This window comes from Puntigrus tetrazona, chromosome 21 (assembly GCF_018831695.1).
Source record: "Puntigrus tetrazona isolate hp1 chromosome 21, ASM1883169v1, whole genome shotgun sequence".
NCBI lineage: Eukaryota > Metazoa > Chordata > Actinopteri > Cypriniformes > Cyprinidae > Puntigrus > Puntigrus tetrazona.
Genome location: NC_056719.1, coordinates 14095372 through 14166960, shown reverse-complemented (window position 1 = coordinate 14166960; position 71589 = coordinate 14095372). Strand labels below are relative to the sequence as shown.

Genomic DNA, 71589 nt, shown 5'->3' with positions numbered 1-71589 from the left:
TTGTGGCTGCTGTATGCGAGTATTTTGCTGCATTTGTCGCAGCTCGCAAAGGGAAAGGTGCTTTCCATACCGTCACATACTATAGAAAAACATTTCCAAATATCGGATTTCCCTTTGTTTGGCTTTGTAGTTCTGTATGTTCCTTTCTTTAATAATGAACTAATATCTGTAGCACTAAGCGCTCCACCTGTGTCATGCTCTTCAGACATTTTGCCTCGGTGTGGGTCTATGGTCTTTGTTCCTCGCAAGAACCACGTGAGAATTTACGTTATTTTGAGTTGTTCGTGTTGCTTTTGTGCAGCAGATAAATAATATTTTATTTCTTTTTAACTATTTAATTTTAAGATATTTCCATTTTGCGGGAGTCCCGCAAATAATTTTATTCTCCCGCAACCCGCACACACGAGGACCTTACCGCCCGCACCCGCGTTCACATATCAAACCTCGTCCCGCGCCGCACTGGCTTGCGTCGGGTCCCGCGAGACCCGCGGTATTCCCGTGGGATTGCAGGTCTCTACTCTCCGCTATCTCGGTAGTCCCCTGCCTCCCTCCCCCTCTCCTGCCAAGAGAGAATGACGTTAGTGCAATTTTTTCTCCGAAATTTTGGCGGCACCCTCAAAAGATCTCACGGCACCCCTTAGTGCCGCGGCACACCGGTTGGGAACCACTGCTCTAGAGGAAGGGTGAAGAGGCTCATAGGCCAATTTACATGAAGTCCAGTGTTAAGTTTCAAGTTTAAGGTTCAATGTCATCTGCTGGCGTTGGTCCTTTGTGTTTTTTAAAAAACAACGTACCAAAAGGTTTTGGAGCATTTCATGCTTCATTCAGTTTTTTACAGATGCTGATTTAATTTTCCAGCAGGATTTGGCACCTGGCCACACTTACAAAAGCACCAAAAGTTGGTTAAATGACCATGGTGTTGGTTTGCTTGGAAAAAAACAGGACATTTGATTTAATAAATGTCCACTATATATAACAGTATATATCGTAGTAAATATTATTTGGAAAATCTTGCTCTTAATTGTTCATTTTATACTGCACCCAATTAGCTGCAGTTTATAGATTTTATTGTATACAATTTGTCATTGTGATAAAATGTATAAGTTTTCTTTTCTTTTGGGATGTTACAAGTGGTGAGTGCATAGATAAGATCCCTAAGGTTGCAAAGACTAAAGCGTCAAACCCAAAGCGATATTCTTTATAAAAGTTAAGACTCGTCCGCACCTTCCTAAAACACCCTTATGTAAATGCCCCCACATCTCTATGTCACTATGGGGGTTTATTTTCATAACACCACACAAATGTTTATGCAAAGAAAGAAGACGGAATCATTATTCTCGCTGCAGTGTTGCTGTCAGCGCAATGTTGTGGAGAAAGTGAAACTACTTTGGGCTTCCAAAAGAGGACATAACTAGAAATCAGTGGTTAAGTTGTATTTACAACACTGTTCCAGACCAGTTCAACTCAAATATTAGAATGTGTTTAGCACATTTAACAGAGGGCGGATCAGGCATGGTGAAAGCCCTCCAGGGCAGAGCAAGGCATAACAAAGGCCCTCCAGGGTGGGGCAAATATAGCGGGAGGGCCCTCTGATTGAGTCTCAGGGGCAACCTCCATAGCCATGACAGGGCAAGACGAGGAATTGTGTGTTATCGTTTATATGTACAAGACTGTAACAATGCTTTAGAAAAGAGAAAATGGGGCAACACGAGTAGATCTTAATTCAATAAAGCAATTGTCATTTCAACATAATACATTTAATTTATTCATACAGGTGTATTTTTTTGTTATATTTTATATTAGTGGTATTTTTGTTCCAAGTCCCCCGGGCCAGGGTAAGTCTAAGCCTTTATCATTTTTACCACATTTACCACATCACCACGTTATCATTTTTACATATACAGAGGATAAATAAAACGAAACGACAGGGAAAATGAATTGGACGTATGAAGAAAGGGAGGCGCAAAAGGCCATGGAAAGCCATAACAGAAATATTAGAAAGTTAAATAGAAACAGTAATTAGAAAGCAATCCTGCTGGTTCAGTCCCAACACTAGGATGATGGAAGATGAAACAAGGGTGGACATTTCAGCAAGACAATGATCCCAAACTCTCAACTGGTATCACAAAAAGAAAATAAAGTTGCACATTTAGACACATTTAATGTGAAAAATTGTGATGTTCAGTACTAATTTTACCCGCTATATTTACGATGACAAATATAGACTTATTATTCCTTTATCCATTTATTTCAGCTGTAAGCATAGTGAAATGTTAGAAATTATATATATATATATATGCAATAATAAATATTGGTGTCTGGTTTATCTGCAGGGGTACACATATTTTTCTTCCAGTAAAGTGCTCTCTACATTTCAAAGTGTTAAAAGTTAAAAGATAGAATTCTCTGTCATTGCATGCAATAAACCCCACATTTTATTAACCACAACTTTGCTAATATCAAAATCATGCCTCATGGCTGTGACGTAAGCAAAGATTATTAGCTATTTAAAAGGGGGAAAGCCCTTCCATATGATTTCGTTTTCTTTTTTAGTAGGAAATATCTATTGAATGCTATCAACCCATTTACACATGATGAAAAAATGGAATTGCCATATCTTGAATTAAAGACATTCAGCAGCAAACAATACTTGTATAACCTTTTCAATCCTAATATTCCATATGACATTTTTTTCTTTCTTGTCAAAAAAAAATAAAAATACAGAATTTCCTAATTCAGATGCCTCATAAGGAGAAGTGATATTTTTTTTTAGCACTGAAACTGTAATAACTTCTGTCATTTCCTCTCAGGGATTTCTGCTGCATGAGAGCTGTTTCATGAGCATGTGTGATCCATGCGGAGTAGCTTAGTAAAACAGTAGCTTAATAAAAAATCTATATTATCATTAAATAGCCCAATTAATCATTCAGGGATTCTGAGGATATAAAGTAATTAAATTGGCTATATACAAGTGCTTAACAAGTGTATTAGACCACTACCCAATATTTGTGCCACAGCTGATCTATAAAAATATATATATATATATATATATATATATATATATATATATATATATATATATATATATATTTATATATATATATATATATATATATATATATATATATATATATATATATATATATATATATATATTTTTTTTTTATTATTATTTATTTATTTATTTTTTTCTGTAATGGTCATAGTAGATTAAGTTAATAAGTTTTGTCAAAAACAAGTCTTTGGGGCAGAGTCTTTTTGCCAGGAATATAGCCATATCCTCAGTAACCACAGTAAGCAGCAGCGCTTACATTTAATCAATTAAACAAATGCCTTTTGAAGTGTAAAGCTATATCTCAATTTACATGTATAGTTTTTTTTAAGTCTTCTTCCGTCTTGTTTCCCACACACAAACAATATTGTATGCCTGATCAAAAAATATATTTCAAACACAAAAATGTATTAAATATTAACATCATTAATAGTTTAAATTATCCACCCGCAAATATATCCACAATGCCCATGGGTATAACTGCCCAGCGGGGTTTTTTTACAGCAAGATTAAAATACGGGATGATAGTGGGAATAGAATGGTTCCCAAAAAAAATACGGAAGAATTCCGGGAAAATGGGAGGGTTGATAGGTATGGTTATTATGTGTGCAAAAGGATCTCTTTCTGTAACGGCTCAACCAGGTTCTCTCACCAACCAACCACAGCCAAGCTCCCCCATCAGCCAACCACAACGCTCCCAATCACCCGAATTCTGATGAGCTACACTTGCATGTAATCATCACCTCATCAAGCTCCTATATTTAAGCACACACCACAGATCCCTCAGTGTCCAGTCTTGTTCTTAATGAAGTGGACTCATTCTAATATTCCATTGAGTATACCTACCTTGAATATTACCTTTGTGTTCACCTCCAGTTCCAGTTGTCTCCTGCGTCTTCCAGTTCCTCGTCGTGTCCAGTGTTGTGTGTTCCAGTCAACTCCGGGTTCAGTCTTCAGATCTAATGGTCTACTCAAATGGAAACATTCAAGTTTATGACAGTTCTATGACCGTACTAAATGTTAAGGGGTGTTTTAAACCAATGAGTTTTCATTAAATTCCCAAGGCCATTTAAACCTGGTGAAATGTAAGCTTGTGAAACAATCATAACGTAATATTTCTCAACTAAATTGTTTGTGATCAGTAACTTCTCAATAATAAGTGAATGCAGAAACAGGATTCTTACGTCCCAGGATTTGTAAAGGGACATAGGGGGTGTCTTTCTTTTTTGTGCATGTGCTGTTTTCATTTCTCTCTCTCTCTCTCTTATTCCAACACTGATTAGGACTCACAGGTGGAGCCTGTTAATAGATGATCCTGCTGATGATGGCACTATCATAATGGGTCCACTAGAGGAAATGCTTGGACTTAAGAGCTGCAGTCTTTAGAGTCTGGAGGCTTGGAGCAAGAGTACCTTCTGCTTACTTCTCTTGTTTGTGGTTAACTTCAGAAAAATGTGTTAAGAGAGCTTTAATCATCTTGTGGGAGCTTTCATTTAACCCAAACATTTGCGTTGTTTCCTTCTATTAAGATTAAGAAACAAAGTTTCTTTGTTTCCCCTCTTTTGTGGGAAGCTGTATAGGGAGGAGGTTGTTGGGGAGGCATGTAATACACTGTTATTACGATATTTTAGTTTACGATTGTAAAATAGTACACGTTTTAAAGGTCAAAATGGACCAAAAAGTTGTAGAACTGTTTATAAAAATTGTACATTAAAAGTTATTTGCAAACTGAGGTTTCTGTATAATGACTATTGAAAACACATTGTTAAGGAAAGTTCCCACAACAGTGTGTAGCAAGATAGTATGCCATTATTGTGACATAGTTCTATTTGGCTAATTCAAATAAATTATTATAATTAGTAATAAAACTTTAGGGATGCATTTGTTATAAGGGGAAAAGCACATTATCAGACAAGTAATTTCTGGCATGTTATTTGCAGGCCCAGAGGGTTGGACTAATTCACCAGTTGCATCCTGCTTGTGCATTCTTGTAAACGGTTTTACTTAGCTAGAAAACCACCACATCCAACATTTGATGAATCAGTCAATCAGTCAAACTGTGTTCATCTTTGTCATGTTGATTTTGAGACCAAAGCTCAAGAAAAAACCTTTAGAAGACTCTTGAAGAGCAACATGGAAATGACAGGTAAGTTTGTTTTAATGAATCTAAGTTCTGCTTTTATAGCTATTTATTTATTAATTTAAAAAGCCTGCAATAGGCATGTAATAAATGTGCTATTACAGTCTTTAGACAAAATTTATTGATTAGCTGATCTAGAAATAATTATACATTTATTATACAGTTAAATGTGTATTTAGAAGTGAAAAACTCCACCAAATTATGTCTGTAGGAACAGCAAATAAAGATAAGAAAGAGAAATGCCTCCCAAGACCTTAACATTTCATTCTTTATACTTAAAATAAAAGAATTTAACAGTCATCCATGTCTTCTGTGTTCAATAGGTCTAGAGTGACTTATAAACATAGTGAGTACACTACAAAATACAGGGGTCATTGACATGGCTAGTGCACTTGTTTTAGAAAAACTCATAGCTAGCTGCAGGAATGACAATAAATAGGGTAGGGCTAGAATTTCACAAGCATAATTATTTTTATTATTAAACACTTTAGCAGTACTCTTTAGCCTAATAAAAAGTACATTTCATGTCAAAGAGGTGCAGCATTATCAGTCTGGTGCAGAGAAGAGGAAAAAAGGAAAGAAAGTGTGCAAGATAGTGGTATGGTGGCAAGATAGCGATCATGGATTTTAAACAATGATTTTGAAAAAGACGGTTGCAGCTTTTTTTTATCCATTTAATTTGACATTTAAAATGTGCTTTGAAGACACTGTGCCAGTGTAACAATAGTGTGAGTGTCGTGCATGGTGTTATCATGGGTACAAAACGTTCCCAATCTTCCCCAACCCAAAAAAGCTCCCTTTATAAACAAGACCAGCCATTATACTACCAGGACCGTTAGCAAGTGACAAAGGGGTCAATCACACACAAATGCATTGAAATAACTTAATTACCCAAATCAGATGAATTCACATCTCATTTACACTTTTAAGTCTGGGTTAAATACAACCCAGTCCTGGGTAGAGTATGGACAGAACTAGTGATTAGGTATGGATCAAAACAACCCAATTGCTGATTCTGTCCATATTTTACCCAGCATATTTGTATTTTTAAATTTTATTTTCATGTGTGCTCTAGCTTCTGATCTAAATCAGTACATGCTCATTATTTTATGACTACAGTTACTGCTTTATTTAATCAGGAACACAGCCATAATGTTTTTTGTGAAATGTATTTTACATTTTTAATTTAATTGGAAGTAGGCCAAACACCATGCCTTACCATTTTATAACTCCTTATGGAACAGACATTAGGACCCGGGGGAGTCTGCCACTGTACATGCTATTTCAGTTTACTCTCTTATATACAGAACTTAGCATTCTGTACTGTGCTTTAAATGATTAAAGATTAAATGCAGAGATCCAAAACAGTCATTCAATCTAATCATCTTTCAGACAGAACTTTGCTTCAAGAACGATCCATACTGCTGACATGATCTAATCACTAACATCCTGAGCACAGGTGAGTTAAAGTATTCCTCTTATCAGACTGATATTGATTCCGATATCAGTCTGATAATTTGCATCCCTAAAATTAATACCATCCATAAATCATATTCACTTATGAAGTATTTTTATGAGGGAAAAGGCAGAAAGACACAGGGCTGTAAAGAACGTTTACTGTTTGAAAACCTTTTACTGTCTGCCCTATATGCCAGTGTGTGTAAGACATGCATCCAAGACACAAGGAGGCAAGGCGTAAAGGTTTAACACATTTAATAAACAATGCAGGAGTTAACATTACACACAACTTTACAAAGACGAGAACAGACGTAGACTGAAGGCTGGAACACAACTTATATGGGGAAGAAAATCTAAGATAATAAGACAGACACACCTTAACAGAATAATTAGATAATGAATAAGAATGATAATTAGACAGCGGAGAGAAATTAGGTCAAATAACGCCCCCTGTTGGAAACTTCCCTGCGCCGTAAACAGGAACAACGGAGGAGGGAAGGTGAAGGTTCTGGAGGAAGACGTGGAGCAGGAGCAGAGCAGACATAAAAATAAAAAAAGACAAAAAAAGGATGGATGGAGGATGTGAGGAGCCAGGAAAGAGCCTAGAGCGGAGATGGAGCCAATGGAACAGAAGGCCAGGATGGAGCTGAGGATCCGGAGGGCCAAATGGGGTAGTTAGCGGCTCAGGTGAACGAGGCAGAGACTGGGGCCCCGAAGACTGTAGCAGAGCCAGAGCGATCGAGGATGAAGGTGGAGCAAGAGGGAAGGAGAAGCCTGACAAAGTCAGAGGGACAGAGTGACAAGGTGAAGCCAGAGGAGTGGAGTCCCAGGTGGTGGATGGTCAACGACTGACCAATGCAGAGCTGGAGGGTTGAGGGAGCCTTGTGGAGCTGGTGGAATGACAGACTTCGATGGAGACGAGGGAGCTTGGAGCTGAGGTGGAGTTGAGGAGTCCAGGGCTCAAAGCCTCGATGCGTGAAAAGGGGATTCTCAGGTCTGTGCGGAGCTGGAGACTGGAAATCCCAAAGTGGAACCGCACACCCAATAACCGTGGACTGAGGGAGAGAGCTGAGGGGCTGACAAGCACAAGCAGACATGGGGCTGAGAAACTGACTGACTTAAGAGGAGACAGGAGAGGGAGGTTGGAAGGAACACGGGCACTGGAGCTGGAGGGAACCAGTGGAGACACAGGAGATTCAGGCAAACTGTACAAAGCCTCTCCAAACAAGTCTGTGATGGGCTCAGGCGGTACCTCTGTCACACTGATAGCTGAATAGTGGGCTGGTCTCTGGTAGTGGTAGAGTGAGGCTGTTGTTTACCAGCACCCATTCCACAAAGGCGGCGAAATCCACTTTAGGACACTTTAGGACTGCTGTGACACTTGCCTTTGACTGCTTGCTCAGCTCATGGCACGCAAGCTCAAGAAAGTTCAAGGTGTGAGTCTTCAGCGAGCGGTCTCCCTGCTCCAGGCAAAGGAGTGCACAGTGAATGCGCCAAAAAAATATATACCGTAACACCTGTAAGACAGTTGCAGTCTGATTACACCACACTGCTCCCTTCTTAGTTTGGAACCTAACAAAACCTAAGCTAAATTCTAGATTTAACCACAAATGTAACTTAATATAACGTAACACAAGTAACTTATGTGTTGTCTTCAAACAGTCTTTAGCTAATTACTTAAACCTAAAGTCCTTGTGTTGCTTTCCTTTGCCTTTTGGGATAGCGCTGTTTAAGGTTTGCTTTGGAAGACTGATAAAGTTAAACTTCTGGATCAGTGCTTCCAGCTCTCTGAAGCCTGATGTAGCCGTGACACAGAGTAGTTAACTGATGCTAAATGGCTTGGCATGTTGGTGCAAAGTTACAACAGAATGTTCATAAGGGAACATCATGAAACCAAATATTTTTATTCAACCAACAAGTTAGAATACATATGATAGAAAAACACAAGGATTTGCTGTTCAAAACAGAATAACTAAAGTAACTGCCCATTACCACCTGGGGGCGTTTTACCCCACTGACAGTGTTTTAAAAAACTGTGATGTAATACAAAACAACAAGCCCATTAAAGCCCATTTTTTCTTGTTAAAATGCCAGTATTATGACATAATTCTGTCTTGTCATAGAAATCACATGCTCTGTTGTTGCACATTAGCCTTTAAATATTAAAGCTAATGTATAAATACAGCATATTATGTATTAGGCATAACTGTTAACATGTTCATACTAAGATCCAAGATAGCTTGATTCAGCAGCTCTTGGGTCTTGAATTTTCATTTCTGTGATAAACATAAGTTAAACACAGAGTTTAAGAAAAGACAATACATGTTATATTCTAAATACTAGAAATATACAATAATAAGTTCAGTTTAGCCTCTGCTTAAAACATATTGTTTGACTTTTGAAAATAGATTTGGTTATTTAAATAAAATTATTCTAATGTATTGTTGATGATGCATTTGGTATAAGGGGATCAAAAGCACACTGAATGTTACTTTCAGACAAAAAATTGCTGACATATTATTTGCATGCCCAGGGGGAGTTGGTATATTGGGTTTGGTTTTTCACCACAGTTGCATCCTGCGTGTGCATTCTTGTAAACGGTTTTACTTAGCTAGAAAACCACCACATCACACATTTGATGAATCAGTCAATTGGGTTTCTTTTTGTATTAACTATGTTCATATTTGTCATGTTGGTTTTGAGAGCAAAGCTCAAGAAAGAACCTTCAGCTTGAAGAGTCTAATAATAAATTAGCACGAAGACAGCAAATGACAGATGTTTGTTTTAATGAAACTACAAGCTTTATCTGCTTTTATGGCTATTTATTTATTTATAAATCCTGCAGTAGGCAGGTAAAAATGTGCTACTACAATCTTTATACTTGCATATGTTTTCAGGGTATGTTACACTATCTCCCTCGTCAATCCTCAGTGGGTCAAATTAAGGTTGTTCATTTGTGAAATGTATGCATATGTATGTATATTTGTAAATTCTTAAAAGTACTTCATGATTTTAACAAATGGTTTATTTAGGCCCCTGTCCAGTGTGTGGACAACCCTAAAGGATCACTTGGAGTTATAATAAGTGACCAAGAGACGTTCTCCATGTACAAAAAATACCTGGTAGGTTTCCCTGGTTGCTTTACTACTTCCACTCCATAAACCAAATGACTAGCATCTTAGTATACTAAAAAACTGGTTTTGTCTTCTGCAGGTGACAGTTCTCTCTAGAGGTGAAAAACTCCACCAGACTAGGTCTGTTGTAACAGCAAGTAAAGTCAAGAAAGAGAAATCCTTCCCAATGCCTTAACATCTCATCCTATATACTTCAATTAAAGTAATTTTACAGGTATCTGTGTTTTTGAAGAGGTTTAAGTGACTTAGAATATCTTGCGTCCTGTAAAAAGGAGCAAAAAATCATAAAGATGAAATATCCACAAAACTGGAACTTCAAACCAAAGCACCTCCATGGCCTTCTGAACTCCATGATTCTTGTCTCCAATTTGTTCCTGTCCTGTGGTTGTTTGTTCTCTTAATAATTCTCCTGTTCACTGAGTTTAAGTTGGAATTTTTATTGCATTACTTCTGCGTCATGTAGTTCTATAACAACGAATAGCCTATCCGGGCCTGGGTTGTTGGTTTCATGACAAAATCTACAACAACAGTATTGCATAATATCAAAGCTTAGAAAACAACAAAACACTGCAGACACCAGGTAAATGCCATTATTAATGTTTTCCATATTCATGAAGTTCTCGCCATTAGAGTGGCAACCAGGCAAAATGCGGATCAATCAGAAACTTTGCAAAGCATCTACTATCACTTGTGAGGGATGATGTTTTCAGAAAATACTTCAGAGACAAATCTTCAGATGGAACAGACCTGATTTGTTCAATTAAATGTGAAGTTTAAATCAACTGCACTGTCTACAACAAACAACTGCAACACTGATTCACAAAATTTAACATTAAGAAGTTACTCATCATCCAGCTTTTTATATCTGACTATGCATTCTGTTAGATTCTCGTTCTCACTCCTAAATCATCATATATTGAAGCTTGATCAGGACTACTTGGTGTCACTTTTTGATGCTAGGTACGCCTTTATCATCCTTTTTTCAACATGCATCATTCTCCGTTGCTTTAAATAAGACTGTCTTGGAGTCAATATGCCATGTGAAAAGTACTGGGAATTTAATTTTTAATACATTTTTTTATGAATATTGGTAGTAATTTCGCCATTTTTGCTAATGGCCCAACAGTTTTATTTATATTCCATTATTTACACATTTAAGAGCATGTGACCAAATCCTGCCCCAAAACCAACCATTTGTCAATAAAACGATATAAGATACAACTACCATCACAATTCATATAGTATTCATATTTCAAGTCTGTGTGTAGTCAGTGTACAAATTTTTTATAAAGTACTGGCAATTTAATTTTTAATACATTTTTTTTAATGTATTTCCAGTTCCGGTTCCAGCAAATCTAAATGCAGCCCTAAAAATCCTTTAACGGATTAATGAATAATAAAAGGTGTGTTGGAATGCTGCTATACTGCTTGTTTTTGCAATAAATACCTGTGACTGCACTTTCATTTGCCTGTTATGTGTTTTAAATTGTTAAAAAGTGGGTAGGTTCAAGGTGGGGGCAGCTTTCACTGGCCAAGGCCTGCCCATGAGGCCATTTAAACGACATGTCAAACAACCAATCATAGTTCATTTTATTAAGCATCACATTTCTAGGTGTGGAAATGTCACCATAATAACAGGCCGGTGTGTAAAACTTTCAGATGCATTTTAAAGATTCTATGCTGTGAACTTTAAATATTTCACATACATTTAACAAATCCAGCTTTTAGTTCATCCTGATAAGCTCTCATCATCACAGTTGTAAATAAGACAGCTTTCTTTTTTCATGAGGTGTTTGACATGACAGCATCTTTGTTTTCAGGTGGAACGTTAAAGAACACACACATCTCGCAAAAAACCTGTATAATTCAATTAATCTTTGAAAAGACTTCGAAACTCCTTAAGTGTACGGACTTCTGAAGATGATACACTAGGATGGAGACTGGTGCTCCAATGAGTATAAAATTATTTCTATATATTTTTGCATGCATATATTTTTGCAAATGCATGTAAACCATTAAACTAAGACAAACAAGTAATGAGGACTCCAAGTCAAAAACTTACTAAAAGTGTAATTTTTGGTGTCACTCACTACTTCCTACTTCCACTCACTATTACAAATCTACATCCCCTCCAGAAGACTGAGATCTGCAAGTGAGCAAAGCATTGTGGTCACAGAGAGTCTCAAAATCACTCTCCAAAACATTCTCGTTCACCGTTCCTGGCTGGTGGAATGATCTTCCCACCCCTATAAAAGCCTAAAGGGGTACAAATGGATGCAATCTAATTTATTGGTGAATATTCAGAAGTCCCATTTCTGAATATTCTGAATAATCTATGGCTATTTGTGAGCTGGGACGCTGTGGCATGGACAGAGATGACCTGCTGGCTATTTGTGGGACGGTTTCTGGGTATTACATATGTGGAACTGTCGAATCAATTTAATCATATCTTTTCTCAAAGATGGCCACCATAACTAATTTTGAAGAATCTGGATCTCGTCATTACCAGGATGACAAGAGCTGAGTGAAGAACGGACCTGTGTTATAGTTCTTTCTAGAAGGTTGTCTGGGACGAACAACTTATCTTGGGGACAAAGTTCAGTATAGGCCTGTTCAATCTATGTTATAATGTCCCACTGAATTGGTAATACAATGAGAGCTGGGGAACATTTTCAGGCATACTGAGTCAAAAAAAAAAACTTCCAAAATCCTGTAACAGAGCGTTTGCCTTCATTCATAGAGCCTGGCCAGTGGGTGTTAGCAGTTGTTTGTCAGTACTCCGACCGCCCCTTGAGTGATCAAAGACCTAAAGAACCATTGCAGGAGGTCCTCAAATTTGGGAATGAAGAAAATGGGGAGTGCAGTAAACAAAGTGCAGGTTAGTGAGGCAGGTAGCAATGAGACGACAGACATACATGTAAAAGCAAAATAGCAAATCAAGGCAGTCCGATAATAACAAGAGAAATATTCAGCCCAGAGAAGAGACAGATTACCAATGAAGACCTTGACGGCCAAGACCACAGGAAACAGATGAGTCCTAGTTTACGCAATCTGACTTTGCTGCGTTGGAATTTAACTGCTGGTTTTGTCTGGCCAGATTACTAACACTCTGTTATCCTATTCGATACTATAAAGTGCTTTGACACAATCTGCATTGATAAGCACTATATAAATAAAGGTGACTTGACTTTACATTTAAACAAGGCATGTTTGTTCATACTCAAATCCGCTATTTGATTCAGCAGCTTTTGAGTCATGATGCAGAATCAGGCTTTTCAAGTTTCAGTTCTGTGTTGAATTGAATTTGCATACAGGCACAATGTTTCAGGAAAGAAACACTCAATCAATCATGTTTACACACACACACACACACACACACATGTTGCTGGTTTAGATGATTTATACAAGTTTGTACATATATATATATATATATATATATATATATATATATATATATAATGTTTCTAATGTATGACAAAACAGGAATGAAAATTGCAATCATTTCGGTTTTAGCTTCAAACATGATGTTTGACTGTTGAAAAAGAGTTCAAATATGCAATCAAATAATTAAAACATTATTGTTTTTAAAAACAATACAGTTAATAATGCATTTGCTGTTATAAAGATAGAAAGTACATTTAATGTTATTTTATGGAAAGTAATCAGAAGTAACTGCTCACATGTTAGTTGCTTGCTTATTCTTGGTGGGTTGGTCTGTGGGATTTTGGTTTTGAATCATACTGCATCCTGTGCATGCATATATAGCAGTTTCATTTGTAGATAACCACCGCATCGCACACATAATTTTATTGAACAATCAATCAGGGTTTTATGTTCAGTGTCTCAGCAGAATATGAGACCAACATATGGAAGAAACTTCAGAAGATTCCACTAAACCACTAAAGGATGTAAACCAAAGGATGTACTTTCCATAAATTCAGGACAAGAAGACAGCAGCAAAATTTGGTAGTGACTGAGGAAACAGTGAAGTGACAGGTTTGTTTTAATTAAAATAAACAGCTTGTTCTGCTTTTACAGCTGTTTATTTATTATTTATAAAGCATGTAATAAATGTGCTGCAACAATATTAGCTGAGACTCCTACTAATTTAACATATAGTTAAAGAATAAGCAGTTGCTTAATTTATAAAATGGTGTAATTATTTTTAACAATTTTATTTGTTAATCACCTATTTTTTTATTTTGAATAAATTTCACATGGCAAGTCTTTGGAGGACTTCCATTAGATTCAATTCAATTCAATTCAAGTTTATTTGTATAGCGCTTTTTACAATGGCTATTGTTCCAAAGCAGCTTCACAAAAGCAAATTATTACATAACAAAAGCAAATCATTCCACAGACATAAGCAAGTCACCACACAACAGGATGCATTACAAAACAGCAGGATGAGTTACAATGCAGAAAGTCCAAGATAGAATTAGTCCAGACAAAAGGTTGAGTTTTCTCGACGTCATAATAACAGGAAGGTCATCTCTCACTGGGTCCACTGGAGAGGCTCGGTAGACTAGATGCCTGGGATGTACATCCCGAGGTGGAGACAAAAGGATAATTAGAGTAGCGGCCATTCATACTATTGGGAATCACGATGTACTGTAGCATAGGTTTATGTTAATCTTTACAAGTATGCTTTGCTAAAAAGATATGTCTTTAGCCTAGACTTAAACTGAGAGAGTGTGTCTGATCCCCGAACATTTGCAGGAAGGTTATTCCAGAGTTTGGGTGTTAAATGTGAAAACGCACGACCACCTTTAGTAGACTTTCCTATACGAGGAACTACCAGGAGTCCTGAGTTTTGAGATCTTAAAGAGCGTCCGGGTTGTAGCTTGACAGAAGGCTGGTCAGATAAATGGGGCTAAACCATTTAGAGCCTTGTAGGTCAGTAACAGTACTTTATAATCAATTGAAATGAACAGGCAGCCAGTGCAGGGAGGATGCAAACTGGGGTTATATGATCATATTTCCTTGTCCTGGTAAGAACAAACAAGAGCGTTCTGCACTAACTGAAGCTTGTTTATTGAAGATGCTGGACAACCTAAAATTACAGTAATCCAGTCTAGATGTCATGAATGCATGAACTAGCTTTTCTGCATCTGAGAGAGAGCTGTGTCAAGTTTAGCCTCCATTTCTGAAGATGCAAGTAGGCAGATTTTGTAACATGAGTGATATGGTGTTGAAGGACAGGTTGCTGTCCAATATCACACCCAAGTCTTTAACTGTCGGTGTAACGTTTATATCAGTGAGATCCAATAAATAAAAGACGCAGCCTCGGTCGGAGGATAAGAGCAGGATAGTGATTTTAATTAATGCGGTTTCTGTGATGGTATGTCAGAAACCTGACTGAAACTCCTCAAGACATCATTCATCTTTAAGAAGGAGCATAGCTGCGCTGACACAACTTTTTCTAATATTTTTGATATAAATGGGAGATTTGATATCGGTGTAATTAGATAGTTCATTATAGATGTAAGTTGTGGTTTTTTGATCATAGGCTTAATAATTGCTAATTTGAAGTTTAAGACCTAATGATAGGGAATGTTAATAATATTTAGAAGAGGTTCACCAGCTGCTGGTAATATATCTTTCAGAAATTTAGTTGAATAGGATCTAATACACATGTGGCAGATTTAGACTTAGTGATTAGTTTATTTAACTCTTCCTGTCCTATGGTTAGACTGTAACTGAATTTGCTGGGTACTGAGTGAGGCTGGACTAAAGGGACAGTTAAGGGTTGAATTATTTTAAGTCTGATATTATCTATTTTATTAGTGAAGAATTGTATGAAGTCATTGCTACTTAACTGAGAGTTGTGCATTTATTTGACCGATCATTTGTTAATCTAGCCACTGTATTAAATAAAAATCTCGGATTGTTTTGGTTGCTTTCAATGATTTACACAAAGTCTGGCTGCTTTTAGTGACTGTCTGCAAAGTGCACATAATGTCCTTGTAGGCAATTCTAAAAACCTCTAGCTTAGACTTCGCCATATGTCTAGTGAACCACAGCTGAGAGAGTGTGTATGACTATTGCTCATGGTACACTTTTATTCTCTCTAATCTGTTTTAACTTGATGGGAGAGACAGTATCTAATGGGAGTGAAGATACTGCACATACTGCTGGTCATTTGTTCAAGATCATCTGCTTTGGTCAGGTTAGCCATTGGTCAGATAGATCTGGTAGGTTATTTGTGAATTTATCTACAGTGTTGGGATAATGGTTCTGTGGTAGTTGGACAGAGATGGCCGGTTAATCTCACTTACAGAAAGTTTATAGGATGAGGAAATGATCAGTGATTACACAGAGGTAAGATATCTAGGTCTAAAACATCGATGCCATGCGAAATAATTAAATCTAATGTATGCTTACAGCAGTGAGTTGGGCCGATTACATTTTCTTTAGCCCAAAAGATGTTATAAATTTGAGGAAAGTAGCTCCTACTGTATTATTTGGGACCAACATGAATGTTGAAATCACCGATAATAAGTGCTCTGTCTTTATTAATTATTAAGTCTGAAATAAAATCAGCAAATTCCTTAAGAAAATCTACATAATCCTGGTGGTCTATACACAGAGATAAGAGAAAGAGATAACAGAGATTTCTTTGTAGCATCCATAAAGCGTAACATTAAGATCAAGCAGTTCAAAAGAGTTATAGCAATTCCAGTTCTCTGATAACATTTGGCTCACGATAATAGCTCCAACACCTGTTCGACCTGCGGCGGGCCTCGTTGCTTATCATAAGTACCCTGATGGAGTTGACTCATTTAAACTGATGTAAGTTAGGTTTCAGCCATGTTTCAGTCAGGCAGAGCGCGTCAAAACTTTTGTCTGTAATTAATTCATGTACTATGAGAGATTTCTACGCCAGTGATCGGATGGTGCACCATTTTTTGTGAGTTGTGGAAAACAGTTGTTATGGTAGGCTACGTGTCACGTCTCTGGACTCTTTGTTTATGTTTTTGTCGTGTGCCATGTGCTCTGTGTGCCCTGCCTTTAGTTCGTTAATTGTCATTGTCATCAGCTGTGTGTAGTTAATTTAGTCCATTTAACCCGGTGTATTTAAGTCCTGTGTTTTCAGTTCCGTTTGTCCGATCTCGTCCATAGTTGCGTGTGATTTTGTTCCGTATATCTGCCTGCCTGTATGTATATCGTTTACTTTCATTCCCGAATATGGATTAAATACTTTATTGTTTTCATTTATATTCGTTGTTTGCTTGCCTGCCTATCACACCCGTGACAGAAGATCGGACCGATACTATAACAAGCTTTAGCGCGATAATTTCTTTTATTTTTGTTTGTCACTGTATAAATAAAGTGACTTTCATACCTCCTGCTGGAGCAAGGGATGTTTGAGGAATATACCCGCTATTTGATTCTCTCAGCTTTTGAGACATGATGCGGAAATCAACTTTTTCAATCAGGCGCAGCTGTCCGGAGCGGTCCTCGAGAGAGCATCGCCGCTTACGAGTGGGTGCTGGTGTCGTGCAAATCGTCGATGACCGTTGCGCTGGAGGACACCGACACCAGCCCCACTCAGGATCCAGAGCCCAGCTCAGCCCTTCACCGCATGGTCGAGCCCAGCCTGAGCCCACCGCTGACACGGGGCAGTCAGCGCACACCACGGACCCATCGCCAGAGACAGCGACAGAGCCGTGGAGCAACAGGACCCAGCCGAATACATCAGAACATTGCGTTAGCCAGCAACAGGGCTCAACGGTAATGCGATTTGACTGCAATAAGGATGGAGCTCCGTACACTGCACATCGGCTGGGGTGAGCTGGTTTATAGGGCTGCTGGATCAAAACTCCCTCCATTGCCCGCACACGTGCGCGCTCCGCTTGCTTAGTTCTTGCGTGCGCTTAATTCAGTGCCCGCGCCACGCGCGCGCGCCCGTCCCGTTCCAGTGCCCACGCCTCGTGCATCCTCCAGTGCTGGCGCCGCGGCGCTTCCAGTTTTCCCTCCTCCCACCTGGTCAACGCCACCGATGGATCCCAGCAGCCCCTGCGCTCACCTCAGCTCACCATCCAGAGCTCGCCACGGGTCTGCCGGTTCCATCGCCGCCGAGGTTTTTGATCCTCTGCCGTCGCAGCCCATATCGAGACCCAGACTCCTCCTTGGTAAGACCCGCCGGCTCCCCCTGGGATCCTAGCTCCCTCCTCTCCACCGTGGTCCGTCAGTCCACCAGCTTTTCCATCGTTCAGGCTCCGCCTTGGTCTGTCGCAGACCATCCGTCGACCGGGATATCTCTCCGGCTTCACTCGCCCCTCCATCCCACCGGCTCTGTCAGGCTCCTCCTTCCCTCCGGCTTCACCCTCAGTCCTCAATCGCTTGGCCACGCGCCTTTCCATAAATTCATCGCCGAAGACTGCGGCGCCGCCTTGGACCTCCAGCGCCTCGACGCCACAGTGAAGCTGACAGGTTTGTTCTCCGCCTCAGTTCCTCCACCACCTGCTCCGCCGCCGTCGGTCGGCCCCATGGATCGATGGCTTCCTCCTCCATGGCTCCTCCCTCCGTCGGCTCCACTGTGGACCACCATAGCTGGGCTCTGATCTCCTCCTACCGGACTCCTCCTGTCTTCTCCTGGCTCCTCCCTCCGCTGTTCCTTGGACTGTCTGTTATCCCTCCTGGGGGGCCGTCCTCCACCAGAACCTCCTCCCAAGATTTGGTATCCCCAATTTAGTTATTTTGAATAAATTTCTTTAGGTGCATGACGCACCTTCCGGGAGGACTGTAATAGATCTCTGGACCTTTTTTATGTTTTTGTGGAAAACAGTTCTTATGCCCTGCCTTTAGTTCGTTAATTGTCATTGTTAGCTGTGTTTTAATCAAAACATTTAATTACTTAAGTCATTACTTTTCAAAAAGATTTGATAATATTGAGCATAGTGAAGCTTTTGATTTTGTTCATTTGTATATCTGCCTGCCTGTATGTATATCATTTACTTTCATCCCGAATGTGGATTAAATACTTTATTGTTTTCATTTATATTCGTTGTTTGCTTGCCTGCCTATCACACCCGTGACACTACGTATACCGTGGTTAATATTTTTGATCAAATTTTTAATTGCTCAATTATATACTGCTTTTGTAATTTAGGATTATTTGAGTACTCAGTTGCTATTTTTTTTGTATGTAACAATGTCAGCATTGTTTATCTGTCAAGATCGTCAAAGTGCTGTTACCACTTAAATTGAGGCAATTTGAATATTATAGTTGTGAATATTATTAGTAGCACATAAAGTTTTAAAATGCTTTATGTACAATTTGTGGTGTCTTGGTTGAAGTTCTAGTTTGGAAACCTACGAGGCCCGATCCATGAGTTATTGTCATGACAAACAGAAATTCTTAATAACCTTAATTTTTCTTTCAGTAACTTTAGGGGCAGGGTCATAATAAAACATGCAGTTTAAACGAATATGACTTTTGAGCTGTTCAGGTCTTCATTACGATGGTCAAAAAAAAAAAAAAAAAAAATCACACTCTGGATTGAGGTCCTGCTAACTAACGTTTATTTGCATTTGTTTTCAGGATACAACAGACTGTCTCCCTCATCAACCCTCAGTGGGTCAAATTAAGGTATTTTTTTGTGAAGTGATTTGTATTTCTGTATGAAATCTGAAATAATTTACAATTAGGATCATTGGTTAACATTAGTTGAACTAAGAATGAGCATGAACTAAGAATGAACAATACTTCATCAGCATTTCTTATCAATCAATCAATCAAAATTTTTATTAATATAGCGCTTTTAACAACACAGGATGTATCAAAGCACTTGTAAAAAAAGCGCAAACGCACAGTATAAAGAAGAATACAGTGATAGGGATGTATAATGATGAGATTTAACAATTTGTTAAATGGAGAGACGGCCTATGTAATCAATTTGATGATAATTGCTAGAAATTAAGTGTCCCCAACAAAGCAAGCAGGGACCTCATCCCAAAAACCTTGGGAAAAACCAGACTCAGTTGGGAGATCATCTGGTGATCTGTCCACGGTGCGCATCTAGGTGTTCTGGTCTCTGATGAACATAATCTCTGGGTAAATTCTTAAAATGAATTAATGACATTGATAAATGCAATGTTATATTTAGTCCCCTGTCCAGTGTGTGGAGAACCCTGAAGGATCAGGTGGAATCATAATAAACGACCAGGATACGTTTGCCATGAACGAACAACACCCGGTAGGTTTACATGCTTTATTATTTCCACTCCATAAACCAAATAACCAGTGTCATATTATATTAAAAGACTGTTTTTATTTTGCAGGTGGCAGTTCTTCTCTCTAGAGGTTAAAAGACCATTTCTGTTGTAATGGCAAGTGAAGACAAGAAGGGATGCTTCCCAAGACCTTAACGTCTTACCCTTTATACTTCAAATAAAATAATTTTACCATAATCTGTCTTCTTTGCCTTTCAAATGATCTATGTAGCAACTTACAGTAGAATGTCAATATGAATATGTCCTCTCCTGAATAAAGAAAGTCTGTAAATTTATTCATTTATGATTTAATGCCATGTCAGCAAAAGTGGCTATATTCATGGAAAAAAGGAAACATTTCAATATCACGGTTCAGTTGTATAGATAATTTTAAAACAACTATAACAGTTTATAAACAAATAAATAGTACAAATATCATAAAATGTGTAATAAAAAAAATAACAAAAACAAAAGTGATAAGAACAATTATATTCTTTCAGCTTAATGCATTTTGTTGAAGAAGAGTTATTTTCAAAAATGTCCCATTGATTATATTTTCTGAATAAACAAGTTAGGAAATCTGTGAAAAAAGGAAAATCCAATACTAAACAACATTTAGTACACTAGTGTCCAATTTAATGCTAATACAGAGAGCCAATTTCACTTTTTTTTTTTTTAATAGCGAGCCATAATTAAACCATAAGTAGCCGCAAGTGTGACAACAGGCCTACAAACTTTACATTTAAAAATTAGCAGTCCTCCCTACCATAAGTCTACACTTTAGCAGTTTTTTTGTAGCATATATTCATGTTAATTCCAATTAAAAGAAATTAACTGTAGTTCAAATTTTCTGTTAGTTGAACTTTAAGTTCGGTTTTGATCCATTTAAGTTAACAAAACTTTCCATTTGTAAAAGAGGACATAGTATTGAGGCCTATGTTGCCTATATTGAGGAGTTTCTTTCATATTGCTTGCTACCTTTTACCTGGCAATAATGCATTGCTGAGGGACTGCTTTTGGAGTGAGCTTGACCTGGATATCAGCCTCAATATGCCTGATGAAGTTTCAGGTTGGTCTCTCTCTCTCTCTCTATATATATATACACACACACACACACAGGTGCTGGCCATATAATTAGAATATCATCAAAAAGTTTAATTATTTCACTAATTCCATTCAAAAAGAGAATCTTGTATATGATATTCATTTACTACACATAGACTGATATATTTCAAATGTTTATTTCTCTTAATTTTGATGATTATAACTGACAACTAATGAAAATCCCAAATTCAGTATCTCATAAAATTAGAATATTATTTAAGACCAATACAAAGAAAGGACTTTTAGAAATCTTGGCCAACTGAAATGACTGGCCAACTGCCTGAATTACTGCAGCAATGCAGCTTGGAGTCGATCAGTCTGTGGCACTGCTCAGGTGTTATGAGCCCAGGATGCTCTGATAGTGGCCTTCAGCTCTAGATTTTCTATGGGTTAAGGTCAGACGAGTTTGCTGGCCAATTAAGAACAGGGATACCATGGTCCTCAAACCAGGTACTGGTAGCTATGGCACTGTGTGCAGGTGCCAAGTCCTGTTGGAAAATGAAATCTGCACACAACATGCCATGCTTTAGCCAGAGTCAGCACCTGCCAGAGCTAATCCACCTACCATCTCATCTGCCAGAGTTGCCCCTCGCCCTGTCCAGTTTCCCACACCAGAGCCTCCATCCATTGTGGAAGCCATGCCAATGTCTTCAGTCACCATGGGCGAAAACCCAGAGTTTCTGATTGTCATGGACACCAAATCAGAGTTCCTGGTCGTCAGGAGTGTTGCATTTGAAGACAATAAGGCTTTCTGTTGGCTTTTGAGTTTGTTTTTCCAGTTTGGTGGACCTACCATTGCGATTTGTGAGAGCAGCTGAGTTCAGAAGCTCTTGAGTCTTGTGGCAGAATCAGACCTTTGAAGATTCAGCTCTGTGTTAAACTTCTATACAGTTTCAATTTTCATGAAAGAATATGTATATTTTGCCCCTGAAGTTGACATGATTAGATTAATTGATTCAATGATTGATTAAATTTCAATCATTTGGGTTTCAGTTTAGAAATGTTATGTTTGACTGTTGATAATGGTTTAGATATGCAATTAAACATTATAACATTAGTTAGCTCTACAGTTAATAATGCACCATTTGTTACAAGGATCAAAAGTGCATTTAGTGTTATTTTATGGGAAGTAATCAGAAGTAACTGCTCATGTTATTTGCTTGCTCATTCTCAGTGGGTTGTTCTGTGGGCTTTTGGTTTTTGATCATACTGCATCCTGTGCATGCATATATAACAGTTTCATTTGTAGGTAACCACCACATCACACACACCGTTTTATATAACAATGTTACTTAATTTTTTTTTTCTGTACTATGTTCACATTTATCATGTTGATTATGAGACCAAAAGGAGATAAACCACTACTCTATAAATTCAGAACATGGCGACATCAGCAAAATCCGGCTAGGACTGAGGAGACAGACAGGGAAGTGACAGATAAGTTTGTTTTAATAAAATAAATAGCTTAATATGATTTTATGGCTATTATTTGTAAAGCTTGTACTTGGCATGTAATAAATGTGCTGTTAAAAAAAACAAAAAAACAAACAAACAATATTTAGTTGCTAAAATAAAAGTTTGTGACTGCTAATTCTGTCTAAAAATAATTCTCATATAAAACATTTAATATATAGTTAAACAATATGAAAGTTGCTTAATTTATAAAGTGGAGTAATTATTTGTTACAATTTTATTTGTCATCTATTTTTTATTCATATAAATTTCATGCTGCTAGTCTTTGGAGGACTTCCGTTAGAAACCATTTTGTTCTCAGATTGACAGTTGTTATGGTAAGCTACGTGTACAGTATTTTTATCAAAACCTTTATTATTCAATTGTTACTAATAAAGAAGATAGGATAATATTGAGTATCTATTGAAGCTTTTCATATATGTAACAATGGCAGCAGTGATACATTTAGGTTGCTACAAAAAAAAAAAGAAAAAGATTGTTAGTAACTTCCGTTAGATGGTGCACCATTTTTTGTGAGTTGTGGAAAACAGTTGTTATGGTAGGCTACGTATACCATGGTTAATATTTTTATCGTAATTACTCAATCATTACTTTTAAAAAGATAGGATAATATTGAGCAACTATTGAAGCTTTTTTTATATGTAACAATGTCAGCAGTGTTATCATTTGGGTTGCTACAAAAACGTCGATTGTTAGCCTATTAGCCATGTGGCTTCTGTAAACCGCTGCATGTCACATCTGTGATTAGTCTAGGGTCTATAATTTCCTATTATTTAAAAATTCAATTTTTGTTGCCTTGTTTTTGGCCAATTGTTCATCTGTCGAGATCACTCTTAACCAATTAACTTGAGGTATATAATGAGGCCTTTTGAATATTACAGTTGTGAATAAAGTTTTAAAAATGCTTTATGTACAACCTGTGGTGTGGTGGTTAAAATTATGTTTAAAGTTTGGAAACCTACAAGGCCCGATCCATGAGTTATGGTCAAGATAAACCAAAAAATTCTTAACCTTAATTTTTTGTTTTTAGTAAAGTCAAGGCAGGTCTATGATAAGTCATGCAGGTTAAACGTGAATTTCTTCTTTTGGAGGAGTTCAAGTGTTTATTATGATGGTAAAATCATACTCTGGATTGAGGTCCTGCTAACTATTTTTACATTTGTTTTTAGGGTGCTTTACACTGTATCCCACAACAACCCTCAGTGGGTCAAATCAAGGTATGTGTGAAAATTGATTTACATTTGTGAAATGGTTTGTATTTCTGTATGAAATAAGAAAATGGGTGGCCGTAAACAATAATGCTGAGAGTAAACGGCTTACAATAGTGCTTCTATTTGGCAGTTCTAGTATAGTGTTGAACCTAACAGATATTTAAAATTCTTAAAAGTACTTAATGACATTAACAAATGCTATATTTAGTCCCCTGTCCAGTGTGTGGAGAATCCTGAAGGATCAGGTGGAATCATAATAAATGACCAGGAGACGTTCTGCATGAACAAACAACATCTGGTAGGTTTACATGCTTTATTATTTCCACTCCAAAAACAAATGACTAGCCCCATAGTTCATTAAAACACTGGCAGTTTTCTGCAGGTGGCAGTTCTTCTCTCTAGAGGTGAAAAGACCAGTTCTGTTGTAATGGCAAGTGAAGACAAGAAAGGAATGGCCCTAACATGTCACCCTTTATACTTCAAATAAAGAAAACTTACCATAATCTGTGCCTTCTGTGTCTTTAAAGAAACCGATGTCGTAACTTAGAATGTCAATATGAATTTTTTAAGTGCTTATACTCATGCTACAGACTAAGTCAGTGATAAGTTTCTTTCACAATGTAAATGTCCTTTGCTTGGATACTCTATGTAATTTATTCATTTGAAGAACTGTAAAAGGTGAAAAAAATTGACCACATCCGTGAATAGCCTCCTTCATAGAGTTAACAAAAGCTGTTAAAAGCTGTTATTGTGGATGTGACCTCTAGTGATGAAAACCTACATATTGTGTCTTTAAATACCTGAACCCGACGTGGACACAACTATTATTCGAACGTTGGACCGGGACAGGGCTGGGAGGACAGATCAGAGTGCACCCAATCAGCACAGCAAACTGCTATTAACAAGCCAAAAAAACAAGTTGCAAGGGGAAAAAAAACTCTTCATTTTGCCCTCCCAGTGTACTTTCCCATTTTGTAATTTGCTAATACATCCATTTTGCCATCAGGAGTGGATGAGGCTTACATGAGTGAAGGAACACTGTCATGCAAATAAAATATCCTCAACAAAATGTAAGATATTTTGGATGACAACTGGGAGGCTCGTGACTGTCCCATTGACTGCCAGGTCACAAGAGACTGTCAATGCTCTTGAAAAGTATGAAAGTGTGAATACTCCATATCAATGGTTCTACCATAGTGTTATGAAGTAACGAAAATACTTTTTATATTGAAATAAAACTATTTAATGCATACCTGCCTACTATGGAGCAACTGATGACAAGCCGTTGAATTATTAGAAAAGAGGCCAGATGTATGTAGCATTATCCCTGTTGAAAAAACAGCTAAAACCAGCATAAGCCGGTTGGCTGGTTTTAGCTGGTCAGCAGGTAGTTTATAGAGATGTTTTGGCCTCTTCTCAGCTGGCCAAGCTGGTCTTAGCTGGTTTAGGTTTTTCTATCTTAGATTTTTCCTTGATTTCAGAAAAAACAAGCCAAAATTAAGTAAGTATTTTTTTCTTCAAGTACACTAACAGCATTAGCGTATACGTTAATGTGTTTGCAATCTCTGAGGGAGAAAGAGCAGAGAAAGATATAGCGCTTTCCGTACATAATTGCACAGCTTAGAACGTTCGCCAGTCAATCATATTCAAACATTCAATGGATCTGAATCTGAATAACTGAAATAAACCTCGCTTATTGAACTAGTTTTATGAAACAGCCTGGTGTGTCTTTTTTTAAGTTAAAGAAAACAATACAAAACATATGCTTAGAGCTCTACCCAGTGGTCATCCTATGAAACTTAAAAAGGAGGAATTCTCACGAGACAGCTTGATTTAAATAGCTAATTCTGTTTTGAAATATTTTTATCGGTGCTCTGTACTACTAAAACAACAAAGTAGAGTATAAGAAAAAAGAATAATAAATTAAAATACAATACATTTTTAGAAAATAATAATCAGGTTGCTGCCCACACCACAAAAAACAAACAAAAAAAGGCTAATTTTCCAAATTCGCTACAGTTAAACTGTTGAGTATTACAATTTTTAATCCATTCAGCCAAAGACTACAGAATACAGAAAGACGTGTTACTCGTATAATTTAAATAGGTAAAAATACAACGCTTAACATGGCTGATCAATCACAAAATACCACGCCTTCTAAAGCACGGAACGCCATGGTTTTCCCCTCGCTCAATCACGAGTAGTCTGGCTGGCATGTTCATTCATCAAACAATAAAACGTCTTCATTCTTCATTCATTTATTCAAAAAAAGTAGCAAAAGTCAAAGCGCCAAGATTTTAAGTTGTACTGCCAGATCTGAGCGGTTGTGAGTGCCGACTTGTGGCTGTACAGTGAAACTAAAGTAAAATGCAAATGTGACAGGTGTTGTAAGTATTGTCTGTTCGTGCAAATGTTATATTTGATGATATAGAAGACAGTGGCAACCAGAAACACATTGTTCCAAAAAAAAAAAGGGTTTTCATTCAGCAGAAGAAAGAAGTCCTTATAACAACACAGGGTGAGTAAATTGGTTTTCTTCTTAACTACTCTGTGCAAAAATAAAGTATGGTGACTAATAGGAGTCAGAAACGGTCGGATCCATTTGCACTTTCTTTAATAAGGATAGTCAAACAGGCAGGGAATCAACAACAGTAACAGGGATGTTACGGGTAAAGGCAGAATCGTAATCAGGGTCAAGCAATAGTCGAGGCAGGCAGGTAATTTCAGAGTCAAGGTACACAGGCAGAGAGTCAACAGGCAGTTAAATGATAAATAGACCAAGGTAAACACAGAAAGACAGTAGCAGGGGGAATAATGCTCAGAATTACCAGCCGGGGCAAGGGTAAGACTACGCAACGTTAGAGTGTGAGATCAGCTTAAATAGCTAGTTTAACAAGGTGCACCAGTGCACGTAATCAGACTAGGGTAAAGGCATTATGGAAAATGCAGTACAGAAAGTTAGTACTCCAGAGAGGGTTCTCCGGTGGACATCGGAAAGAGCCACAGAGGTACGGTTCATGACAGTGACATTTTTATGTTGACGTGTTGCTGTTCAGAAACAGCAAAGCATTTATACTAGAAGTGCTGAGGCGAGTTTGTCAAGTGTATTACATCAATTTTGTGTTTAATTTGAATTTTGTTTAAAGTTGCAAGTGCCAAAATCACACACAGTGCTGACTGACTTCGCACTGGTGGGTGCTGTGTAATCTGATTGACTCTTAAAGAAACTAGGACATGTGAAAAGAACAAGCTGCTCCCAATAACACCTAGGCAGACAAAATCAGTGGAATCTGCAAACAAATGATGGTAAAGCTTTACTCAGTTCTCTGAGCTATTCTTACAACCATCAGTGATTGTTTAGATCAAGCAGGTGATTGTAGCCCCCAGAAATGTCCGCTCATACAAAAAAAAGAAAGAGATGCCGAATGCAGGATTTTCAACAAAAACTGCTAAGTATTTTTTTTTTTAACTTAAAGTTTTCATTTTAAAAGTACATGTTTCAATTGCTTCAACCGTCAAGCTCATTCAACCGTTATGACTGAATAAAAAAAAAAAAAAAAATATATATATATATATATATATATATATATATATATATATATATATATATATATATATATATATATATATATATATATATAAACTTACATTATATTTATGCTTTATTTTAAATATTTGTTGTTTATTAATTTATAGCTTGACTATAATTATAGAAGTGCAATTAAATGGTTATTGGTATTTTTAAGTTTGTTATTTGTCTTAAATTGCTGTTATTTGAAAGACAATGTATTATATACATTTAAATGGTATTTGGTTTGTGTTGAATAAAGCACACATTAGTCTATTAGTATGTCTAGTGACAAAATAAAGCTAATATGGAGTTTAATAATCAACATTTATTGTGCACATTTAGTGCAAAGCAACATAAATGAAAATTTAATAAAAAAAAAATTAAGGCCTTTACTGTTGTTTTGAAAAATGAAGAAACTAGGAGAACTACAGAATTTAGCAATGAATTTTCCATACAAAACAAATGAAACACTGAACAATGATCTGGTAAAATAATAATGAAAATTATACAATTCGTTAAGAAGAGTGGACTTAGAATATAGACATCACAATATACACATGAAATCACTTTCACACTCCAGCACTTTAGGTGGCGGTGTGGCGACCCGCCAGTAAATCCAAGAAGAAGAAGAAACTAAATCAATCAGACTGATACAAATAATGTTATTTTTTTTTTAAATCAAAATTCAAACGCACATATAAACTGCGTGTTTTTATAAAGTCAGTCGGACTGAACGTCAAAACATCCTGAAAAAAAAACGACGTTCTCAACCTAAAGGAAGCGGAAATTTTGTGTTGCACATTTTATATTTTGCATATTGTACATATTTCTCTTTATATCTGTCTTGTCTTGTTCGTGTTGCACTGTAGAGTTTTTGTCACTAAAACAAATTCCTCGTATGTGCAAACCTGGCAATAAAGTGATTCTGAATTTGCTGTGACGCAATTTGCATATTGGGCGGCAAAATTTATAAAATGCGTTAATGCTGCACATGTCTGAAATAGATAGTCGCGGCCGCGCCATTAACTGGAAATCATCCTAAAACGAACAGGTACGTGTTCATCCGTTTTCATCCATGTTATTCGAAACAATAATATCAAACTTTTTCATGATGTCGGTTGATACTAATGTGTTATAATGACAGAATGCACGATTTTAAGCCTAAACGAGATGACCGCGTCATTAAACCGCAAACGAGCAAATAACTGTTAACTTCACTCATCTATTCATTTGCATCAATGTAATTAGAAACAATATTAGCTAACAGTTTTATTATATGGGTTGAACGTAATGTGTTAATGGAAGATTGCACGATTTTAAGCCTAAAATAGATGACCGCGCCATTAACGTTAACTGAATTAAACAGCAAAAGAACAACTTTTCCGTCCATTTGCATCAGTGTGATTAGAAATAATTTTAGCCAACTGTTTTTTATGTCGACTCATACGGATGCATTTATGACAGACTCCACGATTTTATGTCTGAAAGAGATCACCACGCCATCAGAATTAAACCTCAAACGAACAGGTATGTGTCCAAGTTTGCACTTGTTTGTTAGAGTTTAATAAAGATTTAACTCACTGTACTACTATCATCTTTGCACTCTGTGTTTGGTCTTTGGTTGCTAGAATGGTATGGTTGTATGGCCAATAATTTTTAGTTATTCATTTGTTTCTTTCAGAACCACACACATTGTATAAACTCCAATAAGTAACCAGTACATAAATCCACCAATAGAAACCAGTACAGTCCCTTTGAAGGAAAAGTCCACGTTTTTTTTTTAATTGTCATTTTATAACTTGCCTAGAGAAAAACACAAGTTTGACTATTTTTGAGTTCAGCTAATCTCTGGGTCTGGCCGAGGCACTTTTCTTTAAATCAAAGTAGCATCTTGCTCAAAAATGTTTTAGTACACTGTAACTACAGAAATGTGAAGCTTTACATTTTAATTTAAAAACATTTAAAACTCATTGTTTTTTCTCTAGGGAAGTTGTAAAATTAGCCTACTTCCAAAAACGGGTAATATTGCAATATAATTAATACAGCAATAATGTTGTCATAACACATGATTTGTAACATTAGAATATGGCAACACTGGTGATGCACGTGCCTTGTTGACGCTAATGTATTTGACAGAATGGCAGATTAATACCTGAAAGGGATCACCACGCTATCAACTGAATTGAACGACAAATAGGTATGTGTCCATCTATTTGCATTGGTGTTATTAGAAACCATATTAGCCAACTGCTTTATGTAGGTTTATACTTATGTATTTCTGACAGAATGCACAAATTTTATGAATGAAAGATCACCACGCCAACAACTCAAATCAAACCTCAAACAAACAGGTAAGGTGGATGTTCATGCATTTGCATTATTTTGATATATATATATTTTTTTGGTCTGTTGATACTACTGCTTTTATGAAAAAATAGCCATTAGGGCTGGGAGGTGCATTATTAGAGATAACGTCGCAGTAATTTTGAGGACCATATAGAAAATTGCAAATTTAGAAAATTTCAAATTCAAGCATACTTGCCTAAACCTTTGTGCCAAGCCTCCAGTATTGCCCCTTATTATTTTATATATTTATTTTATACATTTGCATTTTACTTTGTAATAGCTTTTCTAAATTGTTTTTTTTTTTTATGGGGTTACAAGAAAATCTGAATTATTGTATTTAAAAGAAAATACAAACATTTAGATATGTGGAAGTGTAAGACCTGTGAGTTTTCAGCATCTTCTAGATCTGAATTGTTGAAACATTACAAGTTAAAGCATAAACACTTTGGCCGAAGCCAGTCATTCCCATGCATGCATTCAAGTTGTCCTTGTTCTTTTAAGACATGGAACGCTTTATTGGTCCATCTTAGTAGAGTCCATGCAAATCAAGATCCTGCACAACCAGAACTGACTAGGGATGAAGTTAACTTTTGTCCCTCATTTCTTCCTGGTGAAACTCCTGACAGCATGGAGCAAATAAGAGTCTCCCTTCTTTCTGAGGTTAAGAAGAAGAACAACAACGAGCAAACTCTGAGAAGATTAATGGACCTATCATTTGCATTGAGAAGACAAGAGGTTGTCAAAGAATCTCTACTTATTGTTGACTTTATGAGCAGATGGCCAGCTTTGTTCCATGAAAATGAGGTAATTTACCCTAATGTCTAAGTGGGATTTTACATAAAATTAAATGTATAAAGTGCTAGTAAGTCAAATAAAATAATTTTACCATATAAGTGAGAACACATAGGCTAGCTAGCTAGCTTTTTGGGCATACATTAAAGTTGTGTTTTTATCTTTTGTGTTTTAGGTTTGTGCTGAATTTGCATGGATAACAACTGTTGCCTTAATTTCAAAATTCTTCTCAAAGCTTGATGAACACACTCCAAGTCTTCTGAGGATATTTGCAAAGAGAGGTGGAGCTCAAGGGCGAAGGATAAAGAAACTTCTTGTACCACTTACAAAGGTATGATAACTGCAGAAATAGTTTTTCTGGATAAATTAATGATTTGTTTCTCAATTATGACTTGTGTAACTTGAAAATGTTTATTGGTCCATATTAATTTTAGCATCTCACTCTTATTGGTACATGCTAATTTTCTTTATTTTCCCTAGTGTGCCTGCATTAATGTTAAGAGGGAGCGTGTCCTCAAAGCCCTGTTTGTCTACCGAAATGAGGATTCTGACAATCTCATCAAGGAGTACATGGTATTATTGCCTGAATTTTTGTACAATATTTTGTGTATAACAATACATTTTGTATTATTAATGCATTTTGTTCTGTTTATAGGATGTTGATTTTTCCATCGCTGAAACTGCACTCAAAGAAGTGGTGATGGGCGTTTTTGTCATAAGATGTGAAGGAGGTGAAGGATGTGAAGATGAACCTGTGGACGTTGGAGTAGTTCTTGAAGGAGTGACAGCACTAGAAGGGCTTGGTAATGTAAGTACTGGCATTGCTGATTGGGTTAATATATGCCCTTAATCCAAGTTATTCAAAGGAGCTTCGATACACCTTTGAACTCGACACAAACTCTCCACCAAAGTTCAAGCGCTCAAGACCAAACTTTTTACACCCTGAAACCATAATTGTTTTTGTGTTAAATAGTCAAAGCAAGTTCATGTTTCATGTTCACACGTTTTAATGCCTTTTTTTTGTTTTTGTACAGAAGGGCATATGTAAAGAGGAATAGTTTCCTAAAAGTAATTTTTTTTTTTTACTTGTCCTTTTAAACTATTTTTGTTTTTAACTGATTGTTTTAATGGCTTCTGAGTGTTCTTGAAAGTCGTTTGAATGAAAATGTATTTTAAATCGTTTTCAAAGATGTTCCACATAGCACACATTGTATTTGCTTTATTTGCTTGTCCTTTACAAAAATTATGCAGGCACATTTTGAAATTGGAATAGATTTACAAATTCAGGCTGTTTTTAAGTGTTGTTGAAAGTGATACCTGCTGTAAGTTTTTTTTTCTAGTAAAAAAGGATTTTTGAACACTGAACAACAAAAAGAAAAAAAAAAAAAAAAAAAAAAAAAAGAAAATCGCTTAAACACGAAATAAGGTGTTTGGACCACAAATGTAGGCAACTAGCAGTGAACTGGGACACTTTTTTTGAAACCTCTTTCTCAAGATCACAGTTCAGTGATTTTATTTTACAGACAATACTGTGTGTCTGTAGAATGCTAAGAACCTCTTTCCAACAATATTTGAAACTCAAAATGTGTTTTGGAGTGAATGTGACTGAAATTAACTAATATAAGTCACAAATGTTTAACAAAAACCAAATGCGCACACTTTGTTTACCATTGCCTTGGGAAATTTGAATAAATCACATTTTTGTAAGGCAACCTCACTTTTTCCTTTTTGCTCATTTATAACATACAGCGGGGGAAATAAGTATTTGACACATCAGCATTTTATCAGTAAGGGGATTTCTAAGTGGACTATTGACACAAAATGTCCGCCAGTTCTAGCCAACAAGCCAAGTAATGAATTCACATAAAGAAATCAGAGCATTTAATTATATAAGTTGAGTAATAATAAATAAAGTGGAATGACACAGGGAATAAGTATTGAACGCATGAAGATAACAAGGTGCAAAATGGCATAGAAAGCCAGGAGATCACCTGAAATCCGTCAGTATTGATAGAGAAACCCTGCCCCTATCAGTACTAATTGATATCGGCTGCTTTATGATGGCCTATAAAGGCTTCTCATTATCCAGGAGGCAGACAGGAAAGACTTCATGATGGGCAAAATCAAAGAACTCTCTCAAGATCTTCGCAATCTTATCATTGAAAAGCATTTTGATGGGAATGGTTATAGGTGCATTTCCAGAATGCTGAATGTTCCTGTGAGCACTGTGGGGGCCATAATCCGGAAATGGAAAGAGCACAAGTTCACCATAAACCGGCCACGATCAGGTGCTCCACGTAAGATCCCTGTCCGAGGAGTCCAAAGAATAATCAGGAGAGTTCTACAAGAGCCAAGAACCACTCGGGCAGAACTTCAGGAAGACCTTGCATCAGCAGGTACTGTTGTTTCAAAGAAAACTATAAGCAATGCACTAAACCGCAATGGCATCCATGCACGCTCACCATGCAAGACTCCATTGCTGAACAAAAAGCATGTTGAGGCTCGGTTAAAGTTTGCAAAAGAGCATTTGGAGAAGCCTGTGGATTATTGGGAGACTATAGTATGGTCAGATGAAAGCAAAATTGAACTTTTTGGCAGTCATTCTACACACCATGTTTGGAGAAGAAATGGCACTGCCCACCACCCCAAGAACACCATACCAACAGTTAAGTTTGGGGGTGGAAGCATCATGGTTTGGGGTTGCTTTTCAGCAACAGGTACTGGCAGACTTCATATTATTGAGGGCAGGATGAATGGAGAAATGTACCGGGACATTCTGGAGAAAAATCTGCTGCCATCTACCAGAAAGCTGAAAATGAAAAGAGGGTGGACATTTCAGCAAGACAATGACCCCAAACACAAGACCAAGGAAATAATGAAGTGGTTTCATAGAAAGAAAATCAAGTTGCTTGAATGGCCCAGTCAATCACCTGACCCAAATCCCATAGAAAATCTATGGAGAGAACTGAAGATCAAAGTTCATAAAAGAGGTCCAAGAAACCTTAAAGATTTAAAGACCATTTGTGTGGAGCAAGAATCACTCCTGAGCAATGCAGACGACTGGTCTCTCCATACAAGAGGCGTCTAGAAGCTGTAATCACCAACAAAGGCTTTTCTACAAAGTATTAAATAATGTGTGTTCAATACTTATTCCTTGTGTCATTTCACTTTATTATTGCTCAACTTATATAATCAAATGCTCTGATTTCTTTGTGAATTCATTACTTGGCTTGTTGGCTACATCTGGTGGAAATTTTGTGTAAATAGTCCACTTAGAAATCCCCTTACTGATAAAATGCTGATGTGTCAAACACTTATTTCCCCCGCTGTATAGTCTACTCTTACCAGCTTGAGAAAACAATGGTATTTACTGCTTTTTATAAAAAACATTTCATTTTATATATAAAAGCAATATTATGACATCATAGAGGAGTTTTGGAACAGTGAGAGGAAATATATAAAGTGCGAGACTCGTCTGCTCACTTTGTGGCGAGTTAGAAGTTTTGTTATCAACGGTGTTTAAAGTGGGTTTTCAATTGTTGATATTATCTGAATTTACAGAGTATGGGACAGCAACAATCTCGCAGAGATAAAGTGAGGGTGTTGAGTGGCAAGAGGCAGGAGGCCAGGAGAGACCGGAGAAAGAGACGAGACGAAGAAGTTTCAGAGGTTTGCCTCTTTCTTCTCTTGTATGTCTCGTCCTGTTCTGTAGAGAACAATGATCATCAGCAGCCTCCTGCCAATGTTCCTGAAGTGCTTTCCGCTGCTGAGGACCAGCCTCGAGATCTGGACGGTCCAGTCAGTCCATCAGCAGATGAGAGGGCACCACATCTGCTGAAACAGCTGGACTGTGATGAGATTACAAGGGTTTAGGGTGAGTTTACTGTCATAATCCAAAATATAACCTACACATGCTATTCTTACAATATATTAGTTTAGATGTATGTGTGTAAAATAAATTGCATCAATGAATATACAAGTACAGTTATAGTGGCACAAACAATGTTACAATACGTTTAGAATAAGTATGGCCTGCCTATAACTATCATTCTATTTCAACAAACCACATTTGCCAGAAATACACCATTGGCAAGAAGATGGGGGAAGGAACATATGGCTCTGTGTATGAAGGGACCTGCTGTGAGGACGGCCTTCAGGTGGCTGTGAAATTCACAAAGACTGAGCCATACATACACAGCAACGAGCCGTACATCAGACTTGTAAGTGAGCTACGCTCTTTTTGTCAACTCCTGTCAGTCATTGTTCACTGTTTATAACTTTCTGGATTAATGTTAGTCACTGTGTACAAATAATCAATATTTCAAAGAGTAGGGCAAAATCCTAATTTGTGAAATGACTTCCATCTAACCATCATAAAAAACATCAAGATGCTGAACCCTCTGGTCTACATAGAGACTCTGGAGGTGAAGCGGATTGATTTTGGCTATGGGGACCTCCTGAAAAGCACACTGTACAAAACCTAGAGTGGTATGTATTATTTTTCAAACCTTGTGGGACCAACATCAGGAATAAAGCAAAAAAACATGCAGTGCTAAAGAACACATTTAGACTTTGTGACAAACTTATTCCTCCAGGGACACTGAGGTACTGCCCTCCTGAATATTTTGATAGGGGTAAGTACCATGGGAAACAGGCAACAGTGTGGTCATTGGGAGTGCTACTGTTCCGCATGATCACCAGACTTTTCCCCGAGAGCAGCGATATCAGTCTGATGCACACTGATATCTGGTCCCAGCCAGGCTTCTCCGATGGTGAGATCTTCATGTTTAACAATTTGATTAGACACAACTGCTTTATAAAAGAGGTCTTTGTGGATAAGTGAGGAATTGTTTTTATGTTCCAGCTCAGAAAGTGTAAAGTTAAAAGGTAATAGTCAGAGATCTCTTCATTTTTGTGCACAGAATGCTGCCGAGTTATCCAAAGATGTCAGAAGAGCAATCCGGAGAAGAGGCTTCATTTGGAGGAGATGCTCTTCCATGACTGGTTTAAGATACTGCGTCCGCGCAATTGTTTTAAAGATTGATGATGTTTTTTAGTTGATGGTTTAGTTTGATTATCTTAATATGGATATCAGGTAACTTCCAATACCTGCAGTAACTCATATAGTCAACTACTCGCCTAGGGATGTGTAAATAATGTAAATAGTGTAGTCTTAGTTTAGTTAGCGCTCCCTCACTCCAGTCTTAACGTCTTGCAGGGCTGGCAGGACTTTGTAGTTTCTGGCACCTTGGCTTGAGGCAGCAGTTTTAGCATCTTGCGGAACTACTCGCCTAGGCATGTAAACTGTAAATAACTAATTAATACCAAATGAACTAAGTTGGTACAGCACCATCCAATCATATTTCCAAAAATGGAGTCACCTAGAGCTTCCAAGAGCTCTCTTAACTAACTGACAGAGTTTTCTCAGCTACTTTGGGCCCAACATGGCACCCTTTCAGAGCTGCCCTGGTCCCACAGCTTCTTGTCCAGGCCTGAAGGTTTCTGCTCCTGCAACCCCAGAACCTGCAAAAGTTTCAGAGATCTATCTTTCCAGTTGCGTGGATGCCATGAAGGTTCCTCCCATGATGGTGTTGATATTCATGCCACGGTTGCCAAAAAACCTCCAGTCAAACAGCCTCAAACTTCTTTTCATAGCCTCAGCCAGAGCTAAAGCTGCTCCAGTGCCAGTGCTCCTGTCTCAACCTCCCTGGTCCTAGAGGTTCCTGCTAAAGCTGCTGTAACCCGTGACACCCGAATTTCTTATAAGTTGTCTAGCAATGAACCAGTATATGTCAGAAGAGTAGATTCGTCCAAGGAGAGAGATCTTGCAACAGCAGCGAACACTCAAGAAACAATATCACTTCAATATATCAATTCTCAAAGTAAGTTGATATTTCTTGTTTGTTCTTCCTTTGTTAACAGCTAATTCACACAGTTGACGGTTAAAGATGTTTGTGATTAACCATGTTATCAACCTTCTCCCTTATTTCACCGAATCGTTCTTAAATTTGTTCTTAGTTTAGTTACTCAGCACTTTGAACATGCATCCATAAACCTCAAAAAAAGCATTTGAAAGGATTACACACATTAATAAAAGTACATTCAGTCTGAACACTTGTACACAAAATGTACCCAGAGTCCATATTCATAATGATAGTCCAGGGATTCAAGAATTGGTGAAATCCACAGTCTCTAAAGTCTATTCCGAGATAGGAAAAGTGATATGAAATCCCTCTCCTACCATTCGAAGTTGAATACGTTCAATTTCTATGTTCTTTTAAAACAGGAATGCTCAAAGGGTCCGGTTAGCAGGCGGCTCGCCAGTCCAACGCCAGTCCAGAAAGGGTTCACACTTCACTCAATTTGCATCCACAGTGGACCACAATCAGCAGCTGAACATCAGCAAAGCATCAAACACAACAAAACCAAAAGAGAGGAAAAAACGGCCTTGAAAACACAAGGCCAAAAGAACAATTAGCGCTTTAAAATGTATGCATTAATTTAAAAAATTGCCAAAAATTTGACAATTTCTTTAAAAAACAACAACCATTTATATTCCTCTGTGTGCTAAATTTCTTTGTGTTATTTCTCTAAATATTCCACTTAAATCCTTTAAATTATCAGTGTTTTTGTCTCTATTTAACTCTTATGCCTCTTTCCATCATTTATACCAAACAAAACGAATATTTAATTTATGAAACAGGACTTTGAACCACATTGTAATGAAAATAACATCAACTCACCCAGGAAACTCGTTCAAATGTACATATGATGTAGGGAAATCCAGATGGTAAATGAAGATACACTGTCAACGTGCTCTTTTTCTCTCTATCCTTTGTTAGAAAATAAATAAATAAATAAATGTCACATACTACGTTAGCATTATGCTAACGCTAAAATAGTGTTCGTTTAGAATATCGCACCAGTTCAAAACTTTTCTGCGGTTACACAAGTATGTAGTTTCACCTTACTGATGCATAACGATATATAAACATATTAAATTGCTCTTACGTCTTTTCATATTCACTTCTGAAGCACTGAATCTCCAGGAGCAGCGATGGACATGTGCTCCCATCTCAAGTTCACGGAAAAAAGATCTAGAACATTCTGCGTTGCAAAACTGCCGCGATCGCCGAATTGACGTATTGACGTCACTCCTAAAAGCGATTTCATTGGATACTACTATAATCCTGCATATTTTATTTTTATATATTTTCACAAATAGCTAATTTAATCACGGGCATATATTTGTTCTGGCTGCGTTTCTCTATTTATATATATATATATATATATATATATATATATATATATATATATATATATATATATATATATATATATATATATATATACTTTGATCTTAATATTTGCTCTATTATTCTGTCTCTGCTACGACCCACTAGTAAACTGGGTTACACTGGTCTGGCTCGAGAAGTTTCTGTCTCGACGGCATCAGGGGATCCTTTTACATACCCAGTGATTCTTGTCACTGGTGTGATTCCTCCTAAATACTTTACAACCCAGTGTAACATTAAAACACATCTGTAAAAAAAATTGTCATCTGTCATTTTATTAGGGAAATATATGGCAATCTAGAAATATTTAATAATTGTGAATATACTTTAATTCTAGAGAGGTTAAGCCTCATGTTTTAATAATATTTATTTGTCACTGCGAATGTACATTTGATAAGTTCACCAGGTAAGTAATGCCCGGTAAGTAACATCTCAATAAAGCAGTACTTTTACATGTTATTTTCACATAAATGTGTGTGAAACTATGGCTAAACACAGACCTTATTTTTTTTCAATACAAAATATTGGCATTTTGTTGTAATGCTAATAGCCGAATGACATACAAATGGCTCATTTCCAGTGAGCGGTATGTTATAGAATTATGTCAGTTTTTATTTTCAGAAATTGTGAATGGTACCAAAATAGTGAACCACCTTAGTACGGCAATGGGTTCCAAAACTGTGGACATAAACTCACTAAAGAATCTTGATTGGTTGACTATAATTGTCACTTGAGATACAATGGGATCCCCTTCCTTCGTTCAGCTCTGCTTTCCATGGCTTATATATACTGTATATCAGAGTGCAATTTAAACAGAGTATTTTAAAAAAGTATATGTTTTAACCCAGACAATAGTTCTTCTTGGGGACTTTATTTATAAAGATGGCCTTTGTTTGAAAAATTAAATGATAAATGCATACTACGTTAGATTAGAGTTTAGAGCAGCCTCAAGCTATGTTAGTCCTTCAATATTTGCCTCTGGTTCTGATTCTGGTTCTGGTCCCTGTGCATAGTGATTAAACATAAAAAATTATTATTTAGTTATTTTAGAATTAGTTTTGGCCAGTTTTATTCAACAGGCATTTGTGGTCTTATGCCGCATCTATTATTTATTTCTGGTCTTGTAAAAGCGATTTCATTAATACACTAAAGTTATATTTAACTTTGTATATTTATTTTGAACTTGACTGTAATTGTCACGGATCTGCCAGGTTCTGCCACCACCCAATTACATCGATCATATTCACCTGAGTTCTTGTATGCATGAAATGGACTCTCTATGAAGTATTTTTGAATACTTTTGATCTTAATATTTGCTCTATTATTCTGTCTCTGCTCGACCCACCTCCAAGCCTTTACACTGCTCTGGCTAAACAAGTTTCTGTCTGTACGGCATGTTGGAAGATTTTACATACCCAGTGATTCTTGTCACTGGTGTGATTCCTCCATAAATACTTTACAACCCAGTGTAAATAAAAACACATCTGTAAAAGTGAATCATCTGTCATTTTATTAGGGAAATATATGGCAATCTAGAAATATTTAATAATTGTGAATATACTTTAATTCTAGACTGTTGAAGCCTCATGTTTTAATAATATTTATTTGTCACTGCGAATGTACATTTGATAAGTTCACCAGGTAAGTAATGATGAGTAAGTAACATCTCAATAAAGCAGTGGTTTTACATGTTATTTTCACATAAATGTGTGTGAAACTATGGCTAAACACAGACCTTTCCTTTTTCAATACAAAATATTGGCATTTTGTTGTAATGCTAATAGCCAATGACATACAAATGGCTCATTTCACATGAGCAGTATGTTATAGAATTATGTCAGTTTTTATTTTCAGAAATTGTGAATGGTACCAAAATAGTGAACCACCTTTTTGGTATCCTTCTGTAAAGGCAATGGGTTCCAAAACTGTGGACATAAACTCACTAAAGAATCTTGATTGGTTGACTATAATTGTCACTTGAGATACAATGGGATCCCCTCCTTCGTTCAGCTCTGCTTTCCATTTTTATATATACTGTATATCAGAGTGCAATTTAAACAGAGTATTTTAAAAAAGTATATGTTTTAACCCAGACAATAGTTCTTCTTGGGGACTTTATTTATAAAGATGGCGTCTATTTGAAAATTTGATATGCTGATTAGAGTTTAGAGCAGCCTCAAGCTATGTTAGTCTTTCCAATATTTGCCTCTGGTTCTGATTCTGGCTCTGGTCCTTGTAGTGATTAAACAAAAAAATAAAATTAGTTTTGGGCAGTTTTATTCAACAGGCATTTGTGGTCTTACGCATCTATTATTTATTTCTGGTCTTGTAGTTGTGGCTAAGCACAAAGTTATATTTAACTTTGTATATTTATTTTGAACTTGACTGTAATTGTCACGGATCTGCCAGGTTCTGCCACCACCCAATCGCATCGATCTCCTTCACCTGAGTTCTAACTAGCCACACTTGCACCTCACCAGCACGTTCATCAAGTGCATTATATAAGCACACACCACAGTTCAGTCAGTGTCTGGGCTTGTATGCATGAAATGGACTCTCTCCTATGAAGTATTTGTGAACAACTTGCATCCAATCAGACAGTTTCTATTATTAAACGTCCCAGGAGAACTTATGTACTATGAATGAGAACTGAAAGTCTTCACATGAACATGAAATTTATTACATTAAGTGCTTATGTTGGCAGATACACTAACTTTCCACTCCATATTTTTAGGTATTTCAATATCTAGATATGGATTTGAACTGGACTGAAAATGTCTGGGAAAATGTACTACTATTTTTGAACCTGTGGATTTTGGTGAAGTTCAAGCAGACATTTTCATTTGCTAGTTCTCTGCCAGAAAAAGAAAGGCAATTCATACTTGGTGTGCATAGACACTGCATTAATAATAATATTTTCTAGAAAAGGGCAAGGGAAACAGCAGCTCATTTGCATTTAAAGAGACATGCATGAAAACTACCTGCTTCCGCTTCCACTCAGATTTTTAAAATGGTAAATAAATAAATAAATCTGTGAGGTATTTTCAGCTCAAAAACATTCTGGGGACAAAGAGAAGTTATATGCATTTTGCAAAAAGTGGCCTTAGGTGATATCTATATCATTTTAATTTGTTTTAGTAAAGCTGCACACTCAAACTTTTCCCTGGTTTCTAGCAGGGTAATAAACAGGATTTAAATTTGATGATGATTTGGTTTACAATGTATTTACTAAAAGACTGACAAAAAAGAAAAGAAAAGAGAATAGGCTTTATAGAAATTTGTGTGAGATTAAAATTAGAATAATAGAAGATTCAGTTTATTCATTTTATTAACCCTTCTGGATAAAGAGAATTAATGAAAGCTAGTTTCTGTCTAAAATGGATCTGGCGAATTTGGAAATTTCCAGTGCTTTTGCTTTTTGTCTATAAGTTTTGTGACATGTTCATGCCCATGGTCTGCAGTTTTCTTCCTTTTCTTTCTTTCTGAATTAATCATCAGCAGAAAAACAATGTGTGGTTAACCAGCACTCTGCATAGAGGCGATGCAGTATGATGTTCCAACCTACTTTCAAATCATATCAAGTTAGAACGAGGGAGAACTGTAGACTTGACAATGAGAACTAAAAACTTCATTTCTGTTGTTTTCCATATTTTCTATTTCACAAATTTCTATTATGGATTTGAACTGGACTGAAAATAACTAAATGTACTACTATTTTTGAACCTGTGGATTTTGGAGGTAAGTTCAAGCAGACATTTTCACTCTTGCTATTTCAGAGCAAAAACAAAAAATAAGGTACAGATGATTGAAAATTAAATTTCAGATTTTATTAATTAGTGGTTTAATCTGATATGTTTATCAAAAAATATAAAATAATCAATATCATATTAAATTGTGAACTAGAATTTAGAAATGTAAGGCCTTTCATTTATTAGTTTTTTACATAAATTTGAAAAGAGATGAACAATGCCTTATGCACTAATCCCTTTGGATATCTATATCATTGTAAATTATTTTTTAAAGCTCTAACTTTTGGTGCTCTAGCAGTTAATAAACAGAACAAATTTTATGATTATTTATTTTCTATAAAGCACTTTGAATGCAGTGCTGCTCTGTAAGTGAAGCTGACTTTGCAAGTTGTGCTGTTGTTGCTTTTAGATGATTAGCTATTAAATATCTTTTGGTTTTGGTTTCCATGTGCTGAACAAGCAGTTTATGACATCGCTTCCTTATTTTTTCGAAACACTCTCGAGATACTTTGAATCAAACCAATATAGAAATCTTGTCCACGATACGTCCTAGAAAAAAAAGGCATGTATGGTCACCCTATGAATAGCTGTACAGTAACTTATGAAAAATATAAAAAATTTTTTTTTGACAAGTCTGCAAATACAGTTCATATGAGCAACCCGGAAAGGTTTAATACATATATGATGTATTTCCGGTTGGTCTGTGCCTACAATCGAACCAAGCCATTTTTCAACAACAGCGTTCAACGTAATATTTAACAATTGTTTTTATACAACATATGTTATTAAACAGCTTGGAACAGATTGTCAGTGCAATGGTAAGGTACAACTGACGTGGTGCGATGACCTCGAAGTGATTTAAAAGAAAATTTATTCTATAACATTACATGCTTTATATGCTCTAAATACTAACGTTCTGGTAAGTTAATAATAAAATACGTTTCTCATTAAATAAGGGTCAAACTTGCTGTAGATTTGCTCAACCTGTGGAGGAACACATTCTTTTGATGCAAGAATCTGTGTTTGATGAGCTGTCAACTAGTCAAGCTCAGGTAAATCCTTATACAGAATTATTTTAAGAATATGAATAATACACAGTCTCTACAAATGCCTGTATGAATATTTCAGATTTCTGTCCAATGTAAGGAGAACTCTGAGGGTCAAGACGGAGTGGTGCTGTTTGACACGGAAGACTTTCCTATGGTCAACATCAACTGTCCTACCAGTGCAGAAGACCTGCCTGGAGTTTTTTTTGAAACCTTCACATAATTCTCTGTAGAGATCCTCATTATTTTTGGAATATAAAAAATATAAAACTTGAAAAGACATATATTTTTTTTTTTTGAGTGATTATTTTAAAAAGTCCTTTTTGTTGAGGCCTGATGTATGTGCATACTGTGTATATCGTTATTATGCATATATATATATATATATATATATATATATATATATATATATATATATATATATACTCTGCCGCCCGGAGCAAATAGACATATATATATATATATATATATATATATATTTCTATTATATTATTTATATTCATAATAATTTGATATAAATATTTTTGAATATAAACAAGATATGTGTGTGTGTGTGTGTGTGTGTGTGTGTGGTATGTATGTATGTATAAGCACAATGCAAAGCAATAAAAAATATTAAAACGTATATATTTTATACTTAAATATATGTATTGAAATTGGTAGCACTTCATGTGTACTTCCCTGGTACATGGTAAATATCTTGTACCTACAGGCAAATAAGTGGTAACACAAGGTACTTACCTGAGGTGTATGTACATGATAACAAATAAGAAACACAGCAGTACTTAACAATCGTACATTCATGGTATGAATGGTCACTTACAGGTACAGCTGCCTGTAGATGTTAACTAATTAAATACTTTACTGTACTTACTAATGTATACACATGGTAAATGTGGTACTTAAAGACAAGTGGGTACAAACAGGCTTCTTGCTCCCCCTAAATATGACCAAGTGCAGTACACCGTTCAATAAGTATGTATCCATTTATGCCATATCAGAGACCTTTTAAAGAGCCTGGACCTTACTGATGGCTATGATTGCTATGTCACAGAAGAATGTCTGGAATGTAAAATACTAGTAGGTAAGATACCAGGCTTCAGATTTTGGTTAAAAAAACCGTATAAAGTATCTATATAAATGAAGTATACCTATAAATAAATAACAGAAGTACCCCTGTACTAAAAATTACACAGGGGTAATTTTTGATATTTAAAAAAGTCACATTCATATTACAAAGACACATCAACATTGCACGTTGGAATGCAATACCAGTGTTGTGGCTTCATAATAGTTTATTTTAAGTTATAGCAGGGGCGGAAATCTCACACTTCTCCAGGCTATTCTGTACATCCACAACAAATTGTGAAAAGTTTAAATGCCTAGGCTGGGGTGGAGCAAAATTAAATAATAGCTCTTCAACTTTCATTTTCCTTATAGTCTCTTCATTTTCCCTGACATATCTCTGTCCTTCATGCACACCTGCCATGTTTAGAAAAAAACAAGTACTACATTATAATGTATTACATTAGAACCATGTGTATCAAATTAGTACAATAATAGCTGCATCTTGAATATATTTTTACAAAAAAAAAAAAAGTTTTTGCATTAACATGGGTCACGTTTTGTCTTAAATAAAATAACCATGGTATTGTTTTAGGCCTATGGTAAAGTATTGATTGATTTATTGATTTCATTTTAGGATTGATTACCATGTATAACCAAGAGATCTGTGCACTTCCAGAGCACTGAGATATGTCTGAAGTCATTTCAAGGCAGTTGACTCAGGAATCATCTTCACAAATTTATTTCTTTTGCTTTATTTGTATTTTTTTATGATACCATATTCATTTCTCTATTGGATTTATGCATCTTTTTGAGAATGGCATCACAAATGAAGGTTCAGGTTGGCTGATGTCTACAAGGTTAACCAAAGTCTACAACGACATGAAAGGTAACACACAGACTTTAACTGGTTTGTCTGGAGATTCATTAGCAGCAGTGAAGTTGCAAATGATCCACGTTACTAAAACATTCAGAAAATGTTATATATACAACAAATAGCGCATTTATACAACAAGTATGCATGATTAAGGCTCTCTATCGACAACTGTTGAAATATAAAATTGCATATAAAATTTCATATTAAAAGGAGTCATAAGGCAAATGATCCACAATGATTCTTTAAGGTCTTAAGGAAAGGACTATAATATATATTTGTTTAAAGTTTCTCAATGGTAGTGTTAAAAAAAACACCCATTTTAACTTGTCAAAAATAGCTCTTTTGAAAAACTGTTCTGTGTACAGTGTATTTGCTAATTAGCACATTATTAGGAAAGGCAACTTTCAAAGTTTCATTAAAAGACATTATACTCACTGCTTTGGTAGGTGAGGCTGAATCATGAATGATTCGTGCGAACATAACGCATTTAGGTAGCTCAAGGGCACATTCCCTTTAGTACCAAATATAAGTCATCATCTGCGTATTCGGGAGTAAATGACTACAGCTATGCTAATTACTACATTCAACAAAAAAAAACCCACTTCAATTGCTTAAGAGTCATGCTTGTCTCTGCATCTCAGACTGATGGCTGCTCACCCAGGGCAGGCCTGAGGTAAGACACTGGTCCAGTCTGTGTGAAATGCTGCTGTTAGTCAGCAATCACAGGAGGGGCCTACAAACATGTGACGTCACATGATCAGACAGCTCGATTTGAGAAAGGGGAAAACATTTAAGGAGTGTTCAGGAAAACGGGACGTTTTCCCAATTTTGTAAGTCTCTGATTTCAAGACCTGAGCAGAACAGACCACGGAGAAGTCTTCTGTGGCCTGTCTTGTGAGTATGATTAAATGCTTATTAGAGATAGGACAGACTCGACTTACTTTACCTTGAGGATAAATTAAATAAGGTAGAAGGTGCAGGAGATTTGCGCACCATAAAACAGGAGATTACAAAAAACCCACTGGGTGGATTCTTATCATTATGGTTAGGGTTAGAATAAGTAGACATGTTCTTGAAAAGTTACTTATAATCAGTAGAATGTCTGTTGGGAGATCATTACAATAAAAAATTAGCAGATAATAATCATACAGTCTACTTCTATTCTAATGAAAGTTCATTGACATATAGAATGAGAATAAGGGACCATCAAAATAAAATGTTACCAAACTGTGATCTAACACTGCTTTTCAGTGGGTATGAATCTTCAAAAATTGCAATTTCAGCTTTTTTAATATGGCACTTAATTTCTAGTTCAATTTTAAAATGCTATCATTCTAAATTTACCCCCTCTGGAGAAGACAACCCAAGGTTGTGGAAAAGTAATTACATTAAAATCCAAGGAATTCTTCTTCAGAAGATTCATTGAACATTTCAAGAACTTCCCTCTTTTCCCGTTTTTCCAGCTCCGCAGAAGTGGGAAAACATGGCTTCAAGTTGGATACATACACTGTGCAAACATCCTTACCTGTGGATTCTAGTGAAATGCGATAGTTCAGCGGGCCAACTTCTTTCAGATTTTTGATAAGGACTGGAATGGTTATTCTCTTATCACTGAAGGAATGTGGTTGAATGTGGATTGAAGTGACTGAGCAGAGACAAAGTGAGGACAGTTGCCAGGTGACAACACTGCAAGAAAGGCGTTTTTTCTTTCTTTGCTGGGCGATTGGAGATGGGTTGCTTAAAACCCATATGCTCTTCATATTGTTGCTGCTGTTCATAGTCTCTTTTAAGCTGTTGACCCAACTTTTGACCAACAGTTCTTGGGTGAGCTCACAAACAGTTTTTTCATGAATATGCATATGTTTCATCAATGCAATCCCAGCAAGTCCAGCGGTGCCACTGAAGATAGAGGTGAAGGCTCTGGTGATGTACATATCTGCATGCAGTCAACATTTTGCTCCTGCTTCAAATTCAAATTCAAATTTTATTTGTCACATACACATACATACATGGTACGACATGCAGTGAAATGTTTTTTACAACCGTCCAGCATCAAAATAGAAAACAGAAAACAGAATTTAAATATATATAAATATAAAATGTATAAAAATATGTATAAAAAAGTGTGCAAAGTTTAAAAATAAGTGTAAATAAGTGTAGAATATAAAATATAAAGTGTAAAATGTAAAGTGGCTGTGCGAATGTCCAGTGCAAAGTGGCTAGTGCAATTGTCCAAAGTAGTGGCGAGTATCTGGGGAAAGAGGGGGAACATGGGAATTCCGGTATTTAGGTGCTGGGTGTTCTCTGGTTCAGACTCCAAATGGCCTGTGGGAAGAAGCTCCTCCTCATTCTCTCTGTGTTTGCCTTCAGGGAACGAAAGCGCTTTCCTGAACGCAGCAGAGAAAAGAGTCCATTGTTGGGATGGCTGAGGTCTTCCACGATCTTCCTGGCTCTGGTACAGCACCGCTTATTGTAGATGTGCTGCAGCACAGGGAGCTCAGTGCGGATGGTGCGCTCAGCTGACCGCACCACCTTCTGAAGGGCTCGCCTGTCCTGCATGGTGCTGTTTCCAAACCAGGAGGTGATGTTTCCCGTCAGGACACTCTCGATGGTGCAGGTGTAAAAGTTCCTGAGCACCTGAGATGGGAGTCTGAAGTCCCTTAAGCGCCTCAGGTGGTATAGACGCTGCCGGGCCTTCTTCACCAGGGTGTTGATGTGACAGGACCAAGACAGGTCCTGCGTGATGTGAACACCCAGGTACCGGAAACTGTCCACTCTCTCCACTGGGGTCCCGTCGATCTTGATGGGATGGTAAGAGCGCACCTGCTTCGTGCTGAAGTCCACTATTAACTCCTTTGTTTTGCTGACGTTCAGGAGCAGATTGTTCTCCTGACACCATCTCTCCAGGTTGTTGATCTCCTGAAGGTAGGCCATCTCATCGTTGTTGGAGATCAGGCCCACCACGACAGTGTCGTCAGCAAATTTAATGATGGTGGTGGAGTTTGTAGTGGCCACACAGTCATGTGTGTACAGCGAGTACAGCAGGGGGCTCAGAACACAACCCTGAGGGGCTCCAGTGCTGAGAGTGAGGGAGGATGAGGTGTGTTTTCCCATCCGTACGGCTTGTGGTCTGTCGGTCAGGAAGTTAGTGATCCAGTGACGCAGGGATGGGCTGAGTCCCAGGACCTCCAACTTCGAGGTGAGCGTGGAGGGAACTATGGTGTTGAACGCTGAACTATAGTCCACGAACAGCATTTTCACATAGTTCCCTTTCCTAAAATCCAGGTGGCTTGTGGTTGTGTGGAGGAGGTGTGTGATGGCATCCTCCGTAGACCGGTTTTGGCGGTAAGCAAACTGAAGTGGGTCCAGTGTGTCCGGTAGTGATGCGGTGATGAAGTCTCTGACGAGTCTCTCGAAGCACTTCATCACTACAGACGTCAGAGCTACAGGGCGGTAATCATTAAGGCAAGATGGTTGAGGTTTCTTCGGCACAGGAACAATGATGGACTCTTTGAAACATGAGGGGACTATAGACTGTTTCAGGGAGAGATTAAATATCTCAGTGAACACCGGTGCTAGCTGGTCAGCACAGGCTCTCAGAACCCGACCTGTGATGCCGTCAGGTCCTGCTGCCTTCCTGGTGTTCACTCTCCTGAATGCCCTCCTTACGTCGTGCTCCGAAATGGTGAACGCGATTTCCTCTCCGGCTCTCTCGGCGTGCGTGCTGTTCATCATGCCGCTAGCGGCGCTAGCGTGATTAGCGTGATTAGCTGCAGCCTCGAAACGAGCATAAAAGGTGTTTAGCTCGTCTGCCAGAGAAGCATCCGCGCTCTCCACTCTGGAGGTTGGCGTTTTATAGTCCGTGATGTTTCTCAGTCCCTGCCAGTCCTCAGAGAGTCGCGGATAGTTTTGTCTACCACGGCTTCTGGTTGGGAAACGTCCTGATGACGGTTTTCTCTACCGTGTCATCCGCTAGTTTCCCGATGAATCCCACCACCGCTTCCGTGAACTCGTTGACGTCCTCGGAGCTACACCTGAACATGGTCCAGTCTGCGTCATCCAAAGCGTCCTGCAGAGCGGCCACCGAATGGTCAGACCAGCGTGACACCTCCCTCTGTACCGGGGCTTCCTGTTTCAGCCTCTGTTTGTAAACAGGTACGAGGAAAATGGCGGCATGGTCCGATTTACCAAACGGCGGGCATGATTTTGCCTGGTAGCTGTCTCTGAAGGGTGTGTAGCAGTGATCCAGTGTCCTTTCGCCCCTGGTGGGGCAGGTGATGTGCTGTTGAAAGTTCGGCAGTGCGCGCTTGAGGTTTGCACTGGTAAAATCCCCCAGCACAATGAGTGCGGCGTCCCGGTGCTGTAACTGGTGTGTTGTGAGGTGGTCGTGTAAATCCCATATTGCAGCGTCCGTGTCCGCTTGAGGTGGAATATAAACGGCGCTGACTATGACCGAGCTGAATTCCCGTGGAAGGTAGAAAGGGCAACATTTGATGGTCAGAAGTTCCAGGTTTGGTGTGCAGGAGCGTGAAAGAGGAACAACGCTCGCGCTGTCGCACCAGCGGTTGTTCACCATCAGACACACTCCACCTCCCCGTGTCTTCCCCGACTCCATTGTTCTGTCCATGCGGTAAACGGAGAAAAACTCTGCCGGTTGTATGGCGTGGTCCGGTACCGCTGGGTTCAGCCATGTCTCGGTGAAGCAGAGGAGGTTGCAGTCCCGAATGTCTCTCTGGAACTTGATCCTTGCCCTGAGGTCATCGAGCTTGTTTTCCAGAGACTGGACGTTGGCTAACAGGACACTAGGTAGGGGAGCGCGGTGTGAGCGTGCCCTCAACCTGTTCCTGACGCCGGCTCGTTTCCCTCGTGGACGCCGGTGCGGGTCGCGTCCTTTTGTCTTCGTCAGGATCTCGCTCGGCTAACATGGGTCCAGGTTTAAAAACGGCGAAAGTTGGGTGCATTGTACACCAATAGATATAAGAGTGGCTCGATCATATTTAGTGATAGCCATCTTATATAAAGAAAACCGCGCAGACTATCCAAAATACTAATAATTAACAGAAAAACAAAAAGTTTTGCCGGAGCGGTCGTGACGGCAGCCGAACTCAACGGCGCCATCTTGCTATTTCCGAGAAAGAGTATGAACAGAAGAACTGCCACTTGGTACTGATGCAAACTGCTCCTGGGAGGGTGTTTAAACTAAGTTGAACAGGACTAAAATGGAAAGGAGCAATTAGTACACAATTAGTTACCACCACTTAGTTTTCATCATCACACTTTCATCAAATTAACAAGTTTCTCTTCAGATTGACCAACCTCAAACTCACTCAACATACAGGTTTCTCGTTCATGTCCCTGTTTGGGTGCAATCTATGTAATGCTGACAGCCCCCAAAATTTGAGTCAAATTACAATATATATATATAACTATAAAATAAAACACAAATTAGGCAATTGGCAGTCTATATACAACAGCCTTAATATAAACAGCCTTCAAATTGTTTGCTTAACATAAGCCTATACGTAGCCTAAAAAGGCTTCACATCTGCAAAAAATGTTTGTCTGCACGCTGATTTTACAGCAAGTGGACCTAAAATAAACCTGTTCGCTTCGCTGCATTTTAGTTCTATGATGAATAGCTGAAATTTCAAGCGGCGCTAGAATAATGTTGTTTGTGTTAGTGAGGAGCCTGTGCGAACAGTACAAATGACCGTACATATTTCGGTTGTATATTCGAAATTGTACTGATGTGTATTTGATGTGAACTGTATCATATGGAAGATCCGGTGGTTATAACATCAAGGAAAGGAAATCCATTTTCAGTGTGGAAACTAAATATTTAACAAGTAATTTTTTTACTTGTCTAATTTGCCTAATTACATTTTTGCACAGTTAAACATAAATTATATAATTTTTTGCACCAGTAAATTCCCCAATTGTAGAAATTATTATTGTGTGGGTTTCCCTGAATTAAGAAATCCATGCATTTATTTATATATCCTGCAAGTCTTGTGCAGCCGTACAATATCTACATATGTCATTGTTCACCGTCAGTCTTGACATTCAGTCCAGCCTTTCGTGAGAGTTCAAGAAAAAAGTAGTGATGTCTGATTTAGAGATTAGGACTATAAAGACCTAGATTAGTTTATTTGTAAATTGTTCAGTTTATTAATTTTTGTTATCCCTGATCCTGGAAGAACAAAGAATTGATGAATGGTTTTTTTTTATTAGCATGGTAGTTTGTTAGCAAGAACGTATTCTTGGACATTTTCAGTACACTCGTTGTTGTTCTATGAGCTTTGTCATGTGGTTACTGTATGACTGTCATGTCTGCAGTTTTCTCTGGTCCAATCGTGAAAATCTTTAATCTATAATGAATTAGCTTGATAAGAAAGCACAGAGAACTCTGCATTAGTAAATGTGGTTAACCATTGCTTTGCATAACGAGAAGCAATGATGTTCCCACCTACTTTCAAATCACATCGAGTCATTATTGTTGTAGATTATAGATTATAAGAACGAGGGAAAAGACTGATGTCTTAAAAATGAGCGGTTAAATATTTTTATAACTTTTCATATTTTCTATTTAACAAATTTATGTTATGGATTTGAAAAATAAACAAATTGACTACTATTTTGAACACAGAGAAGACAACTGGAACATACAACCTGCGAATTTTAGAGGTAAGTTCAAACAGACATAATGCATTTTCACTTCTGCTGTTTTAGAGCATTCAAATGACTGAAAAATATATATCAGATTTGATTAATCTGTTTTAGACCTATGGAAGGATGCAAAAGAATCATTAGCATTAAATTGTGAATTATATATAGCTGATTTTACAGCAATTCAATGCTGTGATTATTATTTTTTTAACTAAGCCTTGTGAATATCTATCCTATATATTTTTTAAATGTTTCATCAGTTGTGTGTGAGTTTAACTGTACAATAATTGTACAGTAGCCATAATGATGTTTTACTTGTTGCTGTTAGCTGGTATGATATGTTAGAGTTTATATGACATTTTATCATAAATGTAGTGTGTAATAATCATGTGCTGTGTGTAATACGGTCAGGCTCTGAAGGTACAGTTATCCCAGCTTGTGATTTTTTTTTTCTTTGCACATTTTATATGATTATTTTCATTTATTTCCTGTAAAGCACTTTGAATGACTCTTTTTAGCAACGCTGCTCTATAAGTAAAGCTTTTACGTCATTAGCTGTACAGTTGCTGATGAAAAATAGCAAATCATAAAATTATTTTAGTAAAGTCTCCACCCAAATCTTAAACAGTAGGTCACGTGTGCCAATTCAACCCGGAAGGTGAACATCTGTTTCCCGTTTGATCGGTGGATTCAATCGATAAGACAAGCCACCAAAAAACAACAATAACAACACCAAGCCATTTTTCAAATAACAGTGTTTATCATATTTATTAATTTATTATTAAAACATCTGTTATTAAACAGCTTGGAACAGATTGTCAGTGCAATGGTAAGGTACAACTATCGTGGCGTGATGACCTCAACGTGATTTAAAAGAAAATTTGTGTTATAACATTACATGTTTTATATACTCTAAATACGAAAGTTTCAGTTAATAATAAAATAACGTTTTTCATTAAATAAGGGTCAAACTTGCTGTAGATTTGCTCAACCTGTGGAGGAACACACTCTTTTGACGCAAGAATCTGTGTTTGATGAGCTGTCAACTAGTCAAGCTCAGGTAAATCATTATACAGACAGAAATATTTCAGGAATATGAATAATTGACAATCTATGCAAATGCCTGTATGAATATTTCAGATTTCTGTCCAATGTAAGGAGAACTCTGAGGGTCAAGACGGAGTGGTGCTGTTTGACACGGAAGACTTTCCTATGGTCAACATCAACTGTCCTACCGGTGCAGAAGATTTCCTAAACAGCAGTAGATAAGTACGAAGCAATGAGACTCAAAGACTTGCTTTTGATGGAACTTGTATGTGATCTTAAATCTAATAAATCACAATAATTATTACATTTATTAAGCTGTTATTTTCACCATTAAATTGAATTATTATATTAATTATAGGCTACAGGACTGGCTATTGCATGCGATGTAAACAGCATTCCAATTCCATTTTTATCATGAATACATAAAGTAGGCTAATTAAAATAAAACAGGCCTACAAGAAAATATTTTCACGCATCCCACCGTCTTGCAAGCTGTGTTCAATTACTGATTGTCTGTTTCTGCAATATTTGTATATCATTTGTTATCATTATTATTATTATAGCCTTTATTTCATATTAGTTTTTTCCTGCATTTCAATCAAGTTTTGTAAATAAGCCTACTGTAAATCGACACGACAATATCTGACTATAACTATAGCCTACTGGAAAGGCAGTTGAGAGGTTAAATGTAACACATTTAATTGCATTTCTGGGAAGTAATAATTATTTAGAGCCAACTGCCTTAGTGTTTAATTTAATTAGTAAATAAAAACACAACATGCTCATTTGTCATCACACATAGCCATAACTAGCCTACAATTATAAAGTATTGGCATAACTGTCCCGAACAGCCATCAGTGTTCCCTGGAAACTCACGAGGAGCGCCTATTGTTGTTCGGTCACAGCTGTTCCTCATTTGGCCCCAGCTATAAGAATACCACGAGGCACTTACTTCCCATAGACAGAAAGAAGAAAGAAGAGGAACAGAGGGCACCTCAGCACCTATATTCACTTGGACACTGACCAGCACCCGTATTACCTTTGTTTCACTTAATAAAAGTATTCACCATACTTTCGATGTTGACTAGACTGTTTGACTGTTTTGGAGTCGGACACACTCTGTCAGTTTAAATCTAGATCAGTGGTTCCCAACCTTTTTTAACTCACAGACCACACAACCAAACACATATGTTTCCGTGGCCCACTGCAAAACCTGTTATTTGTGTCGGGTTAGTAACTGAGCTCCCACACATGTGAAACCTAGCGCTAGGTACTCGCTGCTATATTTTCTTCTTTTAGGTTTATTTTGAGTCTTTTCTGTGTCCTGCTTACTTTTCAGCGATCCCGTTGTCAACCATTTATCCATGTTTACATCTGTTTTGGCATGTATGCAGCAAAAATATGTTACATAGCCTAAATCGGCGGGTTGTTTTTAAACCAATCAACGACCTGGAATAGTGAACGCATAGTAACAGTTTATTATTATTTTTTGTTATTTAATTAATTATGATATTTAATTATTACTACACATTTTTACGTACATTAGCAATATTATTATTTCTATTGATAATAACTGGCGGCCCCCCTGCAATACCGTTGCGGCCCACTGGGGGGCCGCGGCCCACAGGTTGAAAACCACTGATCTAGATTAAAGACACATCTCTTTAGCCTAGCTTACACGTAACACACTAATAGGCTTCTACTATTTAAATCTGTTAAAAGGTTGCTAGGCTGCATTAATTAGATCAGCCGGAACTGGGAACACTCCGCAAAGCACATGATGTACTTGTTGAAGAAGAATGGCCGTGTCTTCCTTAATCTGTTTCTCAGTTCGTATCTAGATCAGATGGTGGATCAGCACCAAGAGATGATCTAGATGAGCCCAGTGGACAAATCATTGGAACCAGATACACACACAATCACACAATCACACAATCACACAATCGGACATATCTGTGTTTAAAATTTAACTGGAAATTAAATGCTAATCGTCCACCCAGAGGGGAACTGATATATGATTCTGTGTCAACTCAGTCTTTGATCCTAAGTTTACAGAGAGGATGCACGTGAAAAAGTGACATCAGTAGAGAACCGCCAATCAGGTGCCTTGAAACTGTGATTTACTTCTCGCAAGAGAATCGGTGTGATTCACTGCTAAAGTTTAAAAGATCGAAAAATAAGAAGAATCTAAATTAATTTAGATTAATTTTATAGTTATATAATAATTCAATAAATCATATAAAATAATTCTAATAAATACAAAAATACATTAATTAATTGACCACTAAGTGTAATGAAGCTTTATATGTATATTTATGATGCCAAGCACTATACAGAATATGTTTATAGGACCAGGGACTATACATACAGAACATGAAAATACATAGTTTTATAAAAATAGAACCTTTAGTCATTTTTAATGTCATAACGTTTATTTATTTGAAAAAAAAAACATGCAAATGACACTGAATTTGCATTTACTATCCTAAATATCCTTCATTTGTGGCAAAGCCCTAAATATATTTAAACAAAAAATGATACATCTAGCCAATATAAGCCAATCAATGATCATTTTATCACAGTATTTCATTATTCAACATTTATTTCGGAACTCAAGAGTTCAGTATCTTCTGGACAACATCTATGGAGGCTTTAATGAAAATAGCATTGTCTCTGATGTAGTTCCTTTTCCTCATCTCCTCATGGGAGAGGAACTTTGGGTAGCCAAAACCCAGCATGCTCTCATCCAGACAACCCCCACGAACACTTCCCAGAGCTCCAGGCCTTGGCCTCTGGAAGTTCTTCCAGGTGGGATCTGGGCTGAAGGTCTCTGTAATGTGCTGTGGTTTAGTGAGCGTCGGGTCGCTCTGATCCAAGAGCGAGAAGGAAACACGGTAAGGGAAAGGCCACTCCAGCAGCCCATCGTACTCTCCTGGAAGAACGCGAATGTAGATCGACAGGTAAGAGCCCTCGCCACTACCGTTCCCATTGGGAAAGGCAGAAACTTGTAGACGGTAACCATAGTTATGGGAATAGAAGGCGGGACTAAACAATTCCAAACTCCCAGAAGTTCTGCCCTTAGCTTCCTGCAGCCGTTGACTGAAGTCTGTGAGCTTCCAGAGCAGTATGCCATCACGACTTCCAGAGAGTTCCTCTACTGCTCGCCGGAGTTCCCTGAGCTCCAGCCTCTGGCGAGTCACCAGCCCCCCAAGAAGAGAGAGGTGGGTGTGCGTGGCCTCCTCAAGGTGTCGTCCCACTGCAGTCTTAGGACACTATGAGTGGAACAGATAGAGAGAAATATTTTAAAAGGCCATGAAGCAAACCAACTATATATGAGATGATTCACAATGCTTTTTACATTTACAAGGTAAAACGGTTTACTTGACAGCAGTAATGAGAGAAAGAACTACATAATGTGAATGCCAATTAAAAACTATTTCCCTATGGAGAAAATGCATGTAATACACGGCCAGAGAAATGTTGCTGTCGAAGTGTCTGCGTGGAGCGTGAAGAGGGTCAGGACAGGCGGCAGTGGTGCGCTCATTTGCGCTCAAACTAATAAGATTAATGCCTCTTTGTAATCAGTAAAGGCTATGTTTATTTGCATGCATTTAAAAAATCTAATCAGACTTTTGTGAAATAATGAAAGCAAACAGAATGTGCTTTCTTCCGTCTCTGTGAACGTGAGCGTGAAACACAGTGTATACTTTTAAATGAATCAGTTCAAATGGAAAACAAATATTTTCAGATTGTGCACTTAAAGGCCCATAATAATGATTTGAATGGTTTATTAATAAACGCGTGATTAATCGAATGCTTAAAATGATCAACTATTGGTCAAACAGAAAAATCTTTTGTGGACAGCCCTACTGAATATGCAAATATAACGGCGATTAATATATAAGTATGTGTATGTATGCATATTTGTTGATTTCATATGCTACTGTGCCATATTTGTTTGTCAATAAAAACCGTTTAATAAAGTTTAAATGTAATAATTGTCATGCCTTAGGTGCCACTACTAGAAATCATGACATGCAAGGCTTACAATGTGACAGAATATAAGTGTGATGTTATTAATGCAGTTACAAAAATGTTTTACAATGAAAAGAATGCAAAAATTATTTAATTATAACTTTAACATATATTATTTATGTTATTAATGTTTATTTTTAACCAGACAAAATGGAATGTAACAATACACTCATGACATTTGGTTTGATACACTGTACTGATCTCATTATACAGTATTCTTACACAATACAGTTACAATTTTTACTAAATTTTTACTAAGACATATGACAACCACTTAATTCAATGTACTGTTCATTAGCATGCTAAATTGTGTATTCCATCAAAGGTTAACTTTAAAAAGCCAAACATGGTACTGGTCTTTAATGCACAGGGCAGCAGTGATACCAGAAGAAAAATATGTATTATTCTATTTAGTAAATATCGAAACGTATTCATTAGTAATATATTTTGTTTTTAATAACAATCAATAAACATGGAAACGTAATTGCGTGATCATGTGGATTTAACATATTTAATGTTAAAGGAATAGTTCACCCAAAAATCACCCTCGAGTAGTTCCAAACCTGTATGAATATCATTTTGTTATAATGTATACGTAAAATGTATAATGAAAAATATCACAAAGGAAGATATTTTGAAACAAGTTTGTAACCAGGCTGTTTTGGCTTACCACTGACCTCCATTGCACAGCCTGGTTTTGGTGAAATATTACTTTAAGCTTAATAAGTTAAAATTAATTTTTAGTGTAACTGCATATGATATATATTGTCACCATCCACAGTACACCTTCCTGCAGTTTTGTATTGCAATATACTGTGACACAATGTATTGTTACATCCCTACAAAATAGCATTGAATTTGAATTTATTGGTATATCCTACCCTATGTTTGCAGCCAGCCTCTTTAAATGGGCAAAGCGTCATCGCAGTGCTGCATCCTTCCTTTACATGTGCCATTAAAGTCTCTCGAGTGATTCCTGGTGTGCCACATCTGTTAGGGCACTGCATAGGGAAGCGTGGGCACTGTTGCTGATGATTCTGTGAATAAAAAACGCCTATGAATATACTCCCTTTATCATAAAACGAATGAATAAATAAATGCAGGATGGCAGCATATAGTCCACTGACCTGAATAGTGTCGTAGAGGAACTCTTTTCTGCAGTATCTGCAGGGCAGTTTGCGTTTGGGACACTCGGACACAGAGTGCTGGTTCAAGAGTCTCCGCACCATACGAGCACCACATTTATTCTCACAGTACACACTCTCTTCTGGACAAACACCCTGGTGATTCTGAACGAGGACATAGAGCGACTTAAAACTAGCTTGCATGAGACAGAGCTAGGGGGGCATTGTATGAATTGCGCTATTGGAGCCATCAGAAGAGGGACGATATCAAAACAACAGCGAAGAACGGCATGAGTCTGACCTCGTATGCCTCCCCAGTGAACTCGTCACCGCAGTGGTCACAGTGCAGTTTTCTCTTCACGCAGTCATGCTGCAGGTGCTCCGGCAGTTCACGTCGCAGCAGCTTCACGGAGCAGCGGTTCGGACACGACACCACATTAAACTCACACACGGACAAATGGGCCTGGAGGAGAAACCCAGTGTGAGAGAATGTTTAACGTTTTTGAAGGAAGATGTTCACCATCTGATCTGGGATACTGATCTGCTAAAAGTAACTCGGCATACAACTTGCAATCCCACGAAGATGTATGTAGAAATACAAATGTAATGTACACATATAACATATTTGTGTTTGTGTGGCATTTGTTGACCTGCAGGAGCTTATTCTGTGCGGTCCAGCGGCAGCCCTCTTCACTGTGGATGCAGCGGATGGGCAGGGCAAGAATCTGCTGCTCCAGCTCCACATCTGGAAAAATCTGCAGTCAGAAGGACACGTTTGTGACATTTATTAGAGTATTTGAAAAGCATGGAAGTTAACCAATACATAAAACATGAGCAAGACCGCTCAGATGTGATCCCTTACGAAATTGAGCATGAGATATTGCTTTTATACAATTCAATAAAAATCAGTAACTTATATTTTAGGCACAAAAGCTCTGGTTTTGCTCTGCAAAAAAATACTTCCAATGAAGTCATGCACAATGGTGTTGTGAATTAGGGTTGTGATGAATGATTCAATGACTGTTTACATGCACTTTAATGATGCAATTATAATGATATTAAGCTAATTAACGTGGAAACTCAAATGACTCTAAAATGTGTTTTAATTAGTGAAAGATTATAACAGTGGTCTTTGGTAATTAAACCAGCTACACTAAACATCTACTTCTCTTACAAACTTTACAACTTTTTACAGTGGTCCACAAAGTCTTCTCTTTTTAGTTTTGTAAATCAATTAGGGGGTCATTATCTGTGTTCTACAATTGAACTGATATGAAATTCGACTTTTTTTTTTATCTTGGGTTAGGTTAGGTTTAGGTAAAACGAGTTCTAACCTATAAAGTTAATGTGCGTTAACAGGAGGAAGGTACAGGACCCTTTGTATGTGTTTCTTATGTGCCATGTAAATCTGGGAAACACAGGACCCTGCGCGTAGGTATGCTTCCACCGTGTAACATAAATTAGCATAAATTTACTTCCTCGTGAGGATTTGAGCTGTTTTGTCACAGGATTTGAACCAGAGCTTGTGCAACGCCGTATAACGTGAGCTACGAAGTAAGACTACTGAAATAGAAAACTCATGAAGTTGTGTATGCGACCATAAAGTTCAAAAGTTTTCAAACCGTGCAGGATGTTAAAATCGTTTTGAAGTCATAACTTTACATACTGCAACTAAATGTGTCAATTAGCCTTTAATAATTAAAAATGTACCTGTAAATGATACTTTTGTGTGAAAAAGAATACAAATTGTGTGAGTTTTACTGCCTCTAGTGTCTATTTCAACTGTATGTACAGGTATGTTTAGGTTGCCTCGAAAGTAATCCGTTAATTCTCACTTAACCTCGCATGCAAACTTTCCAATGACGCGTCTCATTCAGGTACGACACGCCTTCTTTATATCCTTCTTCCTTCAACCGTTAATTGAAACATTCCACCCATTGACATAAAATGAAAACAGTGTCGTTGTGGCAGTTCCTGCAACCGGTCTCTGCTTCTTATCTCTATTCAGAGACGGTGTGTACACAATGGCAGCACAGATAACAAAAGTTGGAGCAGCATTGCTGCAACGGTTTAAAGTTCATATAACCAGCCATTTATTCTATTTGAATTAAATAGATTAAACCATTTATGTTGTGAATCGGGGTTTGTGAAGAATTGCGGGGCAGTAGCATTTCTTAGCAAACAGTCATAAGAATGAAAATTGCAAGCAAACGGGAAAGGTTTTCTCGTGTCACTTAACTGCGATTAAGTCTTTACTTTGATAATTGAAAATAATCGCATTATTTTGCAGATGTAAGCACAGGCAATGACTCGTGTTGCTAGTGGCGTGACACTCACACAATGTAAATTACAGTGTTGTTGGCAGCATTCCAGCAAACACTGCTTAGTCAATCAAATTTGAGCTAACTAAGTAAACTAACTGTTGTATGCAAGTTTAATATATTTTCAATCAAGCAGCAAAACTGTTTGGTATAGCTAAAAATAGCTGGACATGGAGTTACAATGGCGGTGACCATTTTTATGTCAGGAAAAAGATGGATAGCAATGATTCTTAGCTGTGCTTCTGGGGTGGACATGCTATGGACATTTTTGTTTATCTCTCTTATTTGACACACTGAAAAAAATGTGGCTTCTGCCTTTGTAGTAATTAAATACTGACTTACTTATCACCATAACTTGTTTTAAATCAGTCATGGGAGTTACTTTAAAATCATTGCAACAAAACAAATGCCAAAATTTTCAATTTTCAAAGTTCAATTAATGGATCTCTTTCCTAACAAGCTTATTCCATCCACAACTGGAGTTGACAAGCACCGTTCTATTGAATGGTTTAGGACACCAAGAGAAGGACTGTCCTTTGGATGAAATCAAAAATCAACTGTTATGTTATGAGGGTGCACTTACTTTAGCATAATCCAGTGGTAGATGGTCCTCTGGGCACTTGAACACGCCTTCACTATTAAAATTTAGGAGAAAAAAAAAAAAGTCAGATTCCTGAAAATGTATGATTCACGCACATTCTGTATATTTTGGGAAAGAATCATCATGGTAAATGTGCTGTTTTGAATAATATGCGCTCAAATTATTATGTCAACAAATAAAAGCTGGTTGTCTGTTACTAGAGCATTTTTTAAGATGAAGAATTTACGTATTTTTGCTCCCCTACATAACGGAAAGTGACACTTACACATGAATGTGTTCGAATTTAATTAGCATTTGATTATTTTTTACATTATACAGTATGTAGTGGGTTGAAAAGTAGTTCACAACAGCCACCGATTGATGCCTCCATGTTATAAAGCCTAAATGAATCACAGCCAAACTGATTTGACAGGAACTTCAGAATCACCTCCCACACCACAAATTGACGAAGGGCCTTCAGGAGAATATGAGTGAATCATCCATCTGGCAGGGTGACGTCTCCCAGCATACATTATATGAGGAAGCAGTACGACCAACACAACTCGTATTAATAGAGACGTGATCTTTCCCTTACGTGTGACACAGAAGCACATCGTCATTTCAAAATCCTGCGGGGAATTTTTCCCAAACGTCCCAGCTAGGGAGCTTCATAAGTGATTGCTGCATTTTTAAGGCAGTTTAGAAGTTTCAAGTGGATTTTGAATGCGCTTTCTTAAAAAAAAATTATTTTATGTCATTTTTTTCTTCAGTAGGTCACGTCTAGATCACTGAATTAGTCAGAAATGCAAATGACGCCCCTGAAAAAGTAGTGCGTTAAGCCCTACAGGAAGATACATGTTAAAAATGCTGCAGTATCAAAACATGACATGTCATGTTAAAAATGCTGAAATATGAAAACACAAATCCTGTGTAAACTATTTTATGTCACTAACATCACCTGAGAGCACATATCTTGCTCTGAATACCTGCTGACAGGCACATTTTATATCGCTGCATGCATTGCCTTACAGCAATCCAGTCCACATTTACATGTGAATTGGTAATTCATTTAAATTGATGTTCTAATTAAAAAAAACATGTGTTAGTCTAATAGAATGTGAATGGACAAGACTGTCAATCATTATGATAACATCCAAAGGATAACACAGGACAATGAATGTAATTGTTTCACTCATTGTACCTGCAAGCAACACAGCTCTTGTTATGACTATGAGACCGAGAAGACAAGGCAAGGAATGCTAAGAATGGGTCATAACCCAAAACTGTGCAGTTGAGTAATACTACCAAATAAACTGACTCACTGCATACTTTCTTTTCACTTTAATTTCTTTAGGCTTTAAAAAAAAAAAAAAATCACAACACTTCTAAAAAAATTCATAAGAATTCTGTAGTATTTGGATAATTTGATTCTCTTTTAAAATGTCAGAGAAATAAAACATGTTACTTTATGTAAACATTACTATGTAAATCCTTGAGAGACTGAAAGCCTATACGAGTCTGTATAGCCTGAGGCATGTTGTGTCACTCTGATATCTTGTTTGGCCTGTTTGGCGTTTGTTTATTTCTACTCTGTCACAGAAGCAATTATTTTTAAGAGTTACTTTTCACGTAGACAATGACCAAAGCTATTCAATAATTTAAAAATAAATTAAAAATGCAGACGTGAATACATCTGTTCTATGACTGAAATGTTTACATTTTTTAAATAAAAATTTATTTATTTCTTCAAAAAAAATGAAGAACAGTGATATTGTAAAAAAAAATAAAATACATTTTAAAAACGTTCACGTGACATTACGCAGCATTACGCCAGTCTTCAGTGTCACATGACCTGTTAAAGATCATTCTAACATGCTGATGTTAAAAACCTATCAATGCTGAAAGCAGAGCTGATTATCATTTTGTTCATTATCACTGCTGAATAAAAGTATTCGTTTAAATGTATTATTAGAACAAAGTTTTAAAAATTATTTAGGCATACCTATATATTAAATATGTAAGAAATATATTGTGCTGCATGCTATAGTTAATTTGAACATTTTAGAACACATTCATAACTTTGAACGCGAAGGTCTTTCATATCTTTCACTTTCATAATTTGTACTAAATATAATTATCTACTATGTATTTAATACTAAAAAAGATATACCGCTTTAAAAATTCATGAAAATAAACCACTAAAATGCAAGAGTTTGACCTCGTTTTGAACATTCAGTCGCATGCCAAAAAGCAGCTTTACCTGAGGTACTCCTGCAGGCAGGTGTCGCAAAATCTGTGTCCGCAGGTGGACACCTGCACGGGGTCCCGCATCGGCTTTTCACACAGAGGACAATAAAACCTCCTCCTCGGTCTCTCCAGAAACTTTAAATCTAACCCTGGCATAATAACTTTGTGTCTATCAGACCGCAAACCGATAAACTACTCCACAATCTCAAGGCAAAAACGAAGGACCCCTATTAGCAGGTTAATCTCTCGTTTGTCGATCCGACACTAAACACCAATCGATCTCCGATGACATTTCCGTCTTCAGTAAGGTATACAGCACAAGGAAATGTTTACTCATTCCAACTGTACGTCTGCGCTCGAGACCGCCCACAAGAGCGAGAGGAGGAGCCTGCAGCCTCCCGCTTACAATATTGCATATTTATATATATATATATATATATATATATATATATATATATATATATATATATATATATATATATATATTGTGTTTTTACACGATCATCAAGATCTAAATCGGTTTTTATTAATATTTTGAATTAATTACTATTTTTAAGTTTCATTTTTAATAAAGAATAAAATAGGCATTTAATGTCATTTTTATTCGTGAACTGTTTGTAGTACATTAAATTACTATTATTATTATTATTATTATTATTATTATTATTTTAATAAACTGTCTGTTTTTAGTTATTTTAGTGCATAAAGTTAAAATAAATGAAAATAAAATAGTGCCAACTGACTGATTTTTATTCATTCATGAAATTATTTTAAATAACCTGTTTTACTGTCCATAACCCTGAATATTTAGTCAACATTTAAGGTGAATTTAAACAGTGATGAATACAAGGTATTTAGTGTCTCTTTCCTCCTCCCCCATCCACCTGTTTTACAGTGATAGCATATCACCCCTTGTGTTAATGTTGAAATTTGATACCTCTACGCGTCCCATTGGCTCAAAAGGTATGACAAACGTATCAGAGATGTATTAATTTACCACACGTGCTGTTGATTTGTTATAAACATCCTTATATTTTAGTTATTTACGATGCATCATGAATACCGATTCTTGTCTTACAAGAGCGTAAATGTAGATATTTTAGACAGTTTCATCGAAACGGGTTTCAAGCTGTAGAACCGGTTTTCCTTCCTCGTTCCACAAAGGAATATTCAGGTTGACCTTAGACTCCTTGTATCAGCGGCAAAGAGCTTGTTCAGCACAGCCGCTTTAAACTCTGTGCTTCTTGCTGTTCGGAGCATGCGAAAGATGTTAGCGCCTCAAATAACCCTCCCATTCTGCGATGAGTAATTGAAAAGGGCTTTTGTTTGCTTTTAAAAGTGATTCATTTTGCTTAATGTGTCAGTGTGCCGGAGAAAAGCAGGGCATTTAATCGGTGTCAACCACGGGAAGGAGCACACGTGAGCTTTTGTGTATTTACGTGGGAGGGCAACAAAAAGCCAGATGAAGAAAAGAATAATAAAAGTCGAAGAGAAGCAATAACAAGCGTGACAAGCATTCTTCCACCTGCTACTCGGTCAGCGAGATGCCAGAAGCTACACAATTAAAACAGATAACCCACAAGCAGCTGTGAAAAATAAGTTTATTTTTGCGTTAAAAATCATGTCTGTATGTCATAAAAGTATTTCTGCATTATTTTAAGACACGTACAGTATGTTAGGACTAATGGAAATGTGGAAACAGATGTATAGACCCTTCGGATACAGAGAATATATACACTGAAATGTCATTTTTATTGTAGGAACATCTGCAGAAACACATTACATATAACGTATTTGGTCTGCTTTATTCAATGAATAGTTCGTCGTAGTTCTATGGCAGACAACCATTCACTCGCACTGTAGGAAAAAAGAGCAGCAAAACTATCCTTCAAAATTTCTTCATCTTGGAAATGCAAACTGGCTTGAGAAATGATGAGCGCAAGCAAACAATCACAGAATTTTCATTTCTGAGTAAACTATTCATTTAAATATAAAATAACTTCATCTTCTGTATCTCCAACAGTACCACTTTCTTCACACGAAAAACAAATCTGACCGAACCATAAAACTGCAGCATAATCTTGTTAACGGTTCACAAAACTCACATTTGGCTTGAAATGTGCATTTCTTTAAAATGCTGGACTTTTTGTTCAAAATAGCAAAGTTATTCGTTTTTTTAATATTGCATAGGAAAACAAAATCGTTCGATTAGGAAAGACCTTCATTTCCATTTCAGACACGTTGGACGAGGGTCTTTGAATAAAAGAGCACACTCTAAAATAGCTATTGATTAAAAAGTGCTATTAAACTATTACAATTTTATGTTGGTTTAAATGACAAAAATGCAGCACTGTCATGATGACTAAAATTAATCACGACCATGATAATAAAACCTAAGGCAAATATGGGCAGCAGCACTTCATTAGGAGTTAGCCGACCTTCTGTCCAAGGTCTTGTGTGCTCAGGGTGGAGGTAAGATTTCTTCATATTATTCACATTCTTAGTCAGTAAAGTATCTCTGTTAAATAAAAAAATAGTAATTGTGGATTAGTAATAAAAAATAATTCTGTCAAAATTAAAAATTATACTTTTTATATCTGATTGTATGATCCATGCACACTTTTCTAATATTGCATTAGTATTTCATTTTAGTTGCAAATTTAGTTGCAAAAAAGTTGTAACATCATTACATTTTTGAAGTATATGTATAATACAAAAGAACATAATATCAAAAATAATATAATATTAAAAAAAATGCTGTTGTTGAATATGATTCATAAATCAGGTTTATTCTATAATTCTATAATAATATATAATAACCATTAAGTAGTATTTTGATTAATTTAGATTATCATTAATAAAATATAACAATGTATTTATTATATGTATAGAACAATAATAATATAATTTAAATTTATATAATTTAATTCAATTATATTAATGTTCAATAATATAATTTAAAATTGCATAATGTTATATTTAAAATGTTTATATTTACAAATCATGTTTCTTATATAATAATGCATAAGAATCATCTAGTAGTAGATTTACATTTTGATTATTAATAATGTGTTATACATTTTTAACAGTATCAATTATATTTAAGATGCACTGATAACATAATTGATATTAAATATAAATATTATATGAACATCTGTATTACGTTTTAAAATATTACACAAATGTTCTATAAACATAGGTATTTAACACAAAACTAATGCACGAAAATATTCAATTATTTTATAAGGTTAAAATCACATAGGTAGAACAATCTGTTACCTGTAAAATCACTGCCGCAAAGACAGCCATCAGAGCCAGCAGCGCCATGCGGCCCAGGCTGCCGAAGTCGACATGTTTGAGGATGAAGAAGCGCGCCCAGCCAAGCCTATCTGCTGTATGTGGTGGGTAACGCATCTTATTCACCCCCTCCATCTTCAACTGTTTGATTAGACAGCCACGCAAATGGCTCAAGTTATCAAAGCCGTACTTGCCGTGATAGTGGCCCATCCCACTGTTACCTGCAGAGGGAGCCGAAGAACTGGGTTACAGCAGAGTCCACACAACACAGAAAGACACGTACGCTTCCGCAGCTTCTCTCGCTGACATCTTTGACTGACCAAAATTACTATTGTATTTATATAAAAGAAAAAGGTTTCATTAAAAGAACTCACCAACTCCGCCAAAAGGCAAAGAGCTTACTGAGAAGTGCATCAAACAGTCATTGGCCACCACTCCACCACTAGAGGTCTCCGCAATCATTCGCTTGATCAGCTATAATGAAAGGACAGTTTTGTACAGGTGCCTCCGGTAAACCTTCATCTTTCTATATCCAAAAAAAATGGACGTCGGAACCATTGTACGTAGGTGAGACAGGACCCGCCCACTTTTGCACTTTTCAGCAACTCTTTTTATTTAAAACAATGTCTTTGCAAACTAAAGTGAGATTAAAAACAGGCAAAAACAGTACGTGCCTTACCACCAGCACCATCTATTATATTGTTCTGACATTAGTGCACACAGGTAATGTTAATAACTCCTGGCAACAAGGTGGTCTATTCCGTTCATTAAAAGGCACCAGACTACAGAAAATGTCATATAACCTAGTAGTTTTTTTGTCAAGGAGGACCCACCCACATATATGTTGCCTCCGACGTCCATGTACACAATTAACAAATATTTAGTTTAAACCTTGTTGTCTGAAGTGAAGATGTACAAGGCAAGGGGTTTCTCTCTCTGGTTGATGAATTTGATGGCTTCATCTGCACTGCTAACTGTCAGGACGGGCAACAGAGGCCCAAATATCTCCTCCTGCATCACCTTGGCATCCGGCTTCACGTCCCTTAACACTGTTGGACCTGTCAGGAAGAACATTTCGAATAAAACAGAGAATTACAAATGTGATTACGCTGTTATTTAACCACCAATTTTGTTTCGTTAGCTTCTGAACTGGTGCCTGTAATGACTTGCAGCATTAGCGGTGCAGCTAATTTTAGTCATTTATACCGATGTAGCACTCCGACTCGTCATTTTCACCGCCCACGGCGATGGTGCTGTCTTCCAACAACGCCATCAGTCTCTTGAAGTGGCGCTGATTGATAATGCGTCCATAATCCGGACATTTTTGGGGGTCTTCGGTATAGAAATCCTGACCATCACAAAGAAAGTATGCATTAGCTCATTTGACATATTATATTCACAGGTTGTTACAAGACCCAAACTGTCATTCACAAATAGCATACGTACTTTAATATTCTTCTTGATCTCTTCAATCACTCTGTCTTGCATACCGGGGTCACACAGTATATAGTCCGGAGCAATGCAGGTCTGACCACAGTTTGAGTACTTCCCCCAAGCAATACGCCTGTAAAGTCACAGAGAACATGTATTCAAAATAATTTTCCAGCTTCTCAGACAAAGGATTCATTGTGAATCGACTGACCGACAGGCAATAGCGAGGTCACAGTTGTTGTCGATGTAGCAAGGGCTCTTTCCGCCCAGCTCCAGAGTGGTAGGGGTCAAGTGTTTAGAAGCAGCCTCCATGATGATTTTCCCCACTGTACCGTTTCCAGTGTAGAAGATGTGATCAAACCGCTGCTTGAGCAACTCCTGGGTCTCTAACACTCCACCGGTGACGACTGGATACAGCTCCTGAGATCAACCCAAACCATTACTCCTGTTTATTTTAAGGGGTCATGAACTGAGAAATCAAAAATCCCTTGAACTTTAGACACGTAACCGGCTAATGTACTATGAAAAGATGGAATTTAAAAACATTAATTTTAAAAACAGCTGCTAAAACAACTCATTTTGTAATTTGTCACATTATGATGTCATAGTGTGCCAAAAGACCGCATCTGCAGAAGATTAACGCCTACTTTTACATTATTGTCTCTTTAGCCCCGCCCACCGATTGGCGCGTGTAATAGGAGAAGAGGAAATAACAAACGGAGGATCACTCCATCAACAAAACCATTGAGATGCCCGCATTTCTTTTTCACGGCAGAAGCATTGTGTTTAAAATGACAATGAGCACAGTGTGAATAAACGGACTCTTACTTTGTCCAGGTAAAGCGGTAGGAGATCCTCCATTACTTTGGAAGTGTGAGAACTGACTTCAGATGGCTTGATTACAGCTGCATTGCCTGCCAACACAACATACCTTGTGACATGACATCTTTTTACACTAAATATTTAGTGCCAATCTTTATCACTAGTAAGGCCCTAGCTCTTTAAAAGTAATGCAGATGTTAAATATTTCAACATTAAACACTTCAAATTTATATCTGGAGCACAATACTCTTAATATATACTCTATACTTGCATATATGTAAGTAACTTACATATGAAATATACATTTTAAACAGACAGCATTCTTACAGAAAGATGACTAATAGCTATTTGTGCACAGTCATAGTGAGTTTCAAACAATTACTGGATATTTACTAAATCTTTGAATACAGTATGTGCTAATAAGGTTCAATGACTAAATTAATGAACAAATACATATTACTTTATATTCCTTCCTGAACTTTACCACAAAAATCCAAAATATTTATGGGACTTTTTGCAAGTGTACTTTGGTCTGTTAGCGCAGGGCAGCGTCACGTAAGAAGGACAAAGTACTGTGCAGTGTTATTTTAGTATCATTAAGTAGAATGAAAACTAACCAAAAGATTTTGACTTATGGTGTAAATAATTAAGAAATGTTTCAAATTCTCAATTATCGCAAATGATCATCAGCTCCTTCAGATGTTTGAGGAGTTCATGCAGCTTGAGTGTTGCCATTATGAAATCAAATAGGTGTTAAACTAATATATGAAAAGATGAATATAAAAAGCATTACATTAGAAAAATGCCATACCAATGGTGTCAGAGTTTAAGACTATGCAAGTCCTGTATATATGCTTATAAGTTAAAGAAGTTTTAATCATGATACTTTTCATCTGAGTGGTTTCTTCACCAGACCTCTGTACCTGCTGCTATAGCTCCTATGAGGGGCCCGATGGTGACTGCCCAGGGGTAGTTCCAGGCCCCGATGACCAGCACTACTCCCAGAGGCTCAGGCTGGATGTAGACCTGGTCGGAGATGGTCATCATGCTCTTGCTCACAGGTCGAGGAGCCGCCCATTCTTTCAGATATTTTACAGCCAGGTTAATCTCGCTTTCCAGACCCAGAGTCTCATACAAAGGAGTTCCGCCCTCACTCTGTCACCAGATATATAAAACACACATCTGTTACATAAGCAAACAATGTTTAGACCTGAACAACGCACAAGCTGATGGGTCACCAACCCTTCCGAGATCCTTTTTGAGACCCTCTGCGATGTCATTCTTTCGTTCGCTGACAAACCGCAGCAGGTTTTTTAGCTGGGAAATGCGGTACTCCGGTGATTTGCTCCGGCCGGTGAGGAAGGCCTTTCTGGCACGCTCCACTGCTTTCTGCTCTCGAGACATACTGTGAAAGAGGAAGTCATTCATTTCACTCCGGTTATACTTCTGTCACATTTAGGTAAACTTCATGATCTCATATATTATAAGTGAGAGCCAAGTATATGATCTATAATGGACCGACAACTGGGCCTTTGATTAGCGGAGGCCGGAACAAACAAATCTTTTCAAAACTTTTTCACAACATCAGAAATCACACGACAGCCCATGACCTAAAACTCAGCATTGCGACATTTTCAACATCATGTTTAACCACATCTCTGTTTCTATTGATTTAACAAAGAATTTCTGTCATTTATGCTCGATTTTGTGACTTTCAGAGTGTCAGCTTTTTTTATTATCGTCAGCAGTTCAATTAAAAGTGATTAGAAAAGTCCAACGATCTTACTGCAGCAACTTTGACACCAGCTTATCAGTTTTTTAATTTTTTTAATTTAAAGGGTAACTTATCTCCTACAGTGTAATAATATTAATAATAACAAATTATCAAAATAATTTACATACATTACAATTTTTATTATTACGTTTAATAAGAAAAAATATATTTAATTTATTTACTGTAGTAGCAAATACACTCTTGTACATAGCATGCTAATTACTTGTATCTAAAATAATATACTAATAGTTACTAATTAAGTAATTAAATGACTACTAAGGAACTAAAAATATATATTAGTAAGAAACAAAGGTGTAGTCACGTGACAGCCTTGATCTCAGTTAGGCAGTAGTGCACACTGCACAGTAGGTTAAAAGTTATGCAACGCTCACATAGCGGACTATGAGACTGTCATACAGTCATATACGTGCATGCAGAAACAAAATGAAATTATTTGTACGGGTTATAGCGTTTCATACAGTTCTCTCATAAACACGAGTATATATAGTTAAGATTCTTAGTGTCTCATAGGCACTTGCAGTTGTAATTACACGTTTATAACAAGCTGGAATCTGATTGAAACTGGATCATCTCTTCTTTCTTATTACATCGTTGCGCTACATCGCCGCTGTCAGATGCTAATGCCAGGCAATCGACTAATATGCTTTCGAGAATGACAACAAAAAGCCTTACTTCCGTACATTACCTTCGGTTATTTCACAGTACGTCCGTCCACGCCTTTCGCTGTATATGCGGTGAGACGTTCAGATGAAGTGTCCAGATCTGATAGCGCAGTCAAGCTGAACGATCGTAAACATTAAACAATACTGTTCCGTTAACGGTGGATACGCAAGCGGAGGGGGCGGAGTCTCGCCAGTGGGCGCGGCCACAGCGCTTCAAAGCCAGGCCCCGAGGCAGCGTATTTAGGTACAATAAATAGACTTACGGAGAATTACAGCAGACTACGTTGCATTTGAGCTGAAATGCTTTCAGAACCGTACTTCTTTCAATGCTAAATTAGATAGAGAATGCCAAACGTTTGTAAAAGCTAATAGCTACTAATCAGACAGTATAGAGGCAAGGCAGAATAATCATATTAAATACTTTGATTCTACAGTGGTAGCTAATCATTCAGGCTTTTTGTTGGACTTAGGTCATCTATGTTTTTAGTAGTCAGCAGAAAGCAAACAGCATGTTAATTGGTCACTTTTCATGCCAGTCACTCTTGTTCAGTGCTGAGTATAACACTTGCAAATTCCATTCCAAACAACCAGACAAAAATAGTAGTTATTAGTAATGCAGTCAGACATTACACATTTTAGGTAATATAATCAGACTCAGAGAATACAAAGTAAGAAAAAATATTACATTCAATTTTATTCACATATTAACATCACCACTGCGTGATAATTAAAATAAAATATAAGGTGTTCATTGATACAATGTTGAAAAAATTGCTTCTTAAAATGTAAAGTTTGGATTACTATGTCACTGGAAGACTTCCTGAATGTCTGAAAGCGGTAGGCTATTTTATAATGACAAATTCAAAAGATATATTATATAGAGAATCAATTAATGATGAGAATGAGTTATTGCTATTGTTTAAATAATGAGGAGGTGAGTAAAGATAACTAATCTGTACAAATCGTTATAAAATGCATAATTGAATTACAAGTACTTCATTTTTGGAACCTGATTACATAACATATTATCAG

At 37.1% G+C, this 71589-nt stretch overlaps 3 protein-coding genes and 5 long non-coding RNA genes across 12 annotated transcripts; 5 read left to right on the top strand and 3 right to left on the bottom strand.

Moving 5' to 3' along the window:
- The first annotated feature begins 13572 nt into the window (after window positions 1-13572).
- On the top strand, window positions 13573-20345 carry LOC122326221. Its single transcript, XR_006247447.1, has 4 exons — window positions 13573-13780; window positions 19332-19379; window positions 19897-19986; window positions 20072-20345. It is a non-coding gene; the product is annotated as an uncharacterized LOC122326221 (long non-coding RNA).
- Window positions 20346-21628: 1283 nt separating this feature from the next.
- On the top strand, window positions 21629-24293 carry LOC122326220. Of its 2 annotated transcripts, XR_006247446.1 has the most exons (4): window positions 21629-22351; window positions 22485-23796; window positions 23999-24088; window positions 24173-24293. It is a non-coding gene; the product is annotated as an uncharacterized LOC122326220 (long non-coding RNA). The 2 variants fall into 2 exon arrangements; XR_006247445.1 differs by lacking the exon at window positions 21629-22351 and having other exon boundaries at window positions 22359-23796.
- A 3509-nt stretch (window positions 24294-27802) lies between these two features.
- On the top strand, window positions 27803-34707 carry LOC122326208. 2 transcript variants are annotated; one of them, XM_043220929.1, is made up of 8 exons: window positions 27803-29558; window positions 29647-29712; window positions 30334-30511; window positions 30675-30830; window positions 30980-31072; window positions 31155-31307; window positions 34061-34373; window positions 34576-34707. In XM_043220929.1, the coding sequence occupies exons 3-7, from the start codon at window positions 30335-30337 to the stop codon at window positions 34370-34372; spliced, it is 891 nt and encodes a 296-aa protein (XP_043076864.1). In that variant the 5' UTR covers window positions 27803-29558; window positions 29647-29712; window position 30334; the 3' UTR covers window position 34373; window positions 34576-34707. The 2 variants fall into 2 exon arrangements, with proteins under 2 accessions (XP_043076864.1, XP_043076865.1); XM_043220930.1 differs by lacking the exon at window positions 34576-34707 and having other exon boundaries at window positions 27803-28888; window positions 29498-29558; window positions 34061-34380.
- Window positions 34708-36749: 2042 nt separating this feature from the next.
- Window positions 36750-37754, bottom strand: LOC122326210. The gene is made up of 3 exons (XR_006247440.1): window positions 37511-37754; window positions 37243-37332; window positions 36750-36891 (listed from the first exon to the last, which is right to left on the bottom strand). It is a non-coding gene; the product is annotated as an uncharacterized LOC122326210 (long non-coding RNA).
- Window positions 37755-41366: 3612 nt separating this feature from the next.
- Window positions 41367-42783, top strand: LOC122326813. The gene is made up of 3 exons (XR_006247511.1): window positions 41367-41532; window positions 42500-42595; window positions 42672-42783. It is a non-coding gene; the product is annotated as an uncharacterized LOC122326813 (long non-coding RNA).
- Window positions 42784-51061: 8278 nt separating this feature from the next.
- On the top strand, window positions 51062-53168 carry LOC122326919. Its single transcript, XR_006247533.1, has 3 exons — window positions 51062-51214; window positions 52161-52256; window positions 52337-53168. It is a non-coding gene; the product is annotated as an uncharacterized LOC122326919 (long non-coding RNA).
- Window positions 53169-54654: 1486 nt separating this feature from the next.
- Window positions 54655-62873, bottom strand: traf4b (tnf receptor-associated factor 4b). The gene is made up of 7 exons (XM_043222181.1): window positions 62564-62873; window positions 60307-60358; window positions 58053-58157; window positions 57704-57865; window positions 57406-57567; window positions 57160-57315; window positions 54655-55515 (listed from the first exon to the last, which is right to left on the bottom strand). The coding sequence occupies exons 1-7, from the start codon at window positions 62704-62706 to the stop codon at window positions 54856-54858; spliced, it is 1440 nt and encodes a 479-aa protein (XP_043078116.1). The 5' UTR covers window positions 62707-62873; the 3' UTR covers window positions 54655-54855.
- A 1261-nt stretch (window positions 62874-64134) lies between these two features.
- aldh3a2b (aldehyde dehydrogenase 3 family, member A2b) lies at window positions 64135-70738 on the bottom strand. Of its 3 annotated transcripts, none has more exons than XM_043221352.1 (11): window positions 70581-70738; window positions 69343-69505; window positions 69024-69255; window positions 68107-68192; window positions 67490-67698; window positions 67294-67411; window positions 67054-67195; window positions 66739-66905; window positions 66222-66321; window positions 65830-66068; window positions 64135-65068 (listed from the first exon to the last, which is right to left on the bottom strand). In XM_043221352.1, the coding sequence occupies exons 2-11, from the start codon at window positions 69502-69504 to the stop codon at window positions 65051-65053; spliced, it is 1473 nt and encodes a 490-aa protein (XP_043077287.1). In that variant the 5' UTR covers window position 69505; window positions 70581-70738; the 3' UTR covers window positions 64135-65050. The 3 variants fall into 3 exon arrangements, with proteins under 3 accessions (XP_043077287.1, XP_043077289.1, XP_043077288.1); XM_043221354.1 differs by having other exon boundaries at window positions 64135-64407; XM_043221353.1 differs by having other exon boundaries at window positions 70568-70715.
- Between the last annotated feature and the right edge of the window lie 851 nt (window positions 70739-71589).

What these genes read in the sequence shown, in the direction of transcription:
- traf4b (XM_043222181.1), bottom strand. Translation starts at nt 62,706, where the DNA reads ATGCCAGGGTTAGATTTAAAGTTTCTGGAGAGACCGAGGAGGAGGTTT. An exon ending in TACCACTGGATTATGCTAAA is followed by an intron (nt 58,158 to 60,306) that starts GTAAGTGCACCC and finishes TTCTGACTGCAG; the next exon opens with ATTTTTCCAGATGTGGAGCT. An exon ending in CACAGAATAAGCTCCTGCAG is followed by an intron (nt 57,866 to 58,052) that starts GTCAACAAATGC and finishes TTTCTCCTCCAG; the next exon opens with GCCCATTTGTCCGTGTGTGA.
- aldh3a2b (XM_043221352.1), bottom strand. Translation starts at nt 69,504, where the DNA reads ATGTCTCGAGAGCAGAAAGCAGTGGAGCGTGCCAGAAAGGCCTTCCTC. An exon ending in AGATCAAGAAGAATATTAAA is followed by an intron (nt 67,196 to 67,293) that starts GTACGTATGCTA and finishes TGTGATGGTCAG; the next exon opens with GATTTCTATACCGAAGACCC. An exon ending in CGAGTCGGAGTGCTACATCG is followed by an intron (nt 66,906 to 67,053) that starts GTATAAATGACT and finishes TCTTCCTGACAG; the next exon opens with GTCCAACAGTGTTAAGGGAC.
- LOC122326208 (XM_043220929.1), top strand. Translation starts at nt 30,335, where the DNA reads ATGGAGCAAATAAGAGTCTCCCTTCTTTCTGAGGTTAAGAAGAAGAAC. An exon ending in CTTTGTTCCATGAAAATGAG is followed by an intron (nt 30,512 to 30,674) that starts GTAATTTACCCT and finishes TTTGTGTTTTAG; the next exon opens with GTTTGTGCTGAATTTGCATG. An exon ending in CACTAGAAGGGCTTGGTAAT is followed by an intron (nt 31,308 to 34,060) that starts GTAAGTACTGGC and finishes CTGAATTTACAG; the next exon opens with AGTATGGGACAGCAACAATC.